General features: G+C 46.2%; 10 protein-coding genes across 10 annotated transcripts; 4 read left to right on the top strand and 6 right to left on the bottom strand.

Moving 5' to 3' along the window:
* The first annotated feature begins 2,391 nt into the window (after window positions 1-2,391).
* Window positions 2,392-3,724, top strand: LOC6550779 (probable isoaspartyl peptidase/L-asparaginase CG7860). Its single transcript, XM_026982278.1, has one exon. It carries the CDS (start codon window positions 2,516-2,518, stop codon window positions 3,509-3,511), a length of 996 nt encoding a protein of 331 aa, XP_026838079.1. The 5' UTR covers window positions 2,392-2,515; the 3' UTR covers window positions 3,512-3,724.
* LOC6550778 (UPF0454 protein C12orf49 homolog) lies at window positions 3,723-5,489 on the bottom strand. Its single transcript, XM_001978039.3, has 2 exons — window positions 4,862-5,489; window positions 3,723-4,724 (listed from the first exon to the last, which is right to left on the bottom strand). Exons 1-2 carry the CDS (start codon window positions 4,961-4,963, stop codon window positions 4,173-4,175), a joined length of 654 nt encoding a protein of 217 aa, XP_001978075.1. The 5' UTR covers window positions 4,964-5,489; the 3' UTR covers window positions 3,723-4,172.
* A 172-nt stretch (window positions 5,490-5,661) lies between these two features.
* LOC6550777 (CWF19-like protein 2 homolog) lies at window positions 5,662-8,032 on the bottom strand. Its single transcript, XM_001978038.3, has 3 exons — window positions 6,720-8,032; window positions 5,943-6,665; window positions 5,662-5,880 (listed from the first exon to the last, which is right to left on the bottom strand). Exons 1-3 carry the CDS (start codon window positions 7,932-7,934, stop codon window positions 5,752-5,754), a joined length of 2,067 nt encoding a protein of 688 aa, XP_001978074.1. The 5' UTR covers window positions 7,935-8,032; the 3' UTR covers window positions 5,662-5,751.
* Window positions 8,033-8,233: 201 nt separating this feature from the next.
* LOC6550776 (E3 SUMO-protein ligase NSE2) lies at window positions 8,234-9,346 on the bottom strand. Its single transcript, XM_001978037.3, has 2 exons — window positions 9,132-9,346; window positions 8,234-9,079 (listed from the first exon to the last, which is right to left on the bottom strand). The coding sequence occupies exons 1-2, from the start codon at window positions 9,208-9,210 to the stop codon at window positions 8,433-8,435; spliced, it is 726 nt and encodes a 241-aa protein (XP_001978073.1). The 5' UTR covers window positions 9,211-9,346; the 3' UTR covers window positions 8,234-8,432.
* A 93-nt stretch (window positions 9,347-9,439) lies between these two features.
* LOC6550775 (dnaJ homolog subfamily C member 25 homolog) lies at window positions 9,440-11,104 on the top strand. Its single transcript, XM_001978036.2, has one exon. It carries the CDS (start codon window positions 9,691-9,693, stop codon window positions 10,690-10,692), a length of 1,002 nt encoding a protein of 333 aa, XP_001978072.1. The 5' UTR covers window positions 9,440-9,690; the 3' UTR covers window positions 10,693-11,104.
* An 820-nt stretch (window positions 11,105-11,924) lies between these two features.
* On the bottom strand, window positions 11,925-13,968 carry LOC6550663 (zinc finger protein 184). The gene has a single exon (XM_001978035.3). The coding sequence runs from the start codon at window positions 13,772-13,774 to the stop codon at window positions 12,077-12,079; it is 1,698 nt and encodes a 565-aa protein (XP_001978071.1). The 5' UTR covers window positions 13,775-13,968; the 3' UTR covers window positions 11,925-12,076.
* Window positions 13,969-14,084: 116 nt separating this feature from the next.
* LOC6550662 (DALR anticodon-binding domain-containing protein 3) lies at window positions 14,085-16,231 on the top strand. The gene is made up of 3 exons (XM_001978034.3): window positions 14,085-15,156; window positions 15,286-15,601; window positions 15,659-16,231. Exons 1-3 carry the CDS (start codon window positions 14,420-14,422, stop codon window positions 15,944-15,946), a joined length of 1,341 nt encoding a protein of 446 aa, XP_001978070.1. The 5' UTR covers window positions 14,085-14,419; the 3' UTR covers window positions 15,947-16,231.
* A 37-nt stretch (window positions 16,232-16,268) lies between these two features.
* LOC6550660 (chondroitin sulfate synthase 1) lies at window positions 16,269-25,352 on the bottom strand. Its single transcript, XM_001978032.3, has 6 exons — window positions 24,628-25,352; window positions 21,821-22,678; window positions 21,557-21,697; window positions 21,330-21,495; window positions 19,042-19,455; window positions 16,269-18,044 (listed from the first exon to the last, which is right to left on the bottom strand). The coding sequence occupies exons 2-6, from the start codon at window positions 22,583-22,585 to the stop codon at window positions 17,035-17,037; spliced, it is 2,496 nt and encodes an 831-aa protein (XP_001978068.1). The 5' UTR covers window positions 22,586-22,678; window positions 24,628-25,352; the 3' UTR covers window positions 16,269-17,034.
* Window positions 19,496-21,256, top strand: LOC6550661 (alkaline phosphatase). Its single transcript, XM_001978033.3, has 2 exons — window positions 19,496-20,905; window positions 20,970-21,256. The coding sequence occupies exons 1-2, from the start codon at window positions 19,504-19,506 to the stop codon at window positions 21,185-21,187; spliced, it is 1,620 nt and encodes a 539-aa protein (XP_001978069.2). The 5' UTR covers window positions 19,496-19,503; the 3' UTR covers window positions 21,188-21,256.
* Window positions 25,353-34,753: 9,401 nt separating the features above from the next.
* On the bottom strand, window positions 34,754-56,964 carry LOC6550659 (dorsal-ventral patterning protein Sog). The gene is made up of 6 exons (XM_001978031.3): window positions 55,735-56,964; window positions 45,264-45,373; window positions 43,813-43,945; window positions 38,663-38,722; window positions 36,185-38,502; window positions 34,754-36,057 (listed from the first exon to the last, which is right to left on the bottom strand). Exons 1-6 carry the CDS (start codon window positions 56,081-56,083, stop codon window positions 35,857-35,859), a joined length of 3,171 nt encoding a protein of 1,056 aa, XP_001978067.1. The 5' UTR covers window positions 56,084-56,964; the 3' UTR covers window positions 34,754-35,856.
* Window positions 56,965-57,961: the final 997 nt, after the last annotated feature.

Genomic DNA, 57,961 nt, shown 5'->3' with positions numbered 1-57,961 from the left:
AATTTGAGGGGTTTGGCTCAGCGAAAAGCCAATTTCATTGTGGTATTCAGCACACAATTAATTTGGATATTAAATGAAATCTGCGCCTGCAGTTGTACTAATGCATTAAAGGCGATTAAAGTATCTGCTGGACTTTTAAGCTTAATCCGGTAATGAGCTTTGGGATGCGCTGTAAGTGGCACTCTATAATCCTGCACACCTGTGCATCCCCATCCATATACCAAACCCTTCTGTTTTGAGCATTTCACACCCAATTAAATCGCGAAGGCCAGAAGGTACGTGAACTATTACCCCGGTCCTTTCCCTTATCCTTCAGCCCATTTAACCGCAGCAAACTGAACGAGAAGAGTTCATTGGGGGCAATAATGGCGATGATAATGACTATGATTACGATGATGGGGGTCATGTGAGGACGACGACTGACACAACCCATCGCTGCTGAAATCGCTAACAATTTCTGACATTTTGATTTATAAATTCCAACCCACCCGCCCAAGTCCAACTCCTACTTCAGCGCGTCTATTGTTCCTGCAGCTGTTTCTGTGGCCTTTTCTGCGAGCTCCTCGCTGCTGCTGCACAAAGTGAAATTTACGTTTGATCCCCAAACGAATGGAGGCGGGGGCTTTGCGGCGGAAAATTGGCTGCGGGGATAAAAGGGGAAAATGGCTGGAGAGGACTGCCAAAATTGCTCCATCGGGCCCCCAGAGAAATGGAAGAAATTATAACGAGAAGGGGGTCAGAGTTCAAGCAACGTCGTGCTCACGGTTCGATGCCATAAAATGTTATTATGCACTCGAGTGTGCACCGAATATTCCGATGTACTGGTGCGGGAGTCCCCGGCCATATAAGCCAGTTCACGGGAGCCCCCACCAAGTTTCCAGTGCCCTTAGCAATCGAAAAGCAAGACGGGCATTTCTTTTAATCCACAAAAACCCTGTGCTATAAAATATGAAAAGTAATTATATTATAAAATTATGTAATTATGATATAAATCTTACATGTACATGTTAATATCTAATGACAACGTTAAATATTTTTCAATTTTACCGTGGGTAGCTTAAATAGTTATCTAAAAACGCACAATATCATATTTAAGGAACAAACTTCTCGTCTGATTGAATTGATCTTTTTTGTTTGTGGCACCACCAGCAGGGGGCGCCACCAGCGCCACTAGTGGCGGAATGTAGATGGCGCCGCCACAATTGCAGGAGCTCCAAAACCGTCGAGTGTTTTGATTAAACGTTTCGCTTTAATTGCTTCATCATCATTGCGGCAGTGGGTGGGGCTGGTGGTGCATGGAGGTTGGTGGATGGTGGGTGGTGGGGGGTGACATGCCCCGCAGGATGGTGCACTCCATGTGCGTGCTTGACTGTGGTTCACTGGAGAAGTGACGCACACGGGCAAAGACCATTGAACTTTAACATGTCACTGCGAATGGATGGGGATGGCTATGAATATGGCATGGCTATTGGCCACCAAATTAGCCATTCACTATTGACTGATGTTGAACAGTAAATAAGGCTAATAGAGGTATTTTTAGAAGGAACCCCCACATCTGTTGGGAAATTATAATATAATCTATTAGCCCTATTTACTGTTCAACATTATCCATCATAATTTCGACCAAAATGATAGAACTCGAGAGCTGAAGAATGTGTTTGTAGAGAGTGATATTCGTTTTTGCACTCCATGAGCCTTTCCATAAGCATGGCCAACAAGTTTAGCCTGTTTTCAAGTGAGATTCGAAAGAGTCGGATGCCACCACATGTATGTATGCATATGTACCTTATCTTCAGGTTCACACACACCTATTATTACATTTAAGTTCAACACATCTGAGGCCCGAACAATCCGATTATTCGCCTTATCACAGTGCATTTGAGGAACAACAAAAACGAAGGGCAGAGCAAATCCAATTCAAGTCGACAAGCGAATACCCTTACGCCTTTAGAGTTGCACATTGCAGATAAAATTGTGCAAAATTACACTGTGTATACCAAAAAATATGTCTGATATTCTATTATTTTCTAAAACAAATCAACTTTACTTAATATTTATACCAAGGCACTTTAGCAATGAATACTTCATATTCAAATGCATATTTCAGATAAGAGAGACCACAAAACCACTGAAAATAAATGACCGATCATTTGTTTACCCTACCCATAATAATTTCCTGTATCTAAGCAATTTGAGCACTGTTGATCTAACTTTTACAAAATAAAATATTTCAAGCAGTTCGATACAGATTTCATTCAAAAAATAATACTTTTTTAAAATTACCATTGCCATTGGAAAATAAATCAATCGTCAAATCGTTTCTGTGGCTAATGGACTCCTTCGGCAGAGAATTATCTCCGCCAACAAAGCCATAAACACAAAGAGAGTATAAAAGAATTACCCAGCAATCGGAGCTCCAGACGTCTGCTGCTCGAGCTGCCTGCCACATCGGACTATCCTACAATCTGCGCAGAGTAGCCATAAAGTCTCTGTAACTCCATCGAATACACCCGAAATGCCACGCCCAGTGCTGCTCATACACGGCGGAGCCGGTGACATATCGGACTCCAGGATAGCGGGAAAGTTCGCGGGCATAAAGCAGGCCCTCCGCTCCGCCTGGGCCCTATTGAGTCCGGAGAATGGCAGCGGAGGCAGTGCCTTGGACGCCGTGGAGGCGGCGGTGCGTAGCATGGAGCTGGACGAGAACTTCAACGCCGGCTACGGCTCCTGCCTGAACACCAATGGGCAGGTGGAGATGGAGGCCAGCCTGATGGAGGGTCGGGATTTGCGAGCCGGCTGCATAACCCTGCTGCGGGATGTGATGCACCCGATCACAGTGGCCCGCCGCCTGATGGAGAAGCAGCGGCACACCTTTCTTGGCGGTGCAGCTGCTCAGGAGCTGGCCCTGGCCACGGGCAGCGAGCGACTGCAGCCGGGAGCACTGGTCACCGAGGGTGCCCGCTTTACGCTGAAGGAGTTCCAGGATCAGGTGGCCCAGGGCAAGGATCCCTTCTTTGCGCGCACGGAACTGGCCGAGGACAAGCCGACACCGAAAACGGATCCCAGTGGCGAGACGGTCGGAGCGGTGGCCATGGACGCATCGGGCCAGATTGTGGCGGGCACCTCCACCGGCGGCATCACCGGCAAGTGGCCGGGTCGCATTGGGGACACACCCATTCTGGGCAGCGGCACCTATGCGGATAACGATTGTGGTGGCGTCTCCACCACTGGACATGGCGAGACCATCATGCGTTTCAATCTGGCCCAGCGCATTCTGTCCGCCATGAAGTACCAGGGATTGTCCGCCCAGGCAGCCGCCGACAAGGAGTGCCGCGAGATGACCAAGCGGCTGGGTGGCACTGGTGGCGCCATCGTTGTTGGCCACTCCGGTGACCTGGGCATCAGTTTCACATCGCGTCGCATGGCGTGGGGATATGTCCAGGATGGCACCATCTTTTACGGCATCGAAGGTCAGGTGGTGCACCAGGAGCCGTTCACAGTTTCCACATAACTCACGTCGGTAAAGCTATCAAGGATTTACAAAATATCCCAATTAGCAAATTAAATTAAATTAAATCTTTTAAATTTCGGAAAGCTAATACATAAATAAATGTAATCAGTTTCATATTGTTTACCATTTTTACAGAAGTACACGCATTTCTTTCAAAAAGTTGTCGTTCATTTGATAAAGAGAATATATAATAAATAGAAGTTGACCACACTATTCCTTGTTATCCACTGCTTATTTATTTACACAATTAAAATACGAAAATTGCACATTTCGATGGCTTATGGCTAGACATAAATTATTTACAATATTGCGCTATAAAACGTTATAGAGAGCTATTTAGCTTATTTACAATATCGAAATAAGCTAAATATACAAACTAAATTCGATTTCAATTAGAAAAGTATGTTCGACTATATTCCATAACTATTCTTAATGAACATATAAATATTTAATATTTTAGTATTTGAATAAGAGAAAAAAAACATTATTTCTAGCCTAAAGCGATCCCTGACTTAGTGAAATATTGCCAACGAACCAGCTGATGACTGAAAACTCTCTCATTTCTAGTTCGAGGTAAAGCTCATCCGTTGAACGTCTATTTGATCCGGCCGAAAACTTTGTACAGAGGGAGACGCACTGGACGGTGGACGGGATGCGGTGGTCAGCTGCGACTGGCGCCCTGGGGCGCCACATCACGCTGGGATTCGTGCGCCTCGGTTAGACCATAGCAATGCTTGGCCGCCGGATCGCGGTACTTGTTCTCGTGCTCCACGGAGTGCGAGTTCGTGCGACACTTGACCAGGCACAGCTCGAAGTGGTCCGCCACGCTGGCGAAGATGTACTTGGGCGTGTTGGGCGCCAGCAGCACGCGCTCCAGCAACGGTTGTTGTCCGGGGTGCAGGCAGCAGGAGACACAATACTCGTACACAGCGCAACAGTGGGTGCTGGTGTTGCACGTGCGGCAGCTGTAGTATCCAATGCCGGGCAGCTCCAGATTGCAGCAGCCGTTGGTTAGCACCTGCTCGCGTCTGCACACGAATCCTCGTTCATCCGCCAGCCATTGGCGGCCCTGGACAGAGTTTCGGCAGAGTGCTTCCGGATCGCCGCGCGTGCGATTGAGCTGCTCCTCCGGCGCCAGGAGCTGCTGCGTCCACAGGAGCGGTCGGGTGCGCTGCACAACATACTCGTCATAGTGCAGGCCGGAAAAGGAGTCCTGCGGGTGCAAAGGTAACTCAATTAGCCACTGGTTTGCATCATGTAGGCGGAAAGTCCAGATAACATGCGGTTTGTGCCACTAATAAGCTTAAGCTCCAGGAGCTGAGAACTGCCAACTGGAGCACGTGCACTCACCCGATCGAAAAGGTGTCCGAATCCGTAGATGAGCAGCAGTACCACCAGCACGATGTACACAATCCGGCGTCGCAGCAGGCGTGTTAGGGCGGCTGGCCACATCCTGGCCAGAACCTAGCGCTCCATCACAGCTTCCGCCGGGTGTAACTCTCCTGGGACACGGACATGACAATGGCCACAATCAGGGGATTCCTCGGGTCAAATGCTACTGGCGCATTGGATGCAGTTACCACTGGGAAGCCTTCAGCTATGTACTTCTGCTGATTGTGGTTACATCCAGTTGCAGTGTTGTTGAAGGTTTCTCTCAGAACTGAACTTGTTTTTTCATCAAGATGATGAAATTTTCCTGGAGTGTTGATGAACTTTTCTATGCAACTTCCCTGTTGGAAACAGCTGTCTTCCAATTGGCCAAAGGAGCTATATTCTCTTTGCGTTGCAGCATGATGTGTAGGTAATTATTGTCCCACCATAGCTCGTTATGTATGTGCCTTTGTGGTGTACTTATTTTATGCAATAAATGGAAGCAATATTCTCTGGCAGGCACAAAAACAAATTGCTAAATATTTATATATTTCGGTCAGCTGTTAGCCAGTGCTGCAAAATTCTGTGTTAATATACAATCAGTGATACGCAATTCTAACGGAGACATACAAATCGATTAGTGTTATCGATGTTTAAAAATTCGAAATTAATATTTTTTAATGTATGATTAAAGCTCTTCTAATTTAAATGGTAATTTAATTTATAATTTCTAATTTAATTGATTTTCAGTAGCTTTTAAATAAAAATGCGGATTAATATCAATTTAAAACGGTTTTATAAAATGTATAAAAATAAAAATTACATTTTCATGACTTGAAATGATCATAACATATATGTTTAGTATCTACTTAATTCTGTGTACAGTCAAATTTCCTCCAGTTTTCGGCAAAGGCTTTCACCTTTCCGATGGGGTTCGCCTCCTTTCGTGGCTTTCGCCAAGCATTCGGATTGAGCTCCAGCATTCCGCCAAGGATTTCCTGAAAGCATAGGAGCAATTGTCATACATTTGAATCAAACCACGCGAGCAACGCCAACGAACCTGGGCAAAGTTGGCCGGAAAGCGATCCTCGTCCTCGATGACGTGCGCGAAGCCCGAGTCCATGCCGAAGTGAACCCACACGTAGGGCAGTCCCTTGGGAATGGCCGCCCGCAGGGACTTCTGGCGCAGCGAGACCAGCTGCTTGTTGATGCACCACTCCTGCTCCGACTCCTCGATCGCCTTCTTGAAGTAGAAGGGCGCCATCTCTCCTTGGCTGGCGGGAATAGGGATGCAGTGCACGCTGAGATGCGGCCGCCGGTGCAGCTTGTTGGCGATCTCGTAGAAGACGACATCTTGGCGCCGGGCAGCGAACATGCGAGTGAGTGCCTTCCGGAAATTGCTCATCTCCTCCCAGGCATCCTCGTCTAGTTGCGTGCAGCAGGGTACATGCTGCAGCGTCGTCAGAATGCAGTGACCACTCTGGAGGCCCATGTACCACGGCAAACTGAGGTAGATCTTATCGCCCAGGGACACCAGCAGCTGTTTGTCCAGCTTGGCGGAGTCAAAGCAGCGCTCGCAGTTGTCCAGAGTGGCGGCCAGTTTCTCGTGCTCCCTGATGGCGCTCTGCATCTCCCGCTGCTCGGCATCTCCGGCGGAGATTTGCTTGCGCACCTTGTCGGCAAATATGTCCTCCAAGTCATCGTTGGGATTCTTGTGCTTGGACACAATGTCCGCATATTGCAGGTTGGCTTCTGCGGCAGTGGCGTGCTTCTCCCGCTCGAACTGGAGATTAAAATGTGTTACTATTTGGTGTTTGCTTTTGAAAGTAGAGCTTACCATTTGCTTAATGTCATAGCGGTCATCATCGGCGAAGTATCTCACACGCTGGCCATCCACGTGGGTGTCCACCTTCTTGCTGCTGCGTTTTTGTCCCCTCCTGCCGCCGTACTGTTCGTTTGGATTGCTGGACTGCACCAACGGACGCACGTTGCCGCTCTGATCCACCTTGGTGAGCAGCACATGCTCTGCCGAGGCCTTGGGCTTGGCTGGCCTGGCATTTGCTTTCGGTACTGACTGGCCGGAGGCAATGAACTCTGCTCGTTCCTTACGAGCTGCTTCCAACTGCTGATTGAGTTCTGCCGCCAGTTCTTTCTTTCCTTTGAGTTCTGCCTTGATTGCCTTGCCGGCCAGCTCATTGATCTGTTCGTCTGTGAGGCAGGAGGGTGTGGACTTGGTCTGCTGCACGGCCTCCTCCTCTTCCTCAGTAGAAGGAGATGTGGCACTTCTGGAACGAGATCTGCATCGTCTTGGCGGACTGGGAGCATTTGCGCCTGGTTTTCGCCAACCGCGCGATGATCCTTGTCCGGAGCTGATGGAATGCGGCTTGGCCTGCCGCTCATCGTCGTCCTGCGGCTTCTGGAAGCCGGGCAGACCCGTGCCATTGCTCTTCCAGTAGGGATTAAGCTCACGGCCACTCTTGGCCGGATCGTAGGCATCAATTTGTTGGGCCTTCTCGTTGGGCTTCGCTGGCTCCTTGCGTTCCCTGGAGAACGTCTTCAAAAGGAGAGCCTCGCTGGTCATCCAGTCGTCACGCTGAGGAGGCTCCTTCTTGGCAACATTGTCTGCCGCAGGAGGCGGAGGAGCTTCCACCCACTCGTCCTCGCTGGCACTTCCCTTGCGGCTCTTCTTGGACTTCTTCTTGCGTCGCTTGCGCTCCTTTTCATCCTCACTGGACGAGGAGGAAGATGAAGTGGAACTGTCGCTGCTACTGCTGCTGCTACGATGCTTTCTGCTCTTCTTCGATGACTTGGACTTGGACCTAGACTTGTGCTTGGAACTCTTCTTCTTGGGCTTTTTGGCGGGCTTCTCCAGTTTCTTAGCCACCGCTGGCAGCATCCAGTCGGCTTCGCCGCGCAGTTCCTTCTGCCTGTCCCGCTGGCCACGCAGCTCCGCCCGCTCCTTGGCTTGCTGCAGCATCGCTTCCCGAGCCTCGCGCAGCTCCTGGCGCGCCTTGTCCTTCTCCCTGCCGCTTTCAAATTGTATGTAGCTCATGTTTAATTCGATTCTTGTTGTTTACCAAAACATTAGTTTTAGAGGTGGGCAAATCTACGCAGCAGATATATCGGTTAATTCACTATCGATAGATATGTTGCGATAAAAGTATATAATAATCCGAATTCACTAGGTTTTTTAATCTGTACTAATAAAAGAAATAATCGCACCATAGTGCGATAGGTATTTAGCCTTCACGGCTTTATTATTGTGTACATTGTCTTAGACGGCTACTGTCGAAATTTCAGCAGGATCGGACTTGTAGTTTTTTTAGGCCGGAAATCACCACTTTCCCAAAATTGTTTTTCTTTTGTAGGCTAAGTACTTATCGGACCACCCGATAAGTATTTATTGTCGACAATAATAAATATTTATTACAAATACAGATGAAAATGTAAGAGCTGATCCTAGTCATGATTAGATATTACATCCTATGGAAGTAGAACAAACGCACTACTATTGAAGTTCAGCTAAGGATAGGCAACAACGGAATTCTGCTCAATCCTCATCCGCCTGTTCCTCGTCCTCCTCCGAGGCAGTGTCATCCTCAACCTCTTCGGCCATTCGCTGTCGTACCTTTTGCCGGACGATGGCATCCTCGACCAGGTGCGCTGGCTGGATGTAGGTCTCGTTGGCACAGCCGAGCACCGGACACCGAATGTCAATCTTGTCTTTAATGATCAGCATTACCGAATCGCGGTCGTAGATATGACCGCACATTTTGTTGCGCACGGGGTTCTGCATCAGGGCCTTGGACCAGGGATCGTAGAGCGAGAAGATCTCGCCGCCGGTCTCTTCGATTCCTTCGATGATAAGGTCCTCATCGTGGGCGGCGCCATTTGCTTGACCATTAACATCCGCACCTGCCTGGGCAGCTGTGGATTCCACAGTTTTCTTGAAGTTCTTGAACTGGGCTATGTTTTTGACATTGATGCGCTTCCGCTCCGCCGCTCCGGAGCGCTTCTTCCAGACTTCATTGAACTGTTCGATGGTGGAGCTGGAGTTTTGGACCTGCTGCATAGTCTGGCAGAGTGCTTCGTGCTTGCTCTTCAGACGGATGAGATTCTCGGCGTGCTCCACGCGCAGGCGGGCGCTTTCCTCCAGCAGCTTCTGGATCTCCCCGCCATCACTGAAATCGGACACGACTGTTGCGGGATTTAAATATGTACATATGTCCCTTTGTGTTACATTGCTCACCGTCTGCCATTTCCCTGAAGAACTTTGTGTTGTCCACATAAGTGGTCAGTGCGGAATCCACATGCTGATTGAAGTCCATTTTAAAGCTAAATGTTAGGTTTATGTTTTGAAATTGCAGAGTAATTGCAGCCAGATGTTTAACATCGACGGTTCGGATAAGATCGGTAGCTCGCTAGTCAGGCAAATCGCATTTCGCGAATTGTTAATACTTGGTGCATCAACTCGAGCTTACAATTTTATTTTCAAATTGAAGCAATATAAGGTAGCTGCTGCAGTAACTTAGAGTGACCATTTCGCGCCGTACGGTCATATTTACCCGCGAGCCGTCGTAGTTATCGGCGTTATCGGCAGCTAACCTGGTTAACGAGCGGCGGAAAACTTTGCAGTGGGACGAACGCCGAGCAGACGGACGAGCAGCGCCAACGCGACCGCCACCAGTTGCTCCGGTCCGATTCCATACACAACCAAACCGTTCCGATCCCAGCCAACGAGTGCCAGCTGTGCACCACCTCGCGCCCAGCTGCAACTCCACGTGTCCAGGGTGAAAGCGCTGTTCAAGATGCGGATGCACGGACTACTGCTGGTGCTCTTGGCCATGCTGCCCACGATGGCCCTGGGCTTGCTGGAGGGCCTGTACTGCGGCAAGGACAACTGTTACGACGTGCTGGGTGTCACCAGGGAGTCGTCCAAGTCGGAGATCGGCAAGGCCTACCGCCAGCTGGCAAGGCGCTATCATCCGGATCTGCATAGGGGAGCCGAGGCGAAGGCGGCGGCGGAGACGCAGTTCAAGCTGGTGGCCACCGCGTACGAGATTCTGCGGGATGAGGAGTCGCGCACGGACTACGATTACATGCTGGACAACCCAGATGCATACTATGCGCATTACTACCGCTACTACCGGCGACGCGTGGCGCCCAAGGTGGATGTGCGCGTGGTGATCGTGGTCGTGCTGACCATTGTGTCCGTCATCCAGTACTATTCCGGCTGGCAGCGCTACGACTCGGCCATCAAGTACTTCGCCACGGTGCCCAAGTATAGGAACCAGGCCCTGGAAATAGCTCGCGACGAGATCCAGGAGAAGATCCAGAAGAAGGGCAAGAATCGTATGTCCAAGAACGATCAGCGTGATGAGCTGGAACGGATTATCCGGAGGGTGATCGAGGAGAAAATGGACGTAAAGGGCGGCTATGCGAAACCCACGCTTTGGGATGTGCTGTGGGTGCAGCTGATCATCTGCCCCTACACGATACTCTCGTTCATCGTGTGGCACGCGCAGTGGTTCTGGCGATACACGGTGATGAAGCAGCCATACGGCCGGGAGCAGAAGCTATACCTCATCCGACGGCACCTGGGCATGGGCCAGCATCAGTTCGAGGCGCAGGAGGACAAGCTGATCGAGGAGTACCTGCACCTGAAGCTTTGGAAGCGCGAGAATTTCGTCACCTGGAAGGCGGAACAGGACGAGGAGATGAAGAAGAAGCTGGCGGAGAATCCACGTTACAAGGCCTATAGGCGATACATGAAGAACCACGGACCCGGCCGCATCACCTTCGACGATTAGCCGCTGCCGTGCGATGTTCAAGTTTTATTGTTCCATCTGAAGTCTGTTGTGTGCGTGTTGTAAAACCGATCCCAATTCCTTGCCCTCGGCATCCCCATACCGTCTAAATTTTGATACATTTATATATATATATAGATATTTTTTGTACACCGACTAAAATATGAATTATGCTAATGCCCCGGTGTCCGCCAAAGGGCGAAACGTTGACCCCGCCGGAGCAATCCGCCAAAACCGGTTTAAGAACGTGGCCAAGTTCGGTTCTCGTCGACACAGTGCCCACTGGATGGCGTGAACGAACCACCCTAGAACAATTATCCCCCTACCTGCCTGGTCACAAAAACCACGCCGTGTTCGCGGCTTTCAAACTAACTTGACTAACCCGATTACTGTAATAAACTAGATAGAATTTAAAGGTCTCTCTTACTGGTTGTTCACTGTGCCCAGTTTGCACAGTTGTTCTGTTTAGCCAAAAATTCGATCTCGTGGCACCAAAGCACTCAGTCTTTATTCGCTTTAAACAGCATCTTTCCGTTTTTTTGTTTACACAGTTTGCTTAGAAACAATTTCGTTTTCGTTTTCTGATTGGCGGGGTTGGGGGATCAGAGCTTATAATAAAACTTACGTGCCTCGAAGAAAGGTAAAGAGTAAAGAAGGTTGGATTTTTCAACTGTAGCCTTCGAATAAAGTATGTTTATACATATGTAGAAGTACGTAGAAATTAAAAAATGTCCCAAGGTTGAAGTTTTAAACTCCATAACTCAACCTTTCTTACTCTGATTTTGAAGTGGCATACCTCTAAATGTTTCTTGCGCAATTCTCTAAAAATCTGCATTCAAATTTAAAAATTTATTTTGTATGTAATTTTTTTGATGTTATGATGTTATCAACAGCCGAGTCGATCTGGCCATGTCCGTCTGTCCGTATGAGCACTCGATCTCAGGAACTACAAAGACTAGAATGTTGAGATTAAGCATCCAGCTTCCAGGGACATAGATTAACGCCATAAATTATTTAAATAATTAGTATTTATTACTTATTGTTCTTCTAATGAATAGTTAAACAATAACTCCCTTTAAAGTAGCTTTTATTAACTATTTATTTTATGTTTTAAAGTTTTTTAGGAATTACTCTCCGAATAAAGTTCATATTAAGCAATTTTCACATTCATATACTATTTTACATCAATTACAACCATTTTCCACAAAAAACTGACAATTTTTTTGTAAGCTTTCTATCCGAATATCTTTCCATTTTATTTACACCGATTTCTTAGAGTTACGCTTCTAAGCTTTGTTGTCTAAAAACTACGGGGTGGGGAAACTTGGGAACATCGTTGAGTGGAGACCGCCCCTTAGTAGGGTGGTGAGTTGTCCCGGTAGTAATACTAGTCTATCATGTACTTGGATTCGTCACCGAATTCCTCGGTGTCCAGCAGATTGCCGACCAGTTCCTTGACAGAGTGAACGCTCTGGTAGCTATCGACGTACGGGTACGGATCGTCATGCTGCAGCTCTTCGCCGTCAACAGCCTCCTCCTCCGCGTTGTCCTCATCGTTGAACATGAAGTCATTCGCCACGATGCACTCCTCGAGAACTTTGGTCTGTTCCAGCACCACAGAATCCAGCGAGAAGGCTTCGGGGATTTGTTGTTGCTTGCGCGCCAACTCCCTGCGCGCTAACTCTTTCCGGATGGGAATACGCTGGTGGCGATTGGATGCATCAGCGGATGACGATGATCCCGATGGCTCGCCGCTGCCCGAACCACGGTGCTGGTCCATATGCGCCGACAGATAGCTTTTCTTGGTGAACCCCTTGTCGCACTGCGTGCACTGGAACTGCTTTTTGCCGGTGTGCGTCCGCCGATGGACGGACAGAACGTGAGCGTAAGCGAATCCCTTGTGGCATACCTCGCACTCATACGGCCGCTCACCGGTGTGAATCCTCTCGTGCTTCTTGCTGCTGCCGAAGTCCGAGAAACGACGCTCGCAGTAGCGGCAGCTGTAGGGCTTCTGGCCGGTATGGACGCGCATGTGGCGGCGCAGCTCAACGTTCGAGATGAACGCCTTCTGGCACACCTCGCAGGGATACGGCCGCTCGTTGTTATGACGCCGCATGTGGGCATTCAGCGCGTGCTGGTACTTGTACGTATTGCCGCACACATCGCAGATCTTCGGCGATCGTTCGCAGTTGCGGCGTTTGGTCGCGGAAGAGGGCTTGTAATCGTCGTCCACATCCGCTGTCGCCGGCAGTCTTTCCCGCTTGACAATGGGCGAAACGCGACGGTAGGTGCGCTTTCTCAGCTGGTTGGTGGTCTGAGGCGGCGGCAACGGCGGGCTGTCCACCAGAGACTCCTCGATGAGCGGCGTCTCGATCTCGTATAGGTGCTCCGGAGTGTTTTCGTCATCCCAGGGATCCAGTCCCAGCATCTTGTCCTGCCCTTCATCATCCTGCTGCTCTTCAGAGTCCTCTTCTTCGGGCTGCTGAGTGATAGGATCCTGCTCTTGCAAGTTATTCAGGGATAAAACCATGGCTCCCTCTGGTATCAGGGAAAGCGTGTCTGCCACCACCTCCTCCTTGACATCCTCGTAGTAGGAGGGTTCCGTCGTCGTAGTTATTGCGCTGCTTACTGAACTGGAAGAGCAGAGCTCAACGTTCAGCCGCTTAATTTTCAGTGTTGCAGGCAACCGGACGTGGGCCTGTTTCAGATCAAGCTTAAGCTGCTCCTGCTGCTTATCGACCACAAGCGGGACAGGAGTAGCAGAAGTGGCGGCGTCGACGGAGGTCGAGGTAGCGCAGCTGGCGGAGTGAAATAGCTTCTGGACAGCGGCGCACTTCTCGTGAAAGCGATAAGAGACAGACAACTCCAGATGACACTGCTTGCAGATCTTGTCCGGCCAGCGGTGCAGCTGAGCCAGGCTGCTATCCAGCTGCAGGCCGGTACAGCAGCGGATCTTGTCCAGGATGAGCATATGCGGAGACTCCGGGTCGTGGCCGTAAATCGAGCTGGCCTCGGGCTCCTCCGCCAGACAGACCAGGCACGCCACGCCCAGGTCCACCACCCGCGGCTCCAGGTTTTTGGACATTGCTCCGATCTCGGACTGAAGCTGCGTTCAGGCTGTTCCTCAGGATGCTCCCAAAAATCCACACACGCGCAGCCAAAAAAAAAAGAACACTTCTCTTGAAATAGGGATGGGACTTGCTTGTTTTTAGGTACCTGATACTCAAAGCGATCCGTGAGTCGTGCAACTATCGGTTTTGTTCATCTATTTAAATGAAAAATGTGTAGACTCTTTTTGTTTAGGGAAATATTTAAAATGGTTAAATTCAAGGACAACCATTATTAAATTAATTTTTTATGAATTTGTGATTGCATTATTATTTTGTAACTAAGATTGCCCATCTCTAGCTTGAATTATCGATGAATTTATTTATTTACTTTACTTTATTTATTTACTTTTATCAGTTATTTATTTGCTGGAATGAGAAGTGACTTGGTTTTAGAAAAATTGAGCATTTAAGAAGGAACTGTTTTTTAGGAACAGCTTTCATTGTGTTACTTTCCTAGTAATAGTTGGGTTTAATTCGTGCGCCAGTTCACATTTACTTATGTGCGACTATGTTTGACAGAATTTAAATTGTTTTAATTCGCGCCTATCGATAGAACAGCTTATCGGCGAACAGAAGATTTGTGTTTGACAGCAAGAGCAGTTGATTTTATCCAATATATTATGAATTGCAATCCGATGTTGCAGTTTACCCAGCAGCTCGTCGAGTTTTTGACCAAGCCAGAGACGCTGGAGGTGTCTGGCGGCGATGCAGCGGCTCCGTTGCCCTTTAAGAAATGCGGCGAGTTGATCCGTTACCACAACGAGGATCTGGCCAAGCAGGGTGACTTGAGTTTGGCGGCCATCTCGCGTTACTGGGAGAAATATGTAAAAGATCAGGGTCTGAAGCTGCGCCACGATGCTGACCAACTGCTCCCCGGCGAGAAGGAGCGCCTGGAGTTGATCGAGCAGTCCGGCAAGTGGCGCTTTCCGCTTGTCGAAATCACCGTGCTGCATAAGGAACGCTATTCTCTTCGCTTTGAGCGCCGTCCGCTCATCGCTCATGTCCTTAACTCTGTGCTCACTCTGGGAGAAGATTACGGCCGTCCGGCAAAGAACACGCATTTGCTCACCTTGTGCTTGCAGTTGCAAGCCAATGCCGGAGCCACCGATGGCTGCCAGGATCTGCGCCACTATCGCCTGCAGCAACTCTACAAGATCCTGCTCCGCCTGGTGGGCTACTCGTCCTGGCGCCTGGTAGAGCCCAATGACCAACAGAAGGACACCCTCTGTGTGAATGTTGAGTTGGAGAAATGCTGCAAGCGCCTGCAGCCCAGGGGACATGTGTGCCTCGTAAGCGGTCCTGTTTTGGAACCCGTGAAAAAGACCGCCACCGGATTGACCGTTGACGAGTACTTGGAGTGAGTATATCAGTACATATTTTGTCAAAAACTTGATTGTCAATATTCAAGATATTTAGTGGAGTTTACCTATGTAATTGCATCTCTATCTTTCTTGTGCTCGCATTCTTCTTTATCTGTTCAATACAGGCTACGCTGCACGCATATGCGTCTAATGGCCATGCACCGCTCTGGAATCCGTCCGGCGGGAATGAGCAGCCTTGACACGCTAATGAGGCGTCTTGGGGCAGCTGCCGTGATCGTGGATCTCTTCGAGGTGCGCCACGCCAGCGCCGTGACTGTGGTGCGCAATGGATTGGGCATTTGCAAAGGGGCTGCGTACATCCTGTACAATTCGGCACGACTGGAGACGCTCCTGCGCACATTTGCTAATCAGGTGAAGGCTGGCGTCTACGAGAAACTGCCACCGCTGGAGGAGATCGATCTCAGCGTTTTAGAGGATGATGTATGTGAACTTTTGCCCTTGCCATTTTATTATATCCTTTATATTCTCTTTCCGCAGATTGATTGGCAGTTGATTTATGGATATCTATTCACCTTTCCGGAGCTAATGGCATCTTTGATGGATCAATTGGCACAGGGTCATTGCGGTATCCATCTGCTTTTGCGCTATATTGAGAACCTGGCTGGCGTTTTCAGTCGCTTCTATCGTCTAAAGAAGGTCCTTGTCCAAAAGCGCGATCAACTAATGCCGACCTTGTACGCCAGGATCTACCTCATCATGGCGGTAAGACAAGTTCTGAATAAGGCTTTGGCAGTCCTGGGCATAGAACCGGTGGATTACGTATAAAGGTATGCTGAGCAAACTTTAATACGACCTAAGAAGAGGCTAATGCGTAACCTGACCAAAACCGAATGCTGTCTAAACAGTGTCCGGTAATATGATATAGACAACGTGTGATCTTTTAAATAACTATATAATACTGATATAACATAGTTACACCTCTAGTTTTATAAATTATAATCAAAATAATACCTATTGCTGGTTGTAGTTGTCCACTTTTATACAAAACAAACGCTAAAACGTTAAATAAAAGACTGTTTTTGTATTAATACAAAAGCTATTTTTGTACAACCGAATAGTTTATTATTAAAAGAAGTATAGACACAGCATTCATTCAAATGCGGGTTTCATAATCAAATCAAGAATGATTTTTTCTTTTTTTATTTAAAGCATCTTTAACATTAAAGATAATCTTGGATATATGGCTGCATCTTAATATAAGTCCTTAAATCTACAGTTGAAAGCCCAACCAAAACGCATTTCTAAAACGTTTGACTTAAAATCATTATAAAAGAAATATTTATTTATTTCGAAGGGACTACCAACCATTAAAATACTTTGTATTTGCTAATAATTATCTATACAACTAAAAATTATATTGGAACAACGATTTTGTATGCTTTTGAAGTTTACTTTTCAGTTTACAACATTGACATATAATATTCTTTTAAGCAATGCTAATTTTAATAGATTTTACATGGAAATCAGGGTTTAAATATAATATTATTGACATGTTTAAAGAAAACGTGTACACAATTAATAATGATAATGATAAATAATGATGTTTTTTTGTGCCATCAATGAACCTTTAACTTTTGTCTACATTTAATTTCTTAGCATACAAAATGTCCATAGATATTACACCACTAACTTTTTGTATCGGTAGCTTTTCTAGATCCTATTCATTTACAGTTGTTTCACCCATCTAATCATTTATGACCATAATAAGGATCATAAGTTGGGCTGGCTTAGCATTAGGGACTTACCAAGTTTGGCATATGGGCTGGCACACGCCCTCATGTAGGAAACATTTAGCATAATACTATGTGGCAGGATCGCTGGCGGGGATCACTGGATCTGGATGGGATCGATCATCACCTGGCCTGCTGTTGCTGCTGCTGCTGCTTTTGGCGATTGAATTCGGCGGCAAAGTGGACATTTTCGGGACTGCTGTGGAAGAGCTGCTCCATCAGACGTGTGCTGCCCAGGGAGTTGGCCTTGGTGCCCAGGCACATGTTGTACTGCGGCGCGTCCAGCTGCACGTCGCAGCTGATGTCATGGTAGACGTGAACTAGCGTGGGGTCGGGTGCACGAAAGACACTCAGTCTGCGCCACTGCTCAGCGGCCTCGTTGTAGTCCATGGCCAGTTCGGCGGTGTTGGCCAGGAAGCCGCGTTGCCTGGTGCCCACGCGCACAATCTTCTCCAGGAACTTGACGTCCTCCAGGCCCCAGCCGGTGATGTCCTTGTCGAAACCATTGATATCCTCATCGAGTATGTCCGACTTGTAGATGGCACAGATGCCGAATCCAAATTGCCGGAAGTAGCCCCGCTCGTCGTCGATCCTGGGCGTTTCCCCCTCGTCCTCGGATTCCCCTGCACCACCGCTCCTCCTCTGCGGATCGTACTGACTGAAGACGATGGGCAGGTAAACCTGCTTGCCCCGCTGCGTGTGCATTCTCACGCGCTGCAGCGTCTCCACCTCGAAGACCATGTCCACGTCGATGAACAAAATGATATCCTCCTGGCGAATGTACGATGATCTGGCGGCCACGTCCAGGGCTACGCCGCGTGAGAAGGCGCTGCTTCTTTGGATCCAGTTCACCTGCTGGTACACATGTCGGGCGTGCAGATCGTGGAGCAGCTGCAGGTGATCGGCCAGCTCGTCCGGCGACCCGAAGATCACCACCAGGAGGTCGCAGTGCTGTTCGCCGCGCACGCAGACACGCTCGTAGGTGCGCAGGAAACGCTCAAAGGTTCCCAAGCGACCGGCGATGGGCAGGACGAACACGATCTTGTCCTGCGACGGTGACAGCAGTCCACTGGGCATCGTGAAGTGGCTGCTTAAGCGGGCCATGCCGTTTTGGAACAGGCTGCCCAGGAGACCTGTCGGCGGAAAAGGTCACATGTTACGGTCCAGTATAAAAATGTAAGTATCATTAAGTAATGTAAGTAAGTATAAGGAAGAAAACCCATGAAAATGTTACTGCCACATGGAGATATCTTAACTACAATCATTTCCCATAGGCAATACCAAAGACACTAGAATAATAAGATGCGTAACGGCCATACATTGGTTTTGCACTGCGCAGCCACTATAATTTACTTACGAGTTTACGAGTTAATTTACTTGTACTCGATTGCCAGAGTGCAAATAATATAGATTCATGTTTAGGAAACATATTTTCGTGTAGCCCTTCTTGTAATTCCCAACTGGTTCTAGCGAGGACTGTAAGGCATGTCTTCTAATTTAGAGTCACACCGGTCGAGCAGCGAGTGTAGTGTAAGTGCAGTGTATGTACCGGTGTATGTACCGGTGTATGTATGTATATGTATGTATGTATGTATGTATATGTATGTATGTATGTGTATGTATGTATGTATATGTATGTATGTATATGTATGTATGTATGTATATGTATGTATGTATGTATGTATGTATGTATGTAAATATTTATGTATGTAAGTATGTATGTAGTGTATGTGTTACTTGCACAAAGTAGTAAAAATTGTCTTAATTAAAGCCTGAAGAATGTTTAACTTACTGTCGGAACACATAGTTATTGCCGCTTTTAATATTTGCTTAGGAAAAATATTTTCTTGTAGCCCTATAATTGCCAACTAGTTCTAGTGAAGACTGTAAGGCATGTCTTCTAATTTTGAATCGCAAAATAGTTCAAGTAATCTCTGCTCTCGGACGAGCAGTGGTGTAGTGTATGCGCTATTAAGATTGATTACTTGCAAGATCAAGTTGGCATCCCTACAAGAGAGCTGCTGGCTCTAGAGCGCTCTCTCTCTCTCTCTCTCTGGCCGAAAAATCGTGTGCAAAAAAATCGTATGGCGTTACGCATCTTATTATTCTAGTGTCTTTGGCAATACTCACTCTGCTGCAGGGTGACATTGTAGAAGTCCTCGTCCACCTCCTTAACAAAGATGCCCGTGAAGGCCCGCTGAACATAGAGATGCCTTCGCACCGGAACGGTCATCTTCTTGCCCCGGTACTTTTTGTAGATGAGCAGCAGGTCGAGGATCATGTCCTGGCCGTGGAGGGCGTCCAACCGATGGTAGCCGTAAAGCAGTTCCCGGAACTCGATGACGCGACCCCGCTGCCTGGAATAGTTATTGATGTTCTCCATCACCTCAGTGATGGCATCCTCCAGTCCCTCCCGCATCGCCGAATCGATCTTCTGCTTGGGATTGGCGGAACTGGCCGAGTACAGGCTGCGGGCGATGAAGGACCAGTCCAGGAGGTCGTCGGTGCTTCCGGGCACGAATTTATTCAGTTCCGGACTAATTCCTGTGGATGAAAGTGAATAAGGCATATCATTAACTTGGAACTGGGCCAATGCAAATGCGCTTTCATGGAAACACGCCCCACCAGGTGGTGCTTGTTAACTCTCCGGTGAGTTCGCTTGATAATCCCCAACGAAGTTGGCCTTTAAAACGAACGGCTGACGGCGGCGACAGTCAGTTTCCCCCGGCCGAAATTACCCGCGTCGAGATGTCGCTTCAAATCAGGCGAATGCCGATCCTGTTCCTGCTCCTCGCTCTTATCCCCATGCTTGCACAATCTGTTTCCTTGGTGGAGCAAGTGCAGCCGGCGGATGAGTTGCTATCGTCGCATTGGCTCAGCCAGGCGCAGGCTCAGTTGTGCAAACGTCTGGCCAGGACCAAGGGCACCATCGCTGATGAGAGGCAGGCCAAGAATGTGGTGATGCTCCTGGGCGATGGACTGTCCATCACCACCCTAACGGCCGCCCGCATCCTGAAGGGGCAACGGCGCGGAGGACGCGGAGAAGAGGCACAGCTGGCAGTGGAGCAATTCCCCTTCACCGCACTGAGCAAGACGTACTGCATCGACGAGCAAACACCGGATTCCGCCTGCACGGCCACCGCCTATTTTGGCGGTGTTAAGACGCACAGCGGCACAGTGGGTCAGAGTGGCAGTGGTGAGCGGGTGGACTCCGTACTCCAGTGGGCACAGCGGGCCGGCAAGGCCACGGGAGTGGTGACCACCACCCGGCTGACGGACGCCAGTCCGGCGGGTGCCTACGCCCATGTAAGTAGGCGGGGAGAGGAGCTGGAGATTGCCCGACAGCTGATGGAGGAGGAGCCGGGACGCAATCTTAACGTCATCCTGGGCGGTGGTCTGGGAAAATTCGCCGAGGAGCGCCGGGATGGCAAAGATCTGTTGGCTCAGTGGCGCGAATCCAATCCCAATGGCTGCTTCTCGCGATCCCTGAAAGAGCTAAGGAACTGCAGCGCTGCCACTGGTAACCTTCTGGGTATCTTCAGTGACAGCCACATGTCCTATCACCAGGCCGCCAGCAAGGAGCAGCCGCGACTCTGCGAAATGGCAGCGGTGGCCATTGAAAAACTGGAGCAAAAGTCCCGCGAGGATGGGAATGGTTACTTCGTGTTCATTGAGGGTGGGCGGATCGATCATGGACACCATGAAACCCGGGTGGGTTACGCCCTCGATGAGATGCTCGAGTTCGATGCGGCTGTGGAGACGGTGGTCCAGATGACCGATCCGCGGGATACCCTGGTGGTGGTCACCGCGGACCACTCACACACGCTCAGCATGGCGGGATATGCCAAGCGGGGCACACCCATCCTGGGCATGGATGCACAGCAGCGGGATGTGAACGGAGTGCCATACAGCACCCTCAACTACGCCATCGGCAAGTGGCAGAGCCTGGACAATGAAGGCCGGAGGGAGAGTCCCAGCAAGACCCTCAGTCCCAGTGAGTAATCTCCACGGTTCCGGATGTGGTTGCTTCAAATAACCCGTTTTTATTCCCCCACCAGCATCCTACACACCCAGTTACATTCATGGAAGAAAGGGCGTGCATTCTGGCGAGGATGTGGCAGTCTTTGCAATGGGTCCGCAGTCGCATCTGTTTGGTGGCGTCATGGAGCAGAACCTGCTGCCCCATCTAATGGGCTATGCCGCCTGCCTGGGCAGTGGAGTCACCCTCTGCAACCAGGACAAGGATGCGGTTCCGCCAGTGCCTGAATTTTCGTAGTTTTTCGGATAAATTTTCGTTTCCAGTTGTATTAAGTAAATGTTCTTGTAGTGCACTCCTCACTTTGCATATGTGTATCTTTTTGGCTTTGTATATTTGTATCTACCTACGTATCTTTCTATATTTGAGTTTTGCAACCCACCTAATATGTTGTGATCCTGGAAGTGCCGCTTGGTAGAATCGCTTTCGGGCGAGACACTGGGCATCATGTAGGTGCTCTCGTCCGGAACCTCCAGGTAATTGGCCATCCGCTTGATATCCCGATGGAGGAGCAGCGACTCCTGACGCATCTCCTCCGCCTTCAGACCCTGTTGTATTTATTATTCATTATTATCCCTTGAGTTCTAAGGCAGCACAGTGATGACTCACCTGGACGTAGGAGTGCAGGCGGTACATGAGCGGCGCCTGTTTGATGGGATGCAGTGTGATGGCGTTGTGGATCTCCTTCCGCTTCAGTTTTCCCGTGTACGCATTTCGGCCACTGGAGTTGTGCCGCAAAATGTACTGCATCTGGATATTTGTAAGTTAAAGAAAGGTATTTAAAGATAATTTGTGCACAAGCAAAAAACTAAAAGAAATATGTTTTAGGTTCTATAAATGCAACATTTTGTATGCCCAATCGGGACTACTCACCTCGTAGTTCCATGTGCAGGGTATGCCGGCGAACTTCTGGACACAACGCCCCACCTCGACGTCCTCGTGGGTGCTGTAGAGATTCTTCAGGCAGCTGGGGATGTGTGGCGCCACGCGGCGCAGAGTCTCGCTGCTGAGGATCACCCCAGGTCCGCCCATGCAGAAGTTCTCGTCGAACTCCAGGGAGAGCAGGCCGAACTCCTCGCTGTTGCCCTTGCCCGCCTGGCCGATGAACTGCGGCTTGGAGCTGTCGATGGAGCGTAGGAAGCGTTCCAGCTTGTCCGGCTCCATGTAGACATCGTCGTCCGCCCGAATGAACCACTCGAAGCGGTCGATGTAGTGCTCGTACATGTAGTACAGCATCATGAAGGACTTCTTCTGCGGCGGATAGCGATCGTCCACGTTCTTGAGGCCCACCACGGGCAGGTCCTCCGAGTAGCTGCCCTCCGAGCTGAAGAACGCCATCCGGCCGGGCACCTCCTTGCCCCACGTATCGTACACCGCACGCGCTCTGCCCTCCAGGAAGCTCTTTGCCGTCATCACGCCCACAAAGACCAGATTCCGTTGCGAATTCTGGATGGTATCCTCCTCCCGCAGCCCAATGATCTCCGCCGGCGTCTTGAGATTCGTCGGGCGCAGGCTGCACCGCTTCACGATCTCCAGTGCCAGGTAGTTCTTCAGCATGGTGCCGATGCAGAGCCCCAGGGCAATGCCAAAGAAGCCGATGATCAGCGTCTTCCGCTTCGTCATCGTGTGCTGCAGCATCTCGGCTATATATAGGTATATATATAGGATGGGTATAATCCGAATCCAAACCAAATGGCAGTGGTGTTCAGTGGGCGCTGCTCATGAGAATTCCTGTGCGTGAAAAAGAGAAAAGGGGTGCGATCCATAAATTAATGGCTCGTGCCAGCATCCGGAAATATTACGCATACGATCTGTGTGGCTGCGCTGGGAAAAATATACTATATGTTATTAAAATTAACATAAAACAGCTATTAAAATATTTAAAATGCGTAAACAATCCTAGCTTCTGAGCTAATTATAAAATAATTATTTGAAGTTAGTGATTCAAACTAGTAAGGACAAATAGAGAGGCTGAACTACTAAAATGTTATAGTTTCGCAATTTTGTTTAAGGAATACATATCACTATGGACGTGCCCGTTGGAAAATCTATTATTTTCTCAGGAATCTGATTTGGTGTAAATAACTAAAAGTCGAATTCATTGCCACTCGCTGCGTGAGTGGAATGGAAATTTGATGTTCGAGTGGCTCCGCAAACATTTGAGTTCGCGCTGTGTTTTCCTGGAATTGTATTCCATTAGCCGCGGATGCACCGGTGTCCGGTGCCCCTGCTGCACTTCCCCTGGCGACGATCTTCGAGGGACGCGGACACTTGAGCCGAGATTGAGATGGAAAATAAACGAGCGCCGTGGAGAATCTAGATCTATTTATAAATTGAGCTGGCTGCGTGCGTGGGCGAGCTCGGTAAATGGCACTTTGTACAATTGGAGATCCGCCTGTCCGGGAATCTAGAGCTCTGTGGACGGACACCTTGCCGGGAGCCTCGAGCAGCGCCATCGACCGAATATAGTAAGTGAGTATTGCCGAATGCTAATTAAATAAACAAACAGCTTGGGAAACTATTTGGTTAACAAATCAAAGGCCGGCAAAACGAAAATTGGAGCACACATTGGAAATAAACAGGAGGCACTGCCTTTGCTTATATTGGCTTTTAGTTGAACGGCAGAAAAGCGGGGCTAGTCTTTGAATCTTATCGTTAATTACTCAGTTCAAGGTAGCAGACATTTTAGATAATTTGCAACAGGAAGTAATATTTTTAGACCCCCTCACCATTTATTAGAGAATATCTATAAATGTGCACTAGTTAGTGAATGAATTACAAATAGAGCCAGCGCTTTCTTGATTTCTCCCATTTCTCCCAGTGCAGCTTGGACGCACAAGCGTTCCGCTCGCCCACCGACCTTCCCTCCATCCACTGGAGTCCACTGTACAGGTGGGACCAGGTGTACCCTTGCCTTGCTGTTATGCAACTTTCGGTCTCTGCGACTAAACTAACTTTTTTCTATAGCCTCCACAGCTGTAGATAAGGTACTGCCTTAAAGAGTGCCTTGACTTATTGAATATATTGTATGTTGTATTTTTTCCCACTAATATGTTGTATTTTTTCCCACTCTTATCTGTCTGAGAATAATCAGCTGGGGCGGTGGAAGGGTATACGAATACGAATCCAGGCCCAGGCGGGATCGCAGAATTCGTTTAATGAACTTTTTAATGCCCAAGTGTTCGGTTTGAGTCTCGCTTCGGATTCTCGGATCTCGACTGCAAATTGCCGAGATTTTAAGCAACTCTGGGTTGTTGCCCATTTATGTCGGCGGACAGAGAGATTTCTCGGACTTGATTGTACTTTTCTGCTATTTTTAATATTTTTGGCAAGCAATTGGGAAATAATTTTTAAAGGCCCACATGGTGTGTATTTGTAATCATAATGGGCACACTCGTATATGGGATTTCGATAAGAACATTTTTCTTGCCAGATTTGGTGATTCAACAAATTCTTCATGCCAAAAATATGCCTGTATTTACTTTTTGTAAATACCTGTCTTTCATATAGGAGATTATTAACTCTGCACTGTTTTCAATAATCATATGGATACAAAAGGCACAAACTATGTAATACACAAGTTAGACGTTCTCTCCCCAACTTAGAATTCCACATGTTGGCATGGACATGCCTCAGATGTCAGATGTCGGCCTTAATTGAGCTGCTCAGCAGCAACTCACCTGTTACAGGTGATCCGATCAGGTTGCCGTCGAATGCAGGGTCAGCACTTTTGCCGCGTTTTGCCGGTTTAACTGGGTGCTTGCTGGCAATTCGCATCTATCGGATGATCGGGGAGTATTGCGGGTATATACAGCATGTGCATATACGTGTGCATATGGCGTGCAAGTGGAGCGGGAGTGGGGGTGTCCAGTGGAGTATCGGAGTGGAGGATCTTGACTAGGGGTACGCAATTGTTGAGAGATAACACTCCCATGCAGACGCACACACTCACTGGCGCACTCACAGATACGCGGCACACACACAGCGACAATTCGGCGAGCAGACAACAACACAACACGCTGTTTAATTATTATTAGCCCTCGCTGTTGTTGTCACTGCCTATTTGCTGTTTTTTGTCGCTGGTTACGACGATAAGTTCGCAAAGGTCGTTTCACGAAAATAAAAGTACGTTTTCAACACTCCAGCCAACGTGCACAGAAAATAATTAAGCCAACTCGTAATATGCCATTTCACTTTTTTCCTTCGCAGCGGCGAATTAAATTATTTAACAAACACAAACTGTTGCGTTTTCGGTTTTCATTTCTCCGAACAAACATTTAAGCAGCGACCAGCGAAAAAGGCGCCGAACACCGTTGACCGACCGCCTTGCAAGAACTAACCACTCCATCCGAAAAGTAGCCGCACCGCCGTCGACGAACGGCGTCGGATCCCGATTCCGATCCACCTTTGCAGCTCTTCTGCGAAAGTACATATTTCTCAGATACTTTTCAGCTCTCTCTTTCTCTCGCTCGCTCTCTGCGTTGCGCCAGAGATGCGCCGCTTTAGATGACGATCTGAAACGATCACTTTATTATGATCACTCCCCTTTGTTGTATCCAACCTTCTTGAGAAAATAGTTAAAATTCTAAGCTAAACATGTGCTCGTGCCTAAGAGCGCAGGTACTTAGTATACTAAAAATTGGCTTGATTATATTGTGTATTCTTATTGGGAAGAAGAGTATAATTTCTCTATACACAATTTGTATTACAACAAGAAAATAGTGCTGCGTGTATTTAAAAGTATTATTGCCTGTTTCGTAAAAATATGTTCTTCAATAAATCATTTAAGTAAAGAACTCTGAAAATAGAAGATTAAAAAAAAAAAAAAATATATATATATATATATATATATGGGTAGAAAAAGAGTTTAATAGATCGCTTTCTGGTTTGTCGGTTTGTCTCAGTGCGACTCTGTTTCTCGGAGAGACGACGGGTATCTGTATCTGTATCTGATGTATCGTAGCGCCTGCTATCTGTTTGCTGGGTAATTCGTTTTTCGTGGCTCAAGGCAACATGTGGCCCGAAATCACTCGCTTCGTTACTCCGGTTGATAGTTCGCAGAATTCACTTCCATTGAATCGTTTGCCAAAAAATGAGTAATAAATGCATTAAAGAAGTTGCGGAAGGGTTGCAGATGTCACAATATAAAAAGAAACTATTGATGTTGAAAGTGTGGTATTTCTTTTGTACAATTATGGCATTCAAATGTGCTCAATGCCTGGTAGCTATTATTAATAAGCTAGGTATTTTTTTTAACACTTAAACATATTTTTCAAATTGCTCGGCAACTCGTAGTACTCATTTTAGGCGTTCGATGGCGTCACTGTGTAAAAGCGCCATCTATTCTACTGATAAACCTAACGTGTAGTTTTAAAAATACCCTCCTAGCTGGCGCTTTCTGCAATGTCAAATGTAATAAGAAAATGTACATACATTTGTCAAATAAATCGGACTATTTTAAATAAAATACTTAAATACTTAAGCTTGATAATATGGATTACTATCACACTAAATTTTTCTTATTGCTAACTACATATGTATTTTCCATACTTTCCAATATTCCAATATTTTTTACTTTCCAATAAGAATACCATACGATTTCTTCAGATGTTGTGATCAAGTGATTAATTTGCAAAATAAATTGCAAATAAATGACATCGAATTGACAATAAGTACACAGTTATGAGTTTGTGAGTTTGGCAGTGTTTCAAACTTAAAGCCTCCTTGGGGAATAATTTCGCTTGGGTATCAGAAGAAAGGATCCCAACCATGCCGCTTAACCCATTGAAGGTTACCCCTTTCGAGGTTCCCACCTGGAAAACCCCGAACTCCGAGCCCGCCCAAAAAGCGATCAATCAAGATTGAAATCGCTGAGCAATCACTAGCTAATGCTGGGTATAAAAAATGGGAATGGGAATTGCGATACAAATGCGTTCCAGCTAAACTGACAACGTCGAATAAAATTAACCATGCTAATGGGAGGCGAGTATTCAAGGGGTTAATATGTGGCTATGTTATGTTGTGCCTCGTGTAAATTACAAGTAACACTATAAATTTTTGCATTTCTAGGTGCTCGATTCTGTTTTTTCGCTGCATTCAACATTTGCTTAATGCCATCATAAATTTTGTGCTCGCATCCGATGGCAATAAATACATTAGCAATACTTCAAGTTTGAAATGCCAAAATGCGGGGGCGAGGGCGGCTCATTGAATTTCAAAATGATGCTAAAGTGAGAAAAGCTTTCAATTGAATTTAATGCGAAAAGTTGATATGCAAATGCGAGGCGATCGGTGCGATGTTGTTTACTTTATTTATTATTTATTTATTTATCTATCCATCTATTCCGCTGTCGTTTCGCTTGTACCAGTGCTACATTTATATATATTTAATCTTTAATAAATGACAACATTTAGCAGCCTACAGTTTTGTTTTTATCGAATTTATCGCGACGACTTCTTCGCGTTTTGCCGATCAGCGAACCGGCTATTAAATGCCCATTAATCACTCACCTTTTCGCCCCATCTCTTTCGCCGGCCCTCGCGCCCTCTCTTTCTACTTAACGTTCTGAAGAATATTAACGTTTTGCGATGAATTTCATTGACTGAACTATTTTTTAATTATTTATGCAACTAAGTTAGTAATTCCCTATTCATTTTCACATTGGCATTTGTTAAGTTATAATTAAGCACTAAAGTACCACATTACATTTTATTTCACCAGAAAATTATTTTTTATAATTTATCTTACCCTGTTTCCATGATTGGGAAATCGGTTGCATTTTGCACTCCCACTTATTTATTTTTGCTTACCCATTTATTTATATGTATATTTACTTTAGCTGCAGCCGCCTTTACAGTGGGGCAACGAAATGTGCAACTCAGCGGCGTTTTCTGTTGTTGATTTGCCACCGTATGCTGTCCATCGTGCCCCTGCCACATCCCCGGCCCCCCAGTGGCGCCCCGCCAAGTTGCCACTTTTGCTTGTTGTTTGATTAAATTGTTTCAATTGTAAACGTTGCTCGCAATTTGTCAAGTCCAAGTGGCGTGTTTGTGTTGCCGTTGTTGCCGTTGTTGCTCTGGTTGTTCTTCTATTTGCTGTTGTTGTTGTTTGTGGCGCGTGGCGCGACTTCGAATTAAGAAAACAAAAAGCGCAAGATTGGAGCAGGTGTGGAGTGCTAGACCGCAAAGATACCCATTGAATGGCATATACAATAAAGTAAAATATGGCACTTGCTGCAGGATTTCAATATATAATCTTTTTTAAGGAGTAGACTATTTTACTTCAGCAATTTGCCAGTAGGCGATTTCATATTTTTATTTAACTCTAATAATGTGTAAGTCTGAATTGCCTGATACGCCCAAAAGTAACTAAACAAACAGCGGGCTCAAATTGCCAATTCCTGTGCATTTTGTGCTCCTTTTCAAAACTAATCACGACTAATGAAAGACCACAACAACAGCAAGTAGCACTGGCTTTTTGGGGTCGGCCACGCCCCCCAATAGATTATATTCATACCGCCCCCGCAATCGGTTGACTGACAGAGCGTCTGGGCACGGCCAAAAACAATCGAAGCCGCTTCAGTCCGGACCCACAAGTAGCGGCCCAGGCCCGAAGTCGGCCCAGTTACCGATATATCTGTAGATACAGATATATATATATTGAATCTGTGTATTCGAACTGCCCTCGTTTGGTCGCCGGCGCTGTGCTGGCCATAATTTAAGCAAATGTCGTGCCAACGACAATGAAGTCGCCGCGGAAAGTCAGCGATCACGCGCCGAATTTCTGGCTTCGATCCATAAATACCCTGGACATTCATCCACAGGCTTTACATCTGAGGTATGTGAGTTACAATTATAAGCTGATTTTGAAATTATTGTTGGTATTAAGCAGAGCATTCATTCCCTGGCTGAGCTAAGTTGCTTGCATTCGTTTGCTCGACTTGCGACCAAGTGACCCACCTACCAACCACCCACCGAACCACCGAGCCACGCCCCCAGCCGCCCACAATGCTAATTGGAACATTTGTTAAATGGATATATATTGTTTTTGTCTTCGATCAGCCTGCCCCTTGCAGTGGCAGTATTTAAATTTATTTTATTAAGGCAATATCGCAGGAATATATATTAAAATATTCAGACGCGCTGGTCAAAAAGAGCATAATGGCAGCTCTGGTTTCGATATCTCTGGCCGATTCAGCGTAGAGCATTTTCTTTAATTAATGACTCAGTGAGGTAATCAATTTGTAATTTAATTTGCAATTTTATTTACATAGCAATTGATTTTGATTGTTGCGTTACAATTACACAGCCCCGCGGCAATCTACTGCTCGGAAACTCCCCCCTGGGCGAGGGGCTCCAAAGGGGGGTGGGGGGTGGTGATCGGCACAGAAGCAGAGACATATAGCCATCCAGTCCGACCAGATCGGACCCAATCTCCGATCGGAGGCTTTGTGTTTGGCTTTGGCTCAAAGCGGCTGCAATCGCGTGCGATTTGCATGCAACTGGCACTGAAACATGTTTCCCCGTTTGCGGGGGGCGGGGGCGGGTGTGGGGGTGGGGGTGGTTCGGTACTGGCGGCTGGTATCATAAATAAATCAAGTATCAGCACCGGACACCAAGCTCAAGCCGAACTTGTGGGCACCCTATACATCCATGCAATACAATAACTTAAACAAGATACTTTCCAACTGCCTAACCGAGTAATCTGTAACTTGTATCTATCTATCTATGACAATACTAATCAGTATCTCCATTGGTAACTACTATAAAAGGTACATATATATTATGAAGAGCTGCCAAGCTTTGCTAGTGATTTCTAGTACTGCCAAATGAATGCAATTTCTGTTTGTTTACCACAGCCAACTGCGATCTTTCAAGCATCATCCATCACTTGGGAGGTGCATACATCATCCAAATGATCGAGAATCGAGAACAGAATTCCTGGCAGCCATGGCAGTGCATATGCCCCGCGGAGATCAGAACAGCAGGAGGGCATCCAAATAGATGAAATTCCAGCGGTGAAGGTGTTAAATGCCAGCGAGTGCAATTTACATCATCGATTTTATTAGCCGGCAGCGATTATAATTCAATTAAAGTGAAATACTTGCGCAATTTCCATACCATACTTTTACCCCTTTTTTCGTTACATTTCGGTGCGTTTCGATGGCATTAAGTTCGCTTGTTCCACAGCCAAATCGGTGGCGGTTAATTGGCGCATTTTGCTGATGTTTATTGAATATTATTATGATGTTTATGGCTTTTGGCTGTTATTGTCATGCTGACAAATTAGTTTCACACTTTGCCGGCGAGCCGCCAACGCCCCGAGCGAAACACCCACTCCGTTTCCATTTCCATTTCCAATCCATTCCCGCATCCACATCCACATCCACATCCACATCCATCTGGGCATCCAATCCGGGGATTTCATTCATGACTACTCCATGCCGGTTCGCTTCAGTATGGTTCATTTCATTCCGCTTTTAACTGTCCGCCCACCGCCTTTGGTTAGTTGGTGCACTGAGAAAACATGCATTGCCCAATATTTTATTTTCAATCAAATTTCAAATTCAATACCCAATTTTCAGCAATTTGATTGCTCCTAGAAAACATAGTCGTCCCGTTAAGTATGCAATACTTTTTGTCGCACTTTGCGCTTCTAGTTGTGTATGGCGCTTAACCACAATTTAGTTCATTTTGCGCAGTGCATTTATTTTCAAATTTCAGCGTTGAAACCGAACACTAAACACTGAAATCTGAAAACTAAAACTGGAACGGAGCGTTCCACTTTTGGCCGGGCCGCCTGCATTTATAATTAGTTCCAAATTTGTCGACGCCATGATTTGTTTTGGCCCCTTTTTTGGCCAAGTCCAGGTCTACGTCCAAATTGGTTTTTAATTCATAAAATCGAAAAAAAGGAAAGAAAAGAAATCGAAATTGAAATTTCGTCTGTCTTTATTTTGCTGGTGGTTGTTTTGCGTTTATTATTATGTCAGAAATAATCAACATTTCAAACATTCGACGGATGATTCGAATTGGAGCGTGGCATTTGGAGAATTTCGGGGTTCGTGTTAATTTTACGCAGAAATCTCCGGCATGCTAATCGAATCGGTTCCACAGTTCTTGATCCATGCACCGCAGTGGGTTGTGTTGGGGCTACTCAGTTTATTTCCGATGCGAATCTGAATCTGAATCTGAATCTGCTCATTTGAGGCCCAATTTGCAGCGAGATCAGATGTGTTTTTTGTACGTGTCCACCTTGTTCTGCACAGAGTTCTGACCACAAATACAGTACACCCCTTATTTAGTTTTGAAGGAAATATATGTTTAATCATTTGATTTCAGACTTAACTGGTGTTCATGTTCCACTTCAGCAAAATCAGTCCCTATTATCGCAGAACCCCACCCGGAATAACCTAAATAACCCGAGCTGATCTGGGTTGCTGGGCTTGTTGAGGCAATTAGTCGGCGACACGAGTGTCAACATGATTTGACCTCTGTGGGGCACATTTGTATGCAATCAGTTAACAATCAGCGGTGGATGTTGCCCCGCGATCCGTGAGATACAAGATACATTCGCGATGCAGTTCACTGATTGGGGGAGTGACACAAACAAATTCAAGTGGGCGGAATTCGCAACTGAGAACTGGATTGGAGAATAATCAAGGATATGTGTTTGCTGTATATTTCGAATAAATATATATAGATACTTATTTCCAAATACTGATTGCTGATAAGAGATAAGAGAGCGGAAACCAGTTGGCACGTTTCTTGAAAGGCAACTCCATAAGTTCTATCTATTTGATATACCGATTATAATGGCGTTCGATTTGTTGCCATTTCCATTTCAGTTAATTCCGTTTTAATGATCTCGCATTGCCTGATATATGGATCAGTTGGGGAGCAATTGCAGTGCTGATAGATGAAGTCATCGCCTGTCTTGGCGGCGATTTCTCTATATCGTTTCCTCTATCTGTCCGCCGAACAAGTGCGCTTGTATCTGGTATCTGACAGATACCTACATTTGCGATTTAGCCCAGGCTCGACATTCAGCTCGGCCATATCGGAAAAGACCTGCCAGCCTCGCGTGATCTTGTGTTGTGCGAGAGTTGGATCCGATAAACTGTTTCGTGAATGGGCCAATCGGGCGGTGCACTGAGAGAAAATGTTGAGGGCCATAGGTAATAGATATGCGAGCACAAGAGAAGTAAATACGAACTGCACTGTCAGTAAATCCAAGGAAATGCTCACATTGAAGACAGAAAATATTCCTATGACAGATGTACTTTTGATGTACAGCTTTGACACAATGCATCTAGTAATATAATACCATTTTGCGGAGACATTTAAGTGCACTCGTTTCATGATCTATTTGAGCGCGCAATCGCCTGCGATCGGCAATAAAAGTGTATCGCAAAGTCGTGGCCGCGCCATCGAAAGGTGAATTGATTTCAGTGAGTGCGGTGCAGTGACAGCTGCAATCAAAACAAAGTTAGGCAAACGTTTATTCACATTGTATATCAATAAAGTTTTACACATGCTTTGCATATTTGCGGCAATTACGCGCGCGACTGCGACTGAAAATCAGACAGCGTCGGATAATTGATGATTATGAGTATGAGTATGAGTATGAGTATGAGTATGAGTGTGAGTATGAGTTTGAGTTTGAGTACGAGTTCGAGTACGTCTACGACTGCGATATTGAGTTCTGGTTAAATGTCGTGAGCGTGTTCGGTGTGGCACATAAATAGGCAAGTGCAGATATCATCTCCGCGTTGGATTTTATGGACATGGTGGACAATTTGGTGTGGCTGGTCTATCGCCGATCGGAATCGCCGATCCGAAGGGTTCGGCCCGGCCAACTCAATCAACTGATAGCGCCAAGATGCAAATGCCAGCTCCCAGATGTTCCGCCGATCGATTTTCGAGAGATAGTGTCAACACGAATCGTGGAACGCCAACGCCAACGGCAACGGCAACGGCAACTAATCTGCGTCCCATGACTGTGGATGCTGTGGATTCGGATCTCCGGCGGTCTGCGCGTCTTTCGGTAGCCGCCACACCCACAGACACCACCTATCACCTACCACCACCCACCCACACACGTTACACGGCGAGAAAATAGGGCTTAGGTAATATTACTCACAGTGCAAAGGAACTTTTAATAAGATGTGAAATATTTAATGAGATACGAAACTACTTTCTGAAAACATGAATGAAATCGGTTTCAATTTGACTGTGTGCCGCGGTTTTTGAGTCCATATTTCAGCATGGATAAGATCGAGGTCTGGTATTTCTTGCAGTGCTCCAAAGCCAGAGTCACAGGGCCAATTGTCGTGCCACTGGCCGCGCCCCTCGACAGTTCAAAAACGGCAATGGCTAAAGTATATTCATTTGTTTGCCAATCAGCCTGTCAATAATTGTCAACAAGGTGTGACTATGCCAATATTTAATTATTCGATTTCATTCAACGGCAACAACATCACACCGGCAGTGCCAACAACTTGGTATTCGAGCGGGCTAACTGATTTCACTACGCTAATCTGGCGGGATTTCAATTGTTCAAGCATTTTGATAGCGCAAAGGCACCCAGTAGCTCTAAATCTCTAAATATACATCTTTTAAACAGATAGGTGCAGACTGGGGTTAGTACTGAGGCCAAACCCTTATGAATCCCTGGGAAACATGCCTTCTGGGGATCTCGAATCGAATTTGACTGCTGTTGCGCGCTCTCTAAACATTATTTGATATATTTTTCTATTCAGAACATACAATCTAACCGAGAATTAGCCCAAAAATGTAAAGAGCTCTCAGGCCGAAAAGGCATTTGACAATCATCATTCTGGGCCACAAGAGTCATTTGGATAATTTGGTGTGTCGGTTATAAAAAGCGAGATATAATTGCTCCATAATATAATTTATGTGCTTAATTGTCTGGTGTCTGCGGCGAAATGGCATTTCGAAAATTGAGTTGGCTAATAAAAATGGTCGATGAGAAAAGAACGTTGGCCCACAGATCAGTAAAACGAGCAGAATTTGATTGTTATTGTGTATATATATGAATGTATATATAACATATATATATTGGATATATTTCGAATATATTTTGTCTATATTTTAATTTACTCTCTTGTATTTGCATTTTTTGTTCCAATTTTTCATAATTCGGGTTTGATTTGTTTCGTTTTTATTGCTTTTGCGCATTTAACAAAAATCAAATAAATTCATCATCTCATCGCAATCGTCGTAATTAATAAAAAAATAAAAGCTTTATGATTTTGTAGTTTTTGTTTATTTCTCTGTGTGTGTGTGTTTTGTTGTTGGTTTTTTGATTCTCAATTTTTGTTTAATTCGTAAACACTAAATTTAAGTTATTAGTACAAGTTTTTAGCTCCTCATTGAATTAAATATTTTTGCTCGCCATTGATCAAGTATTTAAAATTAATCAATCAGTTATTAAAAATAGAATATGTATATATATTTTTATACAAGCTACAAAAAAAATCATTACGATAATAATAAACATAAAATAATAATAAGAATAATTTAATAGAATAAAAAATTAATACAATTTCTGTCTGTGTATGCGGTTGATTTTCTCTTCTTTTTGTTTCTTTTTCGTTTTGTTCTTTTTCTCTTCATGTGTGTATGTGTTCGTTTGTGTATAAATATGTGTACATGGCATTTTTTGAAATAGTTTTCGTTTTTTTTAACAAATTTTGTACATAATTATTGAAAAGTTCCCAAAAAATGTATTTTAATTTAAAAGTATACTCCTAAAAAGAAATACAAACATTTCGATGTGTATGTGTGTGCATGTCGAGTCTAAATGTATGTGTGTGTGTGTTGGTGTGCGTATGTGTTGGTGTGAGTAACAATTAGTACAAAATAATTTCACATTGAAAAGCTGCGTTTTCAATTTCCTTCATTTTCTTGCTTGCGAAAAACATATTTAAAGCTAATTATATTTTTGCCATTCAGTCAATCAGTTAAAACATTGGGGTTGCTAAAACATATCCATCGATACAAATGTCGATTTAACCACATAATGCGTCCCACTGTTCTTTTGTTTCTCATAAATTATAGATATATATGTATATATATATATATAAAGTATATATATGTATATATAAAAAATATGGTATATATGTATAATCAGAATAATTAGATTTAAGTTAATATTCCCACGACAACTGCTGCGCCATCGATTCGCTTTCAAATTTCAATTTAAATTTCAATTTAAATGAATTGAAAAGGTTTAAGTATTTCAATAAGTCAAATATGTGTGTGTGTGTGTTTTCAAAACTCAGTACAGTTTCAATTTCGAATTCTTTTGGTTTTTGGTTGTGGTTTTTCATGGTATTTTTTTTGTTTGTTTTGTAATAAATTAAAATTTTATTTTAATGTTTTTTTGTGTTTTCGGGTATTTGGATATTTGGGTGTTTGGGAGGGGGACTTTAATGGATGCGAAAAGAAATTCAGAAAATGCTTTCTATAGAAAATTCTGCGCTGGAGAATTTAAAGCAAACTGCACTGGTTTTAATGTCCTTTTGCAAGGATCTCATTAGCTCTCTTTCCCTCTCTCTATTACTCCGCTTTCCTCCATACAATATATATATTTTTTTTGAGATTTCTCTCCCACGTTTTCTCGTCCGTTTTCAAATATATAATACAAGTTCTCATTGCTGCCACATAAACAACAACGATCTATGCAACTCCTTGCACAAGTGTGTGTATGTGCTCGCTTGTGTGGGCTATGTGTGTGTGTGTAGATGTGGGTGTGAGTGTGTGGTGTGTGTGTGTGTGTGGTTGGGTGGTGCACATCGCACTGAGTGGTGGTGAGTGAGTGGCTCGCCCCCCTGCCGCCAAGGATCTGATACTGGATTGGGATCCCATCCGCCACGTGGAGCCGCTCAGCTGGAGGATCGCTGCTGGTGGTGCGGCTGCCTCTTGTGGTGGCGCCTCGACCGCCGGCACTGGGTGGAGCAGCACTCGTCGATGGCCGGAGCCGCTGCGTCCGGCTTCTCGAACAGACGCCGCTTGCTGGTCACGCGGGTCTGCTGCTGGCACGTGGAGCGGGAGCAGCGTTTGCGATCGCAGTTCACCTTGGAGTCCTGGAATGAGAATGAACGGGGTGAGTTGGTTAGCTAATAAATCATTTAATAGATAGCAGATAGTGAAATGCACTACTAAATAATGCAGTAATAGAAATGAAATAGGACGTTGGGTATTGAAACTCACCTTGCAGCGGCACTTGATGCACTTCTGCTCGCCGTGGGACATGAGGATGGGATGCCACTCCTGGCCGTTCTCGTACACCTTGTTGACCACCTTGCAGCCGCCGTTGGCCAGGACCTCCTCGGCACTGTGGCTCGGAGAGCGCTGCATGGCCTGATCCTGGAGCACATTGGGATTGTTCGGCGCCGCCTTGTGTCCATTGGAACTGCTCTGCTTGCCCTCCGGACAGATCTTGCAGCAGGCCTTCTTGTCGGGGCGGTAGGCCAACTTCTCGCTGCACTGCAGCGGCGGACAGACCAGGCGGGGACAGCGGATCTCGAGGGTCAGGGGATCGCAGCTGCAGGTGGTGCAGGTATCGAAGCCGTTGGGCGGCAGGAATGGATGCCAACTGGCACCGGCGAGATGGAACTGCTCGCCCAGGCGGCAGCCGCGTCGCTGTTGCAGCAAGTCGGTGGCATTGGTGGCTGGCGAGGATTGGGATGAATAGTCGGCGGCCTCCTTTTTGGACACACAGATGGGACAGCATTCGCCCTCCCGCTGCAGCAGCTGCTCCGTGGACTTGCACTTGAGAGCCGGACACTTGATCACCTCGCAACTGGATTGGCCACGCAAGCAGGCGCACATCTGACAGGAATCCTGGGCACTGCGCCACTGCTCCGATTCGTTGTAGAAGCGTCCGGAGTGGAAGCACTTGGTCTCTCCATTCACCAAATGGTTATCATTGTGGTCACCGGGCACTGGAACATTGTTGTCCGTGTAGACGGGGAAGCAGTGACCCGGCACCTTGGTGCTCTTCAGTTTGCCACGCAGCAGGAGTTGCTTCGAGTGCTTGGAGTGGACCTCCAGATAGCAGACGCTCATCTCCAGCTTGATCAGTTCGGCGGATGGCATGCTGAGGAAGAAGCCCTCCAGATAGGAGCCGTTGAACTCCTCGAGCAGCTTTCTCGTCACCGGCGCTCCGATCGCCTCGATGGGCTTCTCCTCCAGATACAGCTGCAGATCCTGGGCGGGCACACCGTTGAGCGTCACCTCGTAGTGCAGATTGCACTCGTTGTCAATGGACATCCAGGCCATGCCCACGGCATGTGGATTCTGTGCATCGGGGTGCTCCTGTCGCTTCAGCAGAATGGGTTCCGCCGAATCCCGAGCATCGGCCACTGGTCGGGGCACCAGACGACCACGGATCAGGCTCGTCTCATGCTCGGTGGCCACATTCACGCCCAGTTCGCCGGCATACAGCGACTCGAGGACCTTGGGACCCAGCTTCTCCACACTACCAATGGCCTGGTTAAAGTTGAAGCTCGGCGTCAGATCCTCCAGCTTGGCCTTCCGCTTGCCCTGCTCCTCAATCAGACTGATGTTGGGTCTGTCCCGGGTGTTCACGTGCTCCGTCTCAATGTTGTAGGCCAGGGATCCATCGGTGTTCAGGTATACCCACGCCAAACCGCTGCTCTTGGTCGAGGATTCGGCACTGTGCGGCGCCAGCAGGGTCTGGAAGATCTCGCAGCTGGCACGGGTCACGATGTGTCCCTGGATGCGCAGATGTGGGTACTTCTTGGACTCCACGGTCAGCAGGAGTTTGCCACGCGACATCAGGCGGAGATTCTGTATGGAAATGGGCGACGACAGCTCCAGGACATTAATCTCGGCGGAGGGCTTGCGCACACGGGGAATCTCATCGAAGATCACCTCCTTGCGTTCCGCCAGCTCAATTTTCACACTCAGAGCGGCATCGGCATACTCCTCAGCGCCAAAGACGCCATTGAAGACCAGGGTGAGATGCATCGATGAGGCGGCACCGCTGCTGGTGGACACGATGGCTGTGCCACCGGCTCCGGCCAGCTGGGGATCCGTTTTGCCATCGGGAAGTGGTGCCTCCAGCAGCGAACTGAACAACTCCGTTTGCAGGGCCGTATATTTGGCCACCTTTCCGGCCAGAGCCAACTCGGCCTGCTGCTTGTTGCCCCAAAGGAGGACCACATGGAGCCGATCGTCGCGCAGGATGCGCTTGTAGTCCCGTGGAACTCGTCGCCATACACCGCAGATCTTGCCCGTGGCATTCTGATAGACACTCAGGGTGCCCGCCAAGGTGGTCTCCAGTTGATGCTCCTCCAGTATGACACCCGCATCATCGACGAATTGAATGGCACGCGGACGACCGATTCGCGACGAGGTGTAGAAGGAGTAGTAGAGGTTCTTCTTGTGGAACAGGAAACGGGCGGTGGCCACCACGTTCTGGGGATTGTAGGTGGTGTACATGGACTTCATTTCCTCGCCCTTGAGGAAATAGGAGGTGCGGCCCGTCAGCAACGCAGCGTAATCTGAAATAGCAATCAAATGGAAGGTGGAGATAATCCAGGTGTTAGATAAATGGTTCCTTGGCTATTAAATGGGGCTGCTGGCGCATGGGACTACGATTTTCCGCAGGATTTGGCGGATTCTACTGGGATCTGGGTGGGTGTCCGGGACTTTTGTACTTACGTTTCATGTTGCGCTCTTCCTCTTCATTGGGCACTGGCACATCCAAGGCCACATCCGTATCTGAAAGATGCAGGGAATACAAATAGAGAATGAGATGATGCTGGGCGATAAGGTAGGACCTTAAATGGAATTTAGATAGCAACAAATGCTTCAAAGCAACCGGACCGCCAGCCATTCATCCTTCCATCCTTCCATCCATCCATCCACAATTTGTGGACACAATTCCGGCATTCATCCAGAATTCCAGTTGAATGGGTGAATGGTGAATGGCTGAATGGACGGGTGGCCGGATGGACGAATGGACGAATGCCAGGGGATCATCATGAATGGCAATGCAGCCAGGTAGAGATCCCACCTCCGAACTAAGACCTTCCTATTCCACCTCTCGCTTCCACCCAGGTGGCCTTCATTAATCGTGCATAAATTGAGGGCAGGTAGAAGGCAGCGTTTCTCGAACGGGAAGTCTAACCTACATCTAACTAGGGAAGTGCTTTGTAGTTGAGGATCTGAGGGTTCGGGTTCCCGGAATCCACATGACACGCTCATTTGGCGTGAAAGTGGGTGGACACATTTCCGCTGTCCCGCTGATTGACACACCGGCAGAGGCTGCGCATAAATCACCATCTCCATCATCGAATCGGAATCAGAATCAGAATCAGAATCGAAATCCGAATCCGAATCCGAATCGGAGAATCGCAGTCAGTTCGTTAGAAGTGGCAGTTCAGCGACAAAAGCTGATTAAAGATGGAGAAGCTGAGGAGGAAGACTGTGCCTCTGAAGACTGGACCTCTGATTCTTCGCGCTGTCGATGATGCCGCATTGGCATTTCGATTATTTTATGCTGCTCCTTCTTCTTCAGCTCAAATCCCCGGCCTTTAAGCCGCAAAAAGGGAAAAATAAAGAAAAGATATATACGAAAAAAATCAAGAAAAAAGGAATGAACTGAAAGAGAACTTCGGGCCGGCATCGCATAATGAAGGGCGACAAATCTGACACCTTGTATAGCATTTTATTGAGAGCCCCGCACCAGGGTCTCCTCTTCCTCTTCCTCTTCCCCGGCTCCTTGCCCGCTGCTTCATCTTCTTCTTCTTGGCGGCTTCTGCCGTCCGATCTTATCGCCTGATCTTAATACGAGCCACTTCGCCAGCCAGCCAGCCAGCCAGCCGGCCATCCGGCCAGCCAGTTTTGGCTTTAGACTGGGCTTTTTCCCTGCCCCCAACTTCTCGAATCGCTTCTCGCCTTTTCTTTTCAATTTGTGGCTCTACATTCTTGGGGCTTATTGGTGGTGTCTTCTCCACGGAGTCGCAGGCATCTCTGCCCTTGAATCGCGCTTGCAGATGAATGAAATTTTCGTTCTTTTTTGTTTTTTTTCCATTTCGTAGGTCTTCGCTGTAAGCCAAGATAAATGAGTTTTGGTGCGCACAAAGACGACGACACGTCGAGCAGCGCGCAGTGGATGGGGTTACCCCTTGAGCGGACAAACGAAGTGGCGGACAAACGGACTTACGGACAAGCGGACAAACGGACAAGCGGACAAACGGACAAAGGGCCAGAGGAGCAGATGTAGCGGGGGTATGAGCCGACAAAGCCGCGACCGAAAGACAAACGACACCTCGGCATTGAGTCAACGCTTTGGTATGTGGGGCCGGCCCCAAAAGAATCTCGGCGGCAGCTCATTAACAAAACTGAAGAATTGGAAGGGGGTAAACAAAAAACCGAAAACCGAGAAAAAAAAAAAACAGAAACAGAAACAGAAAATAGAATCGTTTGAAAGTGTTTCCCAAATGTGCGGCATTTGGAGATATACGGTTTCCACAGAAATCCCGAGCACGTGAGAATGATTTGATAAATCAGTCTCGAATTTCATGTCATATTACCAGGTGTGGGATCAACACCATGAACACCATAAAACGGACTAGTGGAGTGGGGATGTGCCATGCCCTAGCCATATGAAGCAGCATGTCCACAGTTATTGTACGAATTAGATAGTAAGAGTTCTGGATGGGCAACGGCATCGAATATCACATGCGCTGATCAGTTTGTGGGGAAACCATTAGGAAATCGTCAAGTTCATTATAAACGCTCCCCAACTCTTTCGCCCCTCTGCCGCACCGCACCGCTCGAAAAGTATAAAATCCCATTATAATCTCCGGTTTAGATCATTCGATTCAGATAGGTTTTCGGAGCCCAAACCGACGCCTTGTTAGCTCTACTTCTCGGCCTTATCGCGATCCACAATCTTTGCTCGGGCAACGAAAATATAAAGGCCGGCGAGTGGGAATATAATAGACAGTTCCGTTCGCCGCTGCCGCTGCCGCTGCCGATGCAGAACCGATAAAGATACAGATACAGATACAGATAAAGATAAAGTTGAGGATTTTATTGTTCGATGGCGCACCTCACGCCCGGCCATAAAAATGAATTTGGCCCGGCGATCCTTTTGTGGCACAACAAAGTTGCTGCTGCTGTTGCTGCCGCTGGGATCTCCCATCTTCGATCTGGATTCCGATCTTCAGATCTTTGAATTCGGGGTGGGGGTTGGGAAAAGGGATGGACCGACCACGACCACAAAAGATGTCATCAAGTTGAATTGTCAACTCTGGCGACTTCGCCTAATGGGATCGATGCGATGCGATGCGAGTCGATATGAGTCGATGGAATCGAAAAGCATTAACTTTTATTGTCTACCTGGGGATATGGCCCTGATCGGCCGTCTCTTTCCACCTTTCTCTCAAACGGGGACCGCCCGCCGTTTGTGGCGGCAAATGAGATAATTTAATAAGCGTTAAAATGCCCGAGTTATGTCATTATAAAAATGAACGAACAAAAAATGCCAGGCATAAATTAATGCCGCTTGCTCTTCGTGGTCAGATCGCGGCAGCTTCTTGGATTTCGAGGAGCAGGAGGAGCTGGAGGAGCTGGAGGAGCTGGAGGAGCTGGGGGAGCTGGGAAGCTGGAGGGGCGCAAGGAGCAGAGCCAAAAGATTCGAGCCCAAAAATGGACATTTAACGAAGGTAGGCAATTGTTGATGTTGATTATATGGCCATGTCATGAGCTTCAAGCTCCAGGCATCGGCTCTTCGGGCTGACAACTTGGCCAGGACGCGCAGCAGCTACAGTGGAGCTTCGCTGTCACAGCTCCCATTTGAAACTGAAGTTTTAAGTTCAGTTTCAAGACTAATTGGGGACTGCTAATCTTTTCTAACCGCAACTCAGCTTAGAGCAGTTAGCAGTTAGCAGACTGAGGGCCACTTGCAGTGGCTAAGATAGCTGCTTGGATGCACTCGTATTTGAGGTGCCCCATTTTTTAGAGTGCATCAATAATATGCGGAGTATGGGGCAAAAAACCAAGTTAGGCAAAAAATAACTTTGGAAGCGATCGTTGTGAGGCTGGTAGAGCAGTACTTGCATTGTTGCTGCTGTTGTTGCCGCGAAATATTTGTACAATAGCACAGGCCATACTAGATGGCTAGCTGCTAGATGGCTAGATGCTGCCGGATAGATGGCTAGATGGCTGACTGCGTGAGAGCCAAAGAGTCTCGCTGGAAAAGCCGCGCCCGTGCCTTCTAACTATTTATGGCAAACGAGTTGCGTTGGGAGTTTTCTTTTTGGAAGCGGCGCAAGGCAAAAAAAATAAATAAATAAACAAATTGTAAAGCATAGCAGAGGAAAAACGAGAAAAGAAAACCATGAGCAGCGACGGAAAAGTGAAATTGTTTTCGGGTTGGAAGGTCCGCGGGTCAACGGCTCTTTGCATAAGCCAAATGAAAAATTGCCGCAAAACGGAAACTAATGATGTGATGCAGCGACCGCCTTAACCCCTCAACCGCACCGTGCCGCATTCCGCCCACCCCCCTCCCTCAGCTCCATTCCCGTTCGGTGGCAACCAGTTTGCCCCATGCCACACAGCAACTTCCAGTAAACCAGCAACCAGCAACCAGCAACCAGCAACTGGCAACTGGCAACAGGCAACTGGCAACTAGCAACAAGCCACCAGCAACATGCAACATGCAGCAGCAACTGGAATTCAGACAGCACTCGCCTGATTATGTGAAAAATGTCACAGAGAAAAGAGCCACAGAGTTCGTCACATTCTCTCGAAGTAACAAATAACCCATTTTGATTAAATTGGCCAAATCAGTAGGAACATAAATTTGCAGCGCGTACTGCACATACAAATGCTACCAACTGAACTGAGGGCAAAAAAGTGAAAGAAAGCGGTTGTGGCTCAGTCTCTAAGTCACTGAGCTTTTCGGTTTCTCAGTTTTAGACTTTATAACTCCCCGTAATTGGTCTATTAAGGCGTTGCAAATGCGGCACGTGCGCCCCCAATGGGACCCCTTCAAAGTGCTCAAATAAATACTTGAAATACATTGTATCGCCGGCGGATCCGCCACGATAATATTATAAACCCATAGTAACAAAAACACAAACAGAAACAGAAACAGAAACAACTTCAGGCGCCGTTGGGGCGATATAAAATAGATTGAAAATAAAATAAAATAAAACAAAGCGAGCGAACTACACGAAAAAAGCATGGCACGCAAATAAATAAATGCAAAAGTCGCCGAAATAAAAATGAAAAAAGCAAGAAGAATGTGGCCATTATCCGAAGTAGTGGACCAAGGAATAGGAATAAAAATCCGATTCGGATTCGGAATAGGAATCGGAATAGGAATAGCAATGGGAATCATCGACGGCGACAGACATAAAAACGAAATATAAATTGCGTAGCGCTGACCTTCATTTCGGGCCAAGTAATTTTTCATAAACAATTTACGCGTTTCAGTCTATACAGTCTATATGTGTACGGTACATATACAAGTATATGCATATATACAGCGAGGTGTTTGGGGCATCATAACATCTTGTTTTGTGTGGCAGCTGCCGTGGATGCTACGCATAATTATTCATGGCTGTGCGCATATAGGGTATGTAGCTGGGCGATCTGGGCAGTCGTGGGATAATCCGCGATTTATGTTATCAAACAGAACGTTGGCGGTGTCACAATATTGAAACATTAGCTGCTGAAACTACGACTGGTGTCTGGACTCCACACTGTATCTCAGGGCATATATCTACTCTGATTTTCGCCAGCTGGTGGCAGCATTTGTTGGGATCGATATGGGGGCAGGATGTCAGGGGACTTACCGTTCCGATCGCCGGGACAGGTCTTGCAGCATTTTCCGGGCAGCGAGATGGGATCATCGCATTTGGCCGGCGGACACTCGTTTTTGATATTGCGACACTGGACGCGTGCAACGATGCGCCGCTTCTTGGGTATCTGAAAAACAGAATGGGAAAAAGATATTTTCTATTAAAAAAACAGCGTAAAAACTGATTGGAATTAGTAGTGCAGATTCCCAGGCCTGTCAACTGCCGCACTGATTTATGCCTGCGAATCTGGTCTAAATCGTGGCTAAATCCAGCTCTCGATCAAGATCCCGACCAAAAATATCGGCGTCTGGTCCATATAGATATAGAAATTCGCCTTTTGGTTCGCCTTTTTATAATTCAAATAATTTTTATGAATTCGCAGAGCTCTTTGGCTGCTGCTGTTTGTCTTTTTGATGTTCACCCCATTGCCTTTCTGTTTTTGGTTTTTGGTCTTTGGTCTTTGGTTTTTTGTTTTTATTATTAATTTTTATTGGTCGCCAGTGCCGCTGATGATGATGCTGATGATGTAGCCGCTGTGCTTAAAGTTCAACAGCAGCAACATGTTTTAAATATATTTTATGATGTGCTCATTTGCGACGCTTGCAGCCAGCATAAATTATAATTAATTAATTTCAAAGCTGACTTTTATGCAATGCACATTAAAAGTTAATGTAAACCCAAAAAGAAACAGCAGTACCCATTTCGATTGCTGGCATATGCGCACTGGAGAAATCGCAGCTTCTGACCAGACCATTATCCCTACATCTGTGTGCATATAGTACACTATACATATATACACGCTGTATATATAGTTATATATAACTGGCCCGTCTGGTCCATCGCAGACTAGCAACAACAACTCACGCCCGCCCGGTGGCGTCAATTAATTTTCGTCTCCCGACCACGAATACGCATCTATATCTACGAGTATATTCTATATCTATATGGGACCTCATGTTTTTTACCCGGCGAGGACACGAGTGACATTTTTATGTGTCGCTTGGGAAAATTTCCCAGTAGTGCCCTCGTTCCCCCCATTTTTTTGTTTTTTTGTTTTTTTGTTGGTAGTGCAACATTTTGTTCGGTATTTTTGCGTAATTCAATCGAACATCCACGAAAATGCTGAATTTGTTTCTTGAATTTGGCAAGGTCCGCAGAATCTGTTGAGTATTTGGCTGCGATTCGTAACAGATCGCGTAAAGAGCTTTAAAATCGATATTAATCATGCGTGGAAATGCCATAAATTTAGCGAGCAACACAATCATTTTCATTTCGCATTTTCAGTGCCACTTTCCCTGCGATTTTTCGCAGCTTGTTGCGAATGTCGGCGATCATTAGTCAATTTTCTTTGCGAAATCGAAATTCTTGGCTATCCAACTTCCCAAATACTCACGAAAATCTCCCCTTAACTTTATAAATCGTTGAGTAATTAAGTAGTTACTTACCGCTACGCATTCACACTTGATGCAGTACATAACTCCGAAGGGTGGACCCAAATCCGCATACCAGGTGGACCCTAATTCGCGCAAAACTTTGCCAAACTGGCATTCGGTGACTGAAAGTAAATGGAAAAAAGGCAAAAATAAATATCTCATTCTGCTCGGTTTCCTCAATTGCCATTTAAAATCTATGGCATTGTACGTATATGTTTACTATTTTTTTCAGGTTGCTGGCGCCAGTGCAATTGCAATTGCAATTGCCTCTGTATAGATTTGTATATATATAAATGAACAGCCGATGCCTATTTATCATCAGGCGGCGATGATGCAAGGCGAGTCTAATAATTATAATGAAAATTTATAAAAATTCTAATGACAGACGCCCACAAAGAAGATGCAATCCAATGGGGATTGCCAATCGATCAGCAACTAATTAACTTCAATCGAGCTACACGCAGCTGGAAGCCCATCTTAAACTTATTTGGTTTTTGGTTCAGGTTTTCCATGCCACTTCCTTGCGATACTCAGATACTCAGATACTAAGATCCAATTCGGGTGGGCAGACCGATGCAATCAGAATTGCAGAACGTTTTCAGCCAAAAGCGGCGAAACGTACGTACGAATCGAAAAAAAAAAAAAAAAAACTGGCGCCACATTCGCTGAGAGGCGTTGAGTCGCTTCCGGCAGCGTTTTCAATTACAAATACAAGTACACTGAGCAATGTTTTACCGCACGATTTCAAAAGATTTGTCTTTAGAAAAAACAACTGTTCGGGGAACTTAGATACTGGCTTGAATAGATACAATGCTTACAGTGTTTTCCTTAAGGACACATAATATAGCGCAGGCTTAGCTATTTTATAAATCGAGATAACCAGTCTTTGGACCCACACCAACTACAAAACTGATGCCTAATTAATTGCCGTGCAGCTAAGTGGATTAAGAAGAAGCGGCGTCTCTCTGGGGCGCCAACAAGTGTCAAATTGTGGGATTGGACCGAAGAAATAGTTAAATATACGACCACGAGGAGCATCATCGGCACCCATCCACTTTGATAGTCTCAATTTCATTAGCATCATTTTTGGGATTACGTTTTTCGGCTCGGGCTTCTTCTTCTCTTTTTTTCTTTTTTTATGTTTTATATTTGTTTTTTTTTTGTTTAATTTTTGTTAATTGGCTGCGTGCGAGCGGCGAAACTTTGCACAAAATGCCACAAATCGTATGCAAATCGAAAACGCGACGCGTTATATTATTAATATATGTACCTTCGTCGGTGTCGCGGCAAAATTATGCTAAAACTTTTGGCGCCACTCATAAAAAATGTAAACGAAACAAAAGGAAAAAGCCGCCGATAAAAAAGGCAAAACGGCCAATCGGAAACATGGCAATGAGTTTTTGGGGTGGGGAAAATGAATTCAATTAAAACAAAAGGTCGCAGCAGAAACGCGCCAATGTCGCGAGTAAAACGCGCCGAAAACGCTGTCTTTTTGAAATGTAATGCAGTCTAATGTAGAAACGTTAATAGATTAAATGCGTGTCATGTGAAACGCTACCTTTATCAATTCAAAATATACATTAAGTAGATATTTTTCTGCGTGTATCCAATCACCGGCAGTTGACACCTGTTTCTCGGCGTCGCTGCTCTGTGGCTCCCCCGCGGTTATCGCACACCTCGTTCACACACGATTCCATATATCTGCTCCGACTTTTTCGCATTTGCTCGCCAAATGGCTGGAAAGTAGTTAGAACTAATGGGCAGCGAAAAGGGGGGCGACAATGAACCAATTAGCCGCATACACGTGATAGCTGGCTATCTGTTTCTGCTCCACCTGAAACATCTGAAACATCTGAACCACTAGCCAATGAACCACTGAACCACTGAGCCACTGAGCCACTGAACCACTGAACCACTGAACCACCGAGCCAATGAGAGAAGCAGCACCAGCGGAGCCGAAAAGCAGCGTAAAACCACCGAATCTGGGGACGGCGCCATGGCGTATACGTGATAAGTGGCGCTAACGACGCGCGGCGTTTATCAATTTTTGTTGTTGCCTCTTGTCATTGGCGCCAGTTTTATTTGCGTGCGAAACAATTTAAATACAACAAAAACGCATCAGCGAAACAATGAAAATAAGCCCCGAGCGCAATAGATTTATAAGTAGGAGAAGAACGCGTAGTATATATTATATATACATATAGGGCGATAATACGCAGGCAAATCCATTAATCACACTGCAAGTCTTGATCTCGCCCTGTCACACATTTCCCAGAAAGCGCCTCGCATAACAATCAAATTAATTAAATAGAAATTCATTTAATTGTGGCCAAACAAATTCTAGTTGAGCAGGCCTTACTTCTAATGTGCTGCCCGATATGATAACTTGCTAACCCCCAAAAAAATAAATAAAGGGAGAATTAAGTGCCCGCATGCCAATTAGGCGCAGGAAAGGTGTGATTACGAATATTTGTAGATCAAAAGGCATAATTGGGCAATGCTATCAAACGCTAATTATATGGAAATGGTGGAAAAAAGTGCCCCAATCTTTTTTGTGGGGCCATCTTTGGCGCTATCTCGCTCTCCTGACACTCCACTTCCTGTTTTGGGGCTCTGCTGTTGTTTTTGCCATTATTGTTGCCGTTGCCACAACTTGTCTAGACATTTGATGTATGACCGCGCATAATAACAGAAAACAAATTGCGCCCAATTTCGCCACTTGTTTGTTTGCCCCTGCACTTAGCAGCGAACAGAATTCGATTTTCGATCGTTTTCATTTGATTGACAAGCTGATTGCGAACAACATCGAAATTTGTGCAATACAGCCGTGTAAATATTCTGTGCAAAAATGTTTGCGAAATTGCAGCGTGGGTGAAACAGCAAAGTTTAATTTAAGACGAAATGTCTAGAAATAAATTTCATACTTGTTGGCCCATCCTCGCCCCTTCCCTGCAGCTCTTCCCCATTTTTGTTTGCAGTGCATTGACTCACACGCACACACGTGCATGTGGGCGAAATGTGCAACAAATTATGCTGCATGAACGGAAAGAGCCGAAACTCGAAAGTGTCTGGGCAAACATTTGTGGCATACGAGTCATTAGCAAACAAATGTTAAAAATACTAAAGACATCCACATCCTCGCTGGCAGCACTTTCAGTTGCCAGGCGACAATGGTTTTCAAAGAAAGCATTCCACAATCAGGTGGCAAGTATTTAAATGTGCACAAATGTACCTCTGGGTATAGTTTAGTATTTTCTAATTAGTTCTGAGCACTTCACCTATGTGAAATAAGCGAAGGCTCCCTCTTCGACCAATTTGTGTGGTGTGCCATCGCAACGCGCGGCATTAAGACAACAAACTAATGGTCTCCATTTCTTTTTTGTGCTTCTGCAATGTGCTAATTACAGTCAGAAGAAGACAGGACCAGCGAAAAAGGCCTAACAATGATGGGTCGTGTTGGTGGCTCTTTGTTGGCCCAAAGGAAAATGGACCACAAGATTTTCGCCTGTTGCCAAATGCGTTGCAGTCGACGTCGCCGTCGCGTCGCCGTCGACGTCGCTGACTCACATGACGCAGAACCAGCGGCGTCGAATTGTCGGCTATTTTTTGTAGACACACACACACTCAAACATCCGCATGTATATACCCATGCACATGTGTGTGTGTACCTTATGTACAGATCGGCGTACATATAGTGGGGCATATACAGGGACAGAGCGAAGTGCCTTTGAAATTTTGGCGCTCGTACGCGCTTTTAATTGAGCTAAAAGATCAGCACAGATCGGTGCATATAGCTTTTGCGAGATATATAGAGCAGGCCGAATCTGTTTTCACTTATCTATAGCACGCATATGCACATACATACTCGTATGTTTGTTGCTATATATTTATTTATTTATTTATTTTCGCCCGCTTTTTTCTGCTCTTGTTTAATGGCGTTTTTATTTTGCGCCTCAATTAATTGTGGCAAAATAATTAGCGCAAATGTTAAAGCTCAACGCTGGCCATCATAAAATTCAATGAAAAGCGGCCAGCACATTAAGCCAATGTTGCTGATATTCTTTTTGGGGATCTCACGGGGATCTGGCTTAACCAAAAACCGACGATTGCACTTTTCGGCCTCTTCAAATTTGACAGCCACGAGTGTTGAACTGTCAATCAGTCCATCGGTCAATCAATCAGTCGCAATGATTGGAATGAGTTCTTGCAGGCGGCGAACAACAAAAACCGGGGCGATAAAACTAAATGAAATATTTGTTCAAATGGTTCGCCAGCCAGAGACTTGTTTGTTTTATAAGCAATTAAATTATTTAAGTGCAAAGCAAACAGAGTCGAAATGCCTTTACAGTACTCTCTTTTTCTCATTTTTCCCCTTTTTTTTGGGGACACGCCAGTCCTAATGAAGATTTCTAATGGTTGATTAAGTGCGTCGCTCGCAGACGTTGCACTGCGAGAAACGGGGGCTGGCACTTGTCCGCTGCTAAAGTGTAAGCATTGCCTCTGTGATATTTCGCAGCAAGTCGCTCTAGCTATAGGTGTTGCCTAATGGACCTAATGGTATACGAAACTGCCGCCCGATTTGGCCCAGTGCAGCCCGAGGGGCGGGGCAGAGGGGCTGGAGAGGAGCCTTGTCGTCAACGCTTGTGGTCGCTGATAATTTATGACAGCCGCGGAGAGGGGGGGCAAACAAACATCGGCTGGCGGTGGCAACAAAGCAAACAACAACAAAACCAAACCGATGGGCAAACATGGGCCTCCCTCTGCGCCTCTTGAACTGCCCCACCCACCCAGGTGTGACAACCACCCACCCACCGCCACTGCCGATTGCCCCAAGAGGAGAAAGAAAAACAAAGTTCAAAAGTGAAAATGCCGCTGCGAAATGCCCCAAAAAGCCATAAGACCAAAAAAAAAAAAATAAAAAAAAGGGGGGCTCGTTCAGTTCTTGTGGTTGCTTTGGTTTCTCCTCTCTCTTTTCGTTTCATTTCCTTTCCCTTCTTCTCTTTTCACTTGCGTTTCCTCTGGGTTTGCAGCCAAGAATTGCTAACATAAAACAACAAAAAAATGTAAGAAAGAAAGCAATTTTCCTACGCTGCATTTTGGCTTATGTAAAGGAAAGCAGTTTTGTTGGATAAGCCATTCAATAATTTAGAGTAAGCTGCATGGCGAACCTAGCAATCTTGGCAATTCACATAGTACTATATAATTCCCTGATAAACTCATTTTCGGACTGCCATAAATCGTTGGATCTTAAAGTCTATAATATGACTGCAGTTCGGATACCGTCTGTGAATACCAAACGATCTATGGATCATTTATGTATATAGTATCTGTGTTGCGGCTTTTATATGTATGTACATTTGTATCTTCCTATTTTTCAGCTTTTGTTGCGTGCGAGTTTGTTTGCTTCTCTGCTTGTCTTTTTTCATTTTTTTTCCTTTTTTTTGTTCTTTTTTCCACTTTTTGCTATTTTGGAACAGTCGGCAAGCAACAACGACAACAACAATGAGGACCCGTCCTGGCCGTAAACATTTTCAATGACTATTTTTATTTTTGGTTTTAGTTTTTGCATTTTTCATACAGCCCCCCTCTCCTCTCGTTCTATCACTCTATCCCTCTCTCTCTCTCTCTAGCACCGATATATAACGTATACGTATATGCACATACATACGTACGAGTATACCCCACTGCCATTCGTGTTCGTGTTCGCCTTCCTTCCCATTTACAAACCAAATCACGCGACTCCGACTTGCCCCGCACAGATGTCTAAACCAGCAACAACAGCAACAACCACACCAACAGCCACACCAACAACCACACCAACAACTACACCAACAAATACAACCTATTCGGCTGGCGGTGTTCGTTGTTGTTTTTCTTGTTGCTAGCTAATTTTAAATGCGCTGATAAGTTGCACAAATATGCTGAGGATGTATTCTTTTTTAGTTGATTTGTATTTTAAATTTACTTTATTTTTATTTCTGTATTTTGTATTTTTTTGGGGTTGCAATGAATGGGCAGCAAGCAGCAGCAGCAGCAACAACAACAACCGGCAAAAACGCGTCACGCGACACGCGATTTGCGGGCGATTTTTGGGTTTTCTTCTTGTTTTGGTGGTCGTTTTCAGCGCAAAGACCGAAAAACGGCAAAAAAAAAAACAAAAAACAAAAATAAGAAATCAAATCAAATAAAAACTAGATGCTACCAAAAGATTTGCCCCATGTGCGACTATTAAAGGGTAAATTTAATTGTCGAGCTATGCAATTGCATGCCCAATTGCCAATGGTTCGGTTTGGCGGCAAAAATTGCCAGCAATTTTTATACGAAATACGAAATATTTGGTGTTGGCCGAAAGAGCCATCGAATATTATGCAGCTCATTATATTTGTTGGCTGTGGCTGTTGAAATGCTCATCAAAGGGTTTATTTTGCACATCTATGAAATGTTTTAACTATATACGAGTATTTGAGGTGCTTTGGTTTTTGTGTTTTCATTGAATGCATTTTCAGGCCTGTTTTCGTGTGTTGTTGACTTGTGATTGTTGAGTTGTTGAAACAGTCAACAATGTTGTTGATTAATTCAAAGGAGATTGCTTTCGCCTAAGCTCTTCTTCGAGTGTTGATGATTTCTTGTTGCACAGTTGTTGCACTAATCAACAGTTGATTATCTGTAGAGGTTTTTTTCAATAAACTAACCAGTTGATCGGCCATTCTTGTTGAACTTTCGGCCACAAGCGAACCCATTGAATTGAATGCCCCAATCCCCACCATAAAGCCATAACCATAGCAACATGGCAAATTGATGCTGGACCACTGATAGAACCTTCAGTGCGCTTTCAGAGACCGCCTATCAGCGATCCGCCATTTAGATGATGCGTGCGAATGCATCTCTCATTTAGAGAAAGGCCCGGCCCGGCCCGGCCCGAGATATGGTGGTTCCTTTGGAGATGGGGCTTATCGGGGGCTTTGCGCGGGGGGCGCTGATGTGGCGCTGATTGCGCCTTGATAATTAATGCGTGGCAAGAATGCGGCATGTGCTAATGAAAGGCATGGCAAATGCCACTGAGAGATGCAGATGGATGGCGCCCATAAAAAGGAGCCCGGCACAAATCTGTTATTAGCTGTCAACATTTCACCAACCGTCCCTCTGCCGTCCTCTGCCTGTCCCTTTCTCGCTGGCTATGCCTATCTCTTTTTAGGTTTCCTGTCATTTATTTCTATTTCGTCTTTTTTCCCTGCCTCAATCAAATTGCAACTTCATTCATTGGAACGGAAACGGCGTGGAGCCTACGGATTCGATTCAATGAGATCGTATCGTATCTATTTTGCCTACGCTCTTGGCCAAATTAATTTACGCCAGACACATAGGCTGATTTGGCTTTTTTCTGAGTTTTGTTTTTGGTGTGTGTGTGTTACTCTTGGTTTTTCCTACAAGTTGGCTCTTTTTTTCGGGGTGGGCGAAGCAGAGTTTTCTGCAATTTGACACCTTGTGGGCATTAAGTGCTTCCTCTGCCCACACGCTGCGGCGAAGCGTCTGTGTGGCAAATGCAACAAATTGGTTGCATTTCGCCTCGTGGCTGGAATGGGGATTGGGTTTGCAATCGGGCGCCGCGGGGATCGGGGATAAGAGGGATTGGTGGCATCGCAGCCATCCCGACCGGGCCAAGTCCCCCTCTTGGCCAACTGACATGCGACTGACAACGACGACGGTGGCTCATTTCGGGTGGCTGTCGCAGACGGCCCCAAACAAACGTCAGACAGTCTTTGGCTCTAGCTTTAACTTTGGCTGTGGCTGTGGCTGTGGCTGTGGCTGGAAAGCCCCCTGGAACACGCCCCTGGATCGCTCTTTCTTAACGTGTTTCGTGGCGACCCCCCCACTTGGCTATCTGCGCGCAGCTACTCTGGCTTAAGGTCCACTGAATGCGGTTAGATACTTCACAGTACAATAACCAGGCTAGTCGAATTCAAAGTTCTATTAAAGTAAGCAGTTAAATGAAATATGCTGTCGATGTATAAGAACAATCGTACGATAAACTGAATCTAGTACGAAAATATATTTCTGAACTGTTGGAGTTGCAAATACTAAAGTATCTGAGTATCTGAGTGCCAGAGTATCTGAAGCTTCGGTTTTGGCCAAGTAGCTCCTGCTTCTTCCATCTGCTTCGCGTTTCGTTTCGTTTTCCGCCGCTGATCATGATATGTTTGCCGAGATCCCCAAACGAAACGAAACGAAATGAACGGAACGATTTTTTGCCGTTGCCGGCGGCTTGTTGAGACCTCTACGTAGGCACATCTTGATCTTTTTTCGTTGCCTTTTTTCGGATTTTTTTTGTCGGTCGGTTTTGGTTTTTTTCTGTTTTTTTTTCTGTGTTTTTTTCGCTTTTTGCCTGGCTGTGTGAGTGTTGTGTTTTTACACGCATTCATTAAAAATAAGTTAACAACTTTTTAACACCTAACTGGGCGGCAGACAGTTGAATAAATGAATTATGCTGACGAATGGCGGCACCGTGGGTAGCAGATGGGAATGGTATATGGTCGGATATGGATGGAGCACGGTGGATGGAGCGCGCTGGATGGAGCGGAGCATGGCGAAGGGGTCGGTCAGCTTGTTAATCAGTTAAATTAAATGCGAAATGAACAAAACGAATTGGCTGGTAGTTAGCTGGCTCTGTCTGCGTGGTCTTTGACGTTTGATTAGCCACCAGTTGGGTTCCGAATCCAAAAAAAAAACAAAAAAAAAAAAAACTACAAAAAAGGGGATGGGGGAAAAACAGCGGACGCCCAAAAAAGAACTGTTTTGGTGTAGTTGTTGCTACTTTGCCCGTGCGTTGGCTTTTCATTCATTCATTCTTTAAAAATAAAAACGAGAGACGACGACTACGACGGCGGATAAGTGTGTCTGTTGGCTGGGAGGTTGGGGTTTGGGGTATGGGGGTACGGGGGCTTGCGGCCATATAACGACTAAATTATGCTAAGACTTTGTATAAACAGAGATCTCGGAAAGTGGGTGCCGAATTGGGTAGGATGCAAGCCAAGTTGCGCGTGGGCGTCAAAGTGTGCCATCTACGATTGCCCACGATCGTGGCCCGAACCAATTACCGAGCTTAACTCATTTTGCCGTTTCTGCATTATGAAAACGACCAACGATTTGGGCGAAACTTTGACGAACGGCTCTGGAGATTGGAAGATGAGGTTTGCAAAAGAATTTTTCCAGCTAGCTGGCTTAGTTTCCGTGTTATCTTAGTGGCAGATTAGCCTAGTATTCAGAGTTGTAAAACCATAGATCTGGCCGATTAACTTTAAGCGTTTCCGTTGTGCAAAATGCAGTTTCCATATTCGATATTCGTTCCGGTTCCGGCACGAATCCCGGGATCTACGGGGAATCAACTAAGCCCTAACATAACCTGTTAATCATCATTACTATCGAGCTGCAGTTTGTGTGTAAGCCGAGTAACGTTTCAAAGTCGCTGCAGCGTAAACCGCAATCTGTTTATAATTGAAAATGCAACAACGGCAGCGGACCAAGAAAGAAATAGTAAAAAAAAGGAAAAAACGACAACTTGGGAACATAATAGTATGCGATATATATGTATATATGCGATTTATATATGTATGTGTAGGGAGTATCGGGGGCCAAACAGGAAATGCAGCTAATCAAGCGTGTGAGTTGCAACAAATTGCAATTGGGTGCCGCTTTATAGGCTACATGGTCTACATAGGAACCCATTTGGGTATACCCATATCTTTTCGGTAAGCGGCTTACGGACACGGACACTGATACGGACACGAACACGAACACGGACGCCGACGCGTCTGCGCAGCGCAGGCAGCGAGCGGAAGGGAATTCCCGCTTTCCGGATTAAGACTGGGCACAATAAAAAGAGGGAGTGCTGATGTGTGGTGTGCTGTGCCGTCGGGAATATCCCATGTCCCGAAAACCCCGGCGGGATTAGAGGTGCGAGCAGGTCCCGCCTCGACACCGGCTGGAATTCTACCTGCCTTACGGGGATTTCCCCGCACCAGATAGCCATATATCCATATATCCATATAGCCATTTAGCCATATAGACGACACGGCGTATGCGCAATGGCATTGGAAACTTATGCAATCGCGGCGGAGGTAGAAATGCCAAATGCACCAGGCTATCACTAAGTGAATACCCCTTTAACTACAGATTCTGCCATTAGTTTTAGATTTGTTAGCGCTTTGAAGATATTGGATTGGTAGTAGTTGATATGTTTTGAATTGATCTCCTGCCTAAATGTTCCAGGATATAATAAATTAGAAATTCTAGCTCATAATATGAGTTGCTATCTGTTAAAAGGGAATATTATATCAGACTTTGCCCCATCTTCGATAAATAGAATCCCAACTATTTGAGCAACCGGCGCTGTTTCTGTTTGCTCACCGGCTAATGGGCAAAACGACGGAGGTGACATATGATATGATAGAGATATGGTAGTTGGGAATAGTTGGAGGTGACTTACCCGCTGGTCGGTTGGACCGCCTGCCCGTGTCGGACTCCTCGAACATGAGCGGCGCATGCCGGCGGCCCTCCGTCACGCCCGCGAAGCAGACGATCAGCAGTCCGGCGATGATGAGCAGGTGGCTCAGGTGGCTCAGTCGTCTCAGTTGGCTCAGTTGGCTCAGGCGGCGCAGGATGGGGGGCTGTTCCCTGGCTGTGGGTACTCTGTGGCTGGTTCTGCTCGCTTGGGGCTCCATTTCCTCGTCCGCGTCCGCGTCCTCGCTGTGGCAGCAGCTCCTTTCCAGGAGCGGTACTGTGCCGGTGGCCGTGGCCCATTCGATGCCGGTCGATTTCCTCAGCTTGTTGGCCATATTTATGGTGTGTTTTGTATTAAGATGTTTGTGGTAGATGCTTTGATTTGTAGTATGTACTTTTAAACGACCGGCTTGTAAAAAGCACGTTTCACACAGTATGAACAACAAAAAAAAATATATATATAAAAACAAAGGTCGCCACGCACACACTGGCACACACAATGGATATAGATATATCAGGTGTATAGATATAGTATAGAACCGATTCTATACCCGATTCTTGTACTTCTCTTGCAGATTAGATAACACACACGCGAGTTTCGCGCGCCGATTTATTGGATTTATTCTATTTGGCTGTTTGTATACCTCATTTATTTTTTATACTATTTGATTCGCTGTTTTAGTTGTTTAGTTGTTTTGTTGTTTGGTTTCTTGTGTTTTTTGTGTTTTGTTTTTACTTAGCGGCTGCATAAATTTGCGCTTTTCGTTTTCAGTTTCGAGACTTGTTTTCCTTAGTTAGATGTATAGTTATGGTTATATAGCCATAGTACTCTATGGTGTAGCACTGGTGTGTTGCTTGCTCTGGAAAATAGAGTCGATCTCGTATGGGGGATTACGACAACGCGAGTATTTTGGCGTTTCGCTATATGCGTTCTGCGTTCTCGGCGACTTTTTATCTACTAGATAGCTGGCGGTGCGAGCCGCCGTGTATATGGCGATCGGATCGGATCGGATCGGGAGTGGGATTTGAATTTGATTTTGTATCGGATCGGATCGTATCGGATCGTAGAGCTCTCTCTCTTTGAATTTTCTGTTTGGTGTTTTTTCTGTGCTCTCCGTGTTCGTGTTGTGCGGCTGCGAACGCTTCGTAAAATAATGTCCACACCAACAACGCGGTTGAATAAATAAACTACCAAAGCCAACGACGTCTGCGTCGACGTCGGCGGCGACCGCGACAGCGAGGCAGGCAGAGCGCGCTCTCTCTCTCACACACACACACGCGATCGGGATCGGCTTGGCTTCGGGTGCGCGCTCGTGTTTGTTTTTCGCCTGCACTTTTCGCAACTGCAGGGCAGGTGTGTGAGTGGTGTGCCTGTGTGTATGTGTGCGCGCTTGCGAGTGTGCGAGTCGCGTGTCGAGAAGAGATGCTTTTGCTTTTGCAAGTTGAATGAGCGGCGAGCTGCGCGGCCGGCGTCGCTGTCGCTGTCGCGGCCGGCGCAAGTGCAGCAACTGCAACTGCAACTGCAGCTGCGCGTGCGCAACGCTGGTTGTGCAAATTTCGCTGCCGACGTCGCAGCGGGGGCGTGAGCAGCGCAGCTGCGTGCTGGCCAGCGCATCCCTACCGCCCTCCCTCTCACACTCTTCCCCCTCTTTCGCAACCGGCCCTTTTGGCCAATCAAAAAATGCACACCAACCATTTTATCAAATTTCGAAACTCGGAATGGAAACCCCTCATATCAGATCCTTTTCAGGAGTTTATTTTCGAAATGCCTTCGGATTTGCTGAACTCAGCCTTGCGTGCTTGCAATCCTGACAATTTTTACATTTAATAGCAGATTAATCGTACTATTATAAAATTAACAAAGTATTCCAAAATAAAAACTTAAAAGCGTTATCTGCAAAGGCGTTATTTAATATAGGTCTAAGCTATAGTACGTTTTAGTACCAAAATAAAATAAACTATTGACGATTGTAAAGTTCCTCAAAAAAAAGTGTCAAGAGCGATCGTTTCGAGGAGAGTCGACTGACAGTCAACAAAACGAAACCGGCCTCCAAAAATAAGATTGATTAAATGAGAAGGAATTTGCGTGCCATTCTGCGAATTTTCGCATTTGGCCTTGCCGCAAAAGGCTCTTCAGTTGGCCAAATCGGCGCAGCGGCGAGTCCCTTTATGGCCGAAACATTCCACATACGAGTATGTGGAATCATCGCACT

Source organism: Drosophila erecta, unplaced genomic scaffold, assembly GCF_003286155.1.
Source record: "Drosophila erecta strain 14021-0224.00,06,07 unplaced genomic scaffold, DereRS2 tig00000126-arrow-pilon, whole genome shotgun sequence".
In the NCBI taxonomy this organism is placed as follows: domain Eukaryota; kingdom Metazoa; phylum Arthropoda; class Insecta; order Diptera; family Drosophilidae; genus Drosophila; species Drosophila erecta.
Note: the sequence above shows the minus strand (reverse complement) of the source record. Positions and strands in the feature narration are given on the sequence as shown.

Excerpts from the sequence above, each read along its gene's own strand:
- LOC6550662 (XM_001978034.3), top strand. The coding sequence starts at position 14,420 with ATGAATTGCAATCCGATGTTGCAGTTTACCCAGCAGCTCGTCGAGTTT. Across the intron at positions 15,157-15,285 it reads ACCGTTGACGAGTACTTGGA|GCTACGCTGCACGCATATGC; the intron begins GTGAGTATATCA and ends TGTTCAATACAG. Across the intron at positions 15,602-15,658 it reads TCAGCGTTTTAGAGGATGAT|ATTGATTGGCAGTTGATTTA; the intron begins GTATGTGAACTT and ends CTCTTTCCGCAG.
- LOC6550661 (XM_001978033.3), top strand. The coding sequence starts at position 19,504 with ATGCAAATGCGCTTTCATGGAAACACGCCCCACCAGGTGGTGCTTGTT. Across the intron at positions 20,906-20,969 it reads CAGCAAGACCCTCAGTCCCA|CATCCTACACACCCAGTTAC; the intron begins GTGAGTAATCTC and ends TTCCCCCACCAG.
- LOC6550779 (XM_026982278.1), top strand. The coding sequence starts at position 2,516 with ATGCCACGCCCAGTGCTGCTCATACACGGCGGAGCCGGTGACATATCG.
- LOC6550660 (XM_001978032.3), bottom strand. The coding sequence starts at position 22,585 with ATGCTGCAGCACACGATGACGAAGCGGAAGACGCTGATCATCGGCTTC. Across the intron at positions 21,496-21,556 it reads GCCTGCACTCCTACGTCCAG|GGTCTGAAGGCGGAGGAGAT; the intron begins GTGAGTCATCAC and ends TAAATACAACAG. Across the intron at positions 18,045-19,041 it reads CAATGTCACCCTGCAGCAGA|GTCTCCTGGGCAGCCTGTTC; the intron begins GTGAGTATTGCC and ends TTCCGCCGACAG.
- LOC6550778 (XM_001978039.3), bottom strand. The coding sequence starts at position 4,963 with ATGTGGCCAGCCGCCCTAACACGCCTGCTGCGACGCCGGATTGTGTAC. Across the intron at positions 4,725-4,861 it reads TCGGACACCTTTTCGATCGG|GACTCCTTTTCCGGCCTGCA; the intron begins GTGAGTGCACGT and ends TTGCACCCGCAG.
- LOC6550775 (XM_001978036.2), top strand. The coding sequence starts at position 9,691 with ATGCGGATGCACGGACTACTGCTGGTGCTCTTGGCCATGCTGCCCACG.
- LOC6550659 (XM_001978031.3), bottom strand. The coding sequence starts at position 56,083 with ATGGCCAACAAGCTGAGGAAATCGACCGGCATCGAATGGGCCACGGCC. Across the intron at positions 38,723-43,812 it reads CTGTCCCGGCGATCGGAACG|ATACGGATGTGGCCTTGGAT; the intron begins GTAAGTCCCCTG and ends TGCATCTTTCAG. Across the intron at positions 36,058-36,184 it reads GCATCAAGTGCCGCTGCAAG|GACTCCAAGGTGAACTGCGA; the intron begins GTGAGTTTCAAT and ends TTCTCATTCCAG.
- LOC6550776 (XM_001978037.3), bottom strand. The coding sequence starts at position 9,210 with ATGGACTTCAATCAGCATGTGGATTCCGCACTGACCACTTATGTGGAC. Across the intron at positions 9,080-9,131 it reads CTTCAGGGAAATGGCAGACG|TCGTGTCCGATTTCAGTGAT; the intron begins GTGAGCAATGTA and ends ATCCCGCAACAG.
- LOC6550663 (XM_001978035.3), bottom strand. The coding sequence starts at position 13,774 with ATGTCCAAAAACCTGGAGCCGCGGGTGGTGGACCTGGGCGTGGCGTGC.
- LOC6550777 (XM_001978038.3), bottom strand. The coding sequence starts at position 7,934 with ATGAGCTACATACAATTTGAAAGCGGCAGGGAGAAGGACAAGGCGCGC. Across the intron at positions 6,666-6,719 it reads GCTATGACATTAAGCAAATG|TTCGAGCGGGAGAAGCACGC; the intron begins GTAAGCTCTACT and ends TTTAATCTCCAG. Across the intron at positions 5,881-5,942 it reads TTCCGGCCAACTTTGCCCAG|GAAATCCTTGGCGGAATGCT; the intron begins GTTCGTTGGCGT and ends CTATGCTTTCAG.